We start from the raw sequence: 72,089 nt of genomic DNA, 5'->3' as shown, positions 1-72,089 counted from the left end.
GTTGCGGATCTACTCTAAATGATACGGAAAGTATATTAGAAAAGGTTGCATCAACTTAGCACATACTATTGAGTAATATTATATTGTATTCTCTTGTCAGGTGAATGCATTAGTTACTATTCTGTGTATTTTGTGTTATGTACATGCGCATAACTATACAGGGTGAAGTGTAAGTGAATAGAAACACAATGAATACTACTCACAGCCACGGAATACATAAAGTAAAGTTGAATTCAAGAACCTACTGCATTTCATTTCCATTGGAACTGCCTTGATCTTTGTACTGCTTTGAAACACTGGTACTATTATGTGAAACTGGTTATACTGTTTAGAATAACTTCGTCAACATCAGTAGCACACACATAGAAATGGTTGCAGACTACTCTAAATGATATGGAAACTATATTAAAAAGGGTTGCATCAAGTTAGCACCTAGGACGTTTGAGGGAAATTATATTCTACTCACATTTCGGTTGAATGCATTACTTACTATTCTGTGTATTTTGTGTTATTTACAGGTGCATAACTATACAGGGTGAAGTGTAAGTGAATAGAAATAATATGAGTACTACTCACAGCACGGAATACATAAAGTTGAATTCAAGAACCTACTGCATTGCATTTACATTGGAACTGCCTTGATCTTTGTATTGCTTTGAAACACTGAAGTACTATTATGTGAAACTGGTTATATTGCTTAGAGTGACTTCGTCAACATCAGTAGCACACACATAGAAATGGTTGCAGACTACTCTAAATGATATGAAAAGTTTATTAAAAAGGTTGCATCAAGTTAGCACCTAGGACGTTTGAGAGAAATTATATTCTACTCTCATTTCGGTTGAATGCATTTACTTACTATTCTGTGTATTTTGTGTTATATACATGTGCATAACTATACAGGGTGAAGTGTAAGTGAATAGAAACAGAATGAATACTACTCACAGCCACTGAATACATAAAGTAAAGTTGAATTCAAGAACCTACTACATTGCATTTACATTAGAACTGCCTTTATCCTTCTGTTGCTTTGAAACACGTACTATTATGTGAAACTGGTTATATTGCTTCGAGTAACTTCACCAACATCAGTAGCACACACATAGAAATGGTTGCGGATCTACTCTAAATGATACGGAAAGTATTTTAGAAAAGGTTGCATCAACTTAGCACATACTATTGAGTAAAATTATATTGTACTCTCTTGTCAGGTGAATGCATTAGTTACTATTCTGTGTATTTTGTGTTATGTACATGTGCATAACTATACAAGGTGAAGTGTAAGTGAATAGAAACACAATGAATACTACTCACAGCCACGGAATACATAAAGTAAAGTTGAATTCAAGAACCTACTGCATTTCATTTCCATTGGAACTGCCTTGATCTTTGTACTGCTTTGAAACACTGGTACTATTATGTGAAACTGGTTATACTGTTTAGAATAACTTCGTCAACATCAGTAGCACACACATAGAAATGGTTGCAGACTACTCTAAATGATATGGAAACTATATTAAAAAGGGTTGCATCAAGTTAGCACCTAGGACGTTTGAGGGAAATTATATTCTACTCACATTTCGGTTGAATGCATTACTTACTATTCTGTGTATTTTGTGTTATTTACAGGTGCATAACTATAGAGGGTGAAGTGAAGTGAATTGAAACACAATGAGTACTACTCACAGCCACGGAATACATTAAAGTTGAATTCAAGAACCTACTGCATTGCATTTACATTGGAACTGCCTTGATCTTTGTATTGCTTTCAAACACTGAAGTACTATTATGTGAAACTGGTCATATTGCTTAGAGTAACTTCGTCAACATCAGTAGCACACACATACAAATGGTTGCAGACTACTCTAAAGGATATGGAAAGTATATTAAAAATGGTTGCATCAACTTACCACATACTATTGAGTAAAATTATGTTGTACTCTCTTGTCAGGTGAATGCATTAGTTACTATTCTGTGTATTTTGTGTTATGTACATGTGCATAACTATACAGGGTGAAGTGTAAGTGAATAGAAACACAATGAATACTACTCACAGCCACTGAATACATAAAGTAAAGTTGAATTCAAGAACCTTCTACATTGCATTTACATTAGAACTGCCTTTATCCTTCTGTTGCTTTGAAACAATGTAGTTCTATTATGTGAAACTGGTTATATTGCTTCGAGTAACTTCACCAACATCAGTAGCACACACATAAAAATGGTTGCGGATCTACTCTAAATGATACGGAAAGTATATTAGAAAAGGTTGCATCAACTTAGCACATACTATTGAGTAAAATTATATTGTACTCTCTTGTCAGGTGAATGCATTAGTTACTATTCTGTGTATTTTGTGTTATGTACATGTGCATAACTATACAGGGTGAAGTGTAAGTGAATAGAAACACAATGAATACTACTCACAGCCACGGAATACATAAAGTAAAGTTGAATTCAAGAACCTACTGCATTGCATTTACATTGGAACGGCCTTGATCTTTGTATTGCTTTCAAACACTGAAGTACTATTATGTGAAACCGGTCATATTGCTTAGAGTAACTTCGTCAACATCAGTAGCACACACATACAAATGGTTGCAGACTACTCTAAATGATATGGAAAGTATATTAAAAAGGTTGCATCAAGTTAGCACCTAGGACGTTTGAGAGAAATTATATTCTACTCTCATTTCGGTTGAATGCATTTACTTACTATTCTGTGTATTTTGTGTTATATACATGTGCATAACTATACAGGGTGAAGTGTAAGTGAATAGAAACAGAATGAATACTACTCACAGCCACAGAATACATAATGTTGAATTCAGGAACCTACTGCATTGCATTTACATTGGAACTGCCTTGATCTTTGTATTGCTTTGAAACACTGAAGTACTATTATGTGAAACTGGTTATATTGCTTAGAGTAACTTCGTCAACATCAGTAGCACACACATAGAAATGGATGCAGACTACTCTAAATGATATGGAAAGTATATTAAAAAAGGTTGAATCAACAGCACATACTATTGAGTAAAATTATGTTGTACTCTCTTGTCAGGTGAATGCATTAGTTACTATTCTGTGTATTTTGTGTTATGTACATGTGCATAACTATACAGGGTGAAGTGTAAGTGAATAGAAACACAATGAATACTGCTCACAGCCACGGAATACATAAAGTAAAGTTGAATTCAAGAACCTACTACATTGCATTTACATTAGAACTGCCTTTATCCTTCTGTTGCTTTGAAACAATGTAGTTCTATTATGTGAAACTGGTTATATTGCTTCGAGTAACTTCACCAACATCAGTAGCACACACATAAAAATGGTTGCGGATCTACTCTAAATGATACGGAATGTATATTAGAAAAGGTTGCATCAACTTAGCACATACTATTGAGTAATATTATATTGTATTCTCTTGTCAGGTGAATGCATTAGTTACTATTCTGTGTATTTTGTGTTATGTACATGCGCATAACTATACAGGGTGAAGTGTAAGTGAATAGAAACACAATGAATACTACTCACAGCCACGGAATACATAAAGTAAAGTTGAATTCAAGAACCTACTGCATTTCATTTCCATTGGAACTGCCTTGATCTTTGTACTGCTTTGAAACACTGGTACTATTATGTGAAACTGGTTATACTGTTTAGAATAACTTCGTCAACATCAGTAGCACACACATAGAAATGGTTTCAGACTACTCTAAATGATATGGAAACTACATTAAAAAGGGTTGCATCAAGTTAGCACCTAGGACGTTTGAGGGAAATTATATTCTACTCACATTTCGGTTGAATGCATTACTTACTATTCTGTGTATTTTGTGTTATTTACAGGTGCATAACTATACAGGGTGAAGTGTAAGTGAATAGAAATAATATGAGTACTACTCACAGCACGGAATACATAAAGTTGAATTCAAGAACCTACTGCATTGCATTTACATTGGAACTGCCTTGATCTTTGTATTGCTTTGAAACACTGAAGTACTATTATGTGAAACTGGTTATATTGCTTAGAGTGACTTCGTCAACATCAGTAGCACACACATAGAAATGGTTGCAGACTACTCTAAATGATATGAAAAGTTTATTAAAAAGGTTGCATCAAGTTAGCACCTAGGACGTTTGAGAGAAATTATATTCTACTCTCATTTCGGTTGAATGCATTTACTTACTATTCTGTGTATTTTGTGTTATATACATGTGCATAACTATACAGGGTGAAGTGTAAGTCAATAGAAACAGAATGAATACTACTCACAGCCACAGAATACATAATGTTGAATTCAAGAACCTACTGCATTGCATGTACATTGGAACTGCCTTGATCTTTGTATTGCTTTGAAACACGTACTATTATGTGAAACTGGTTATATTGCTTAGAGTAACTTCGTCAACATCAGTAGCACACACTTAGAAATGGTTGCAGACTACTCTAAAGGATATGGAAAGTATATTAAAAAAGGTTGCATCAACTTAGCACATACTATTGAGTAATATTATATTGTATTCTCTTGTCAGGTGAATGCATTAGTTACTATTCTGTGTATTTTGTGTTATGTACATGCGCATAACTATACAGGGTGAAGTGTAAGTGAATAGAAACACAATGAATACTACTCACAGCCACTGAATACATAAAGTAAAGTTGAAGTCAAGAACCTACTACATTGCATTTACATTAGAACTGCCTTTATCCTTCTGTTGCTTTGAAACAATGTAGTTCTATTATGTGAAACTGGTTATATTGCTTCGAGTAACTTCACCAACATCAGTAGCACACACATAAAAATGGTTGCGGATCTACTCTAAATGATACGGAAAGTATTTTAGAAAAGGTTGCATCAACTTAGCACATACTATTGAGTAAAATTATATTGTACTCTCTTGTCAGGTGAATGCATTAGTTACTATTCTGTGTATTTTGTGTTATGTACATGTGCATAACTATACAAGGTGAAGTGTAAGTGAATAGAAACACAATGAATACTACTCACAGCCACGGAATACATAAAGTAAAGTTGAATTCAAGAACCTACTGCAGTTCATTTCCATTGGAACTGCCTTGATCTTTGTACTGCTTTGAAACACTGTAGTACTATTATGTGAAACTGGTTATACTGTTTAGAATAACTTCGTCAACATCAGTAGCACACACATAGAAATGGTTGCAGACTACTCTAAATGATATGGAAACTATATTAAAAAGGGTTGCATCAAGTTAGCACCTAGGACGTTTGAGGGAAATTATATTCTACTCACATTTCGGTTGAATGCATTACTTACTATTCTGTGTATTTTGTGTTATTTACAGGTGCATAACTATAGAGGGTGAAGTGAAGTGAATTGAAACACAATGAGTACTACTCACAGCCACGGAATACATTAAAGTTGAATTCAAGAACCTACTGCATTGCATTTACATTGGAACTGCCTTGATCTTTGTATTGCTTTCAAACACTGAAGTACTATTATGTGAAACCGGTCATATTGCTTAGAGTAACTTCGTCAACATCAGTAGCACACACATACAAATGGTTGCAGACTACTCTAAATGATATGGAAAGTATATTAAAAAGGTTGCATCAAGTTAGCACCTAGGACGTTTGAGAGAAATTATATTCTACTCTCATTTCGGTTGAATGCATTTACTTACTATTCTGTGTATTTTGTGTTATATACATGTGCATAACTATACAGGGTGAAGTGTAAGTGAATAGATACACAATGAATACTACTCACAGACACGGAATACATAAAGTTGAATTCAAGAACCTACTGCATTTCATTTCCATTGGAACTGCCTTGATCTTTGTACTGCTTTGAAACACTGGTACTATTATGTGAAACTGGTTATACTGTTTAGAATAACTTCGTCAACATCAGTAGCACACACATAGAAATGGTTGCAGACTACTCTAAATGATATGGAAAGTATATTAAAAAAGGTTGAATCAACAGCACATACTATTGAGTAAAATTATGTTGTACTCTCTTGTCAGGTGAATGCATTAGTTACTATTCTGTGTATTTTGTGTTATGTACATGTGCATAACTATACAGGGTGAAGTGTAAGTGAATAGAAACACAATGAATACTACTCACAGCTACTGAATACATAAAGTAAAGTTGAATTCAAGAACCTACTACATTGCATTTACATTAGAACTGCCTTTATCCTTCTGTTGCTTTGAAACAATGTAGTTCTATTATGTGAAACTGGTTATATTGCTTCGAGTAACTTCACCAACATCAGTAGCACACACATAAAAATGGTTGCGGATCTACTCTAAATGATACGGAAAGTATATTAGAAAAGGTTGCATCAACTTAGCACATACTATTGAGTAATATTATATTGTATTCTCTTGTCAGGTGAATGCATTAGTTACTATTCTGTGTATTTTGTGTTATGTACATGCGCATAACTATACAGGGTGAAGTGTAAGTGAATAGAAACACAATGAATACTACTCACAGCCACGGAATACATAAAGTAAAGTTGAATTCAAGAACCTACTGCATTTCCTTTCCATTGGAACTGCCTTGATCTTTGTACTGCTTTGAAACACTGGTACTATTATGTGAAACTGGTTATACTGTTTAGAATAACTTCGTCAACATCAGTAGCACACACATAGAAATGGTTGCAGACTACTCTAAATGATATGGAAACTATATTAAAAAGGGTTGCATCAAGTTAGCACCTAGGACGTTTGAGGGAAATTATATTCTACTCACATTTCGGTTGAATGCATTACTTACTATTCTGTGTATTTTGTGTTATTTACAGGTGCATAACTATACAGGGTGAAGTGTAAGTGAATAGAAATAATATGAGTACTACTCACAGCACGGAATACATAAAGTTGAATTCAAGAACCTACTGCATTGCATTTACATTGGAACTGCCTTGATCTTTGTATTGCTTTGAAACACTGAAGTACTATTATGTGAAACTGGTTATATTGCTTAGAGTGACTTCGTCAACATCAGTAGCACACACATAGAAATGGTTGCAGACTACTCTAAATGATATGAAAAGTTTATTAAAAAGGTTGCATCAAGTTAGCACCTAGGACGTTTGAGAGAAATTATATTCTACTCTCATTTCGGTTGAATGCATTTACTTACTATTCTGTGTATTTTGTGTTATATACATGTGCATAACTATACAGGGTGAAGTGTAAGTCAATAGAAACAGAATGAATACTACTCACAGCCACAGAATACATAATGTTGAATTCAAGAACCTACTGCATTGCATGTACATTGGAACTGCCTTGATCTTTGTATTGCTTTGAAACACGTACTATTATGTGAAACTGGTTATATTGCTTAGAGTAACTTCGTCAACATCAGTAGCACACACTTAGTAATGGTTGCAGACTACTCTAAAGGATATGGAAAGTATATTAAAAAAGGTTGCATCAACTTAGCACATACTATTGAGTAATATTATATTGTATTCTCTTGTCAGGTGAATGCATTAGTTACTATTCTGTGTATTTTGTGTTATGTACATGCGCATAACTATACAGGGTGAAGTGTAAGTGAATAGAAACACAATGAATACTACTCACAGCCACTGAATACATAAAGTAAAGTTGAATTCAAGAACCTACTACATTGCATTTACATTAGAACTGCCTTTATCCTTCTGTTGCTTTGAAACAATGTAGTTCTATTATGTGAAACTGGTTATATTGCTTCGAGTAACTTCACCAACATCAGTAGCACACACATAAAAATGGTTGCGGATCTACTCTAAATGATACGGAAAGTATTTTAGAAAAGGTTGCATCAACTTAGCACATACTATTGAGTAAAATTATATTGTACTCTCTTGTCAGGTGAATGCATTAGTTACTATTCTGTGTATTTTGTGTTATGTACATGTGCATAACTATACAAGGTGAAGTGTAAGTGAATAGAAACACAATGAATACTACTCACAGCCACGGAATACATAAAGTAAAGTTGAATTCAAGAACCTACTGCAGTTCATTTCCATTGGAACTGCCTTGATCTTTGTACTGCTTTGAAACACTGTAGTACTATTATGTGAAACTGGTTATACTGTTTAGAATAACTTCGTCAACATCAGTAGCACACACATAGAAATGGTTGCAGACTACTCTAAATGATATGGAAACTATATTAAAAAGGGTTGCATCAAGTTAGCACCTAGGACGTTTGAGGGAAATTATATTCTACTCACATTTCGGTTGAATGCATTACTTACTATTCTGTGTATTTTGTGTTATTTACAGGTGCATAACTATAGAGGGTGAAGTGAAGTGAATTGAAACACAATGAGTACTACTCACAGCCACGGAATACATTAAAGTTGAATTCAAGAACCTACTGCATTGCATTTACATTGGAACTGCCTTGATCTTTGTATTGCTTTCAAACACTGAAGTACTATTATGTGAAACTGGTCATATTGCTTAGAGTAACTTCGTCAACATCAGTAGCACACACATGCAAATGGTTCCAGACTACTCTAAATGATATGGAAAGTATATTAAAAAGGTTGCATCAAGTTAGCACCTAGGACGTTTGAGAGAAATTATATTCTACTCTCATTTCGGTTGAATGCATTTACTTACTATTCTGTGTATTTTGTGTTATATACATGTGCATAACTATACAGGGTGAAGTGTAAGTGAATAGATACACAATGAATACTACTCACAGACACGGAATACATAAAGTTGAATTCAAGAACCTACTGCATTTCATTTCCATTGGAACTGCCTTGATCTTTGTACTGCTTTGAAACACTGGTACTATTATGTGAAACTGGTTATACTGTTTAGAATAACTTCGTCAACATCAGTAGCACACACATAGAAATGGTTGCAGACTACTCTAAATGATATGGAAAGTATATTAAAAAAGGTTGAATCAACAGCACATACTATTGAGTAAAATTATGTTGTACTCTCTTGTCAGGTGAATGCATTAGTTACTATTCTGTGTATTTTGTGTTATGTACATGTGCATAACTATACAGGGTGAAGTGTAAGTGAATAGAAACACAATGAATACTACTCACAGCTACTGAATACATAAAGTAAAGTTGAATTCAAGAACCTACTACATTGCATTTACATTAGAACTGCCTTTATCCTTCTGTTGCTTTGAAACAATGTAGTTCTATTATGTGAAACTGGTTATATTGCTTCGAGTAACTTCACCAACATCAGTAGCACACACATAAAAATGGTTGCGGATCTACTCTAAATGATACGGAAAGTATATTAGAAAAGGTTGCATCAACTTAGCACATACTATTGAGTAATATTATATTGTATTCTCTTGTCAGGTGAATGCATTAGTTACTATTCTGTGTATTTTGTGTTATGTACATGCGCATAACTATACAGGGTGAAGTGTAAGTGAATAGAAACACAATGAATACTACTCACAGCCACGGAATACATAAAGTAAAGTTGAATTCAAGAACCTACTGCATTTCCTTTCCATTGGAACTGCCTTGATCTTTGTACTGCTTTGAAACACTGGTACTATTATGTGAAACTGGTTATACTGTTTAGAATAACTTCGTCAACATCAGTAGCACACACATAGAAATGGTTGCAGACTACTCTAAATGATATGGAAACTATATTAAAAAGGGTTGCATCAAGTTAGCACCTAGGACGTTTGAGGGAAATTATATTCTACTCACATTTCGGTTGAATGCATTACTTACTATTCTGTGTATTTTGTGTTATTTACAGGTGCATAACTATACAGGGTGAAGTGTAAGTGAATAGAAATAATATGAGTACTACTCACAGCACGGAATACATAAAGTTGAATTCAAGAACCTACTGCATTGCATTTACATTGGAACTGCCTTGATCTTTGTATTGCTTTGAAACACTGAAGTACTATTATGTGAAACTGGTTATATTGCTTAGAGTGACTTCGTCAACATCAGTAGCACACACATAGAAATGGTTGCAGACTACTCTAAATGATATGAAAAGTTTATTAAAAAGGTTGCATCAAGTTAGCACCTAGGACGTTTGAGAGAAATTATATTCTACTCTCATTTCGGTTGAATGCATTTACTTACTATTCTGTGTATTTTGTGTTATATACATGTGCATAACTATACAGGGTGAAGTGTAAGTCAATAGAAACAGAATGAATACTACTCACAGCCACAGAATACATAATGTTGAATTCAAGAACCTACTGCATTGCATGTACATTGGAACTGCCTTGATCTTTGTATTGCTTTGAAACACGTACTATTATGTGAAACTGGTTATATTGCTTAGAGTAACTTCGTCAACATCAGTAGCACACACTTAGTAATGGTTGCAGACTACTCTAAAGGATATGGAAAGTATATTAAAAAAGGTTGCATCAACTTAGCACATACTATTGAGTAATATTATATTGTATTCTCTTGTCAGGTGAATGCATTAGTTACTATTCTGTGTATTTTGTGTTATGTACATGCGCATAACTATACAGGGTGAAGTGTAAGTGAATAGAAACACAATGAATACTACTCACAGCCACTGAATACATAAAGTAAAGTTGAATTCAAGAACCTACTACATTGCATTTACATTAGAACTGCCTTTATCCTTCTGTTGCTTTGAAACAATGTAGTTCTATTATGTGAAACTGGTTATATTGCTTCGAGTAACTTCACCAACATCAGTAGCACACACATAAAAATGGTTGCGGATCTACTCTAAATGATACGGAAAGTATTTTAGAAAAGGTTGCATCAACTTAGCACATACTATTGAGTAAAATTATATTGTACTCTCTTGTCAGGTGAATGCATTAGTTACTATTCTGTGTATTTTGTGTTATGTACATGTGCATAACTATACAAGGTGAAGTGTAAGTGAATAGAAACACAATGAATACTACTCACAGCCACGGAATACATAAAGTAAAGTTGAATTCAAGAACCTACTGCAGTTCATTTCCATTGGAACTGCCTTGATCTTTGTACTGCTTTGAAACACTGTAGTACTATTATGTGAAACTGGTTATACTGTTTAGAATAACTTCGTCAACATCAGTAGCACACACATAGAAATGGTTGCAGACTACTCTAAATGATATGGAAACTATATTAAAAAGGGTTGCATCAAGTTAGCACCTAGGACGTTTGAGGGAAATTATATTCTACTCACATTTCGGTTGAATGCATTACTTACTATTCTGTGTATTTTGTGTTATTTACAGGTGCATAACTATAGAGGGTGAAGTGAAGTGAATTGAAACACAATGAGTACTACTCACAGCCACGGAATACATTAAAGTTGAATTCAAGAACCTACTGCATTGCATTTACATTGGAACTGCCTTGATCTTTGTATTGCTTTCAAACACTGAAGTACTATTATGTGAAACTGGTCATATTGCTTAGAGTAACTTCGTCAACATCAGTAGCACACACATGCAAATGGTTCCAGACTACTCTAAATGATATGGAAAGTATATTAAAAAGGTTGCATCAAGTTAGCACCTAGGACGTTTGAGAGAAATTATATTCTACTCTCATTTCGGTTGAATGCATTTACTTACTATTCTGTGTATTTTGTGTTATATACATGTGCATAACTATACAGGGTGAAGTGTAAGTGAATAGATACACAATGAATACTACTCACAGACACGGAATACATAAAGTTGAATTCAAGAACCTACTGCATTTCATTTCCATTGGAACTGCCTTGATCTTTGTACTGCTTTGAAACACTGGTACTATTATGTGAAACTGGTTATACTGTTTAGAATAACTTCGTCAACATCAGTAGCACACACATAGAAATGGTTGCAGACTACTCTAAATGATATGGAAAGTATATTAAAAAAGGTTGAATCAACAGCACATACTATTGAGTAAAATTATGTTGTACTCTCTTGTCAGGTGAATGCATTAGTTACTATTCTGTGTATTTTGTGTTATGTACATGTGCATAACTATACAGGGTGAAGTGTAAGTGAATAGAAACACAATGAATACTACTCACAGCTACTGAATACATAAAGTAAAGTTGAATTCAAGAACCTACTACATTGCATTTACATTAGAACTGCCTTTATCCTTCTGTTGCTTTGAAACAATGTAGTTCTATTATGTGAAACTGGTTATATTGCTTCGAGTAACTTCACCAACATCAGTAGCACACACATAAAAATGGTTGCGGATCTACTCTAAATGATACGGAAAGTATTTTAGAAAAGGTTGCATCAACTTAGCACATACTATTGAGTAATATTATATTGTATTCTCTTGTCAGGTGAATGCATTAGTTACTATTCTGTGTATTTTGTGTTATGTACATGCGCATAACTATACAGGGTGAAGTGTAAGTGAATAGAAACACAATGAATACTACTCACAGCCACGGAATACATAAAGTAAAGTTGAATTCAAGAACCTACTGCATTTCCTTTCCATTGGAACTGCCTTGATCTTTGTACTGCTTTGAAACACTGGTACTATTATGTGAAACTGGTTATACTGTTTAGAATAACTTCGTCAACATCAGTAGCACACACATAGAAATGGTTGCAGACTACTCTAAATGATATGGAAACTATATTAAAAAGGGTTGCATCAAGTTAGCACCTAGGACGTTTGAGGGAAATTATATTCTACTCACATTTCGGTTGAATGCATTACTTACTATTCTGTGTATTTTGTGTTATTTACAGGTGCATAACTATACAGGGTGAAGTGTAAGTGAATAGAAATAATATGAGTACTACTCACAGCACGGAATACATAAAGTTGAATTCAAGAACCTACTGCATTGCATTTACATTGGAACTGCCTTGATCTTTGTATTGCTTTGAAACACTGAAGTACTATTATGTGAAACTGGTTATATTGCTTAGAGTGACTTCGTCAACATCAGTAGCACACACATAGAAATGGTTGCAGACTACTCTAAATGATATGAAAAGTTTATTAAAAAGGTTGCATCAAGTTAGCACCTAGGACGTTTGAGAGAAATTATATTCTACTCTCATTTCGGTTGAATGCATTTACTTACTATTCTGTGTATTTTGTGTTATATACATGTGCATAACTATACAGGGTGAAGTGTAAGTCAATAGAAACAGAATGAATACTACTCACAGCCACAGAATACATAATGTTGAATTCAAGAACCTACTGCATTGCATGTACATTGGAACTGCCTTGATCTTTGTATTGCTTTGAAACACGTACTATTATGTGAAACTGGTTATATTGCTTAGAGTAACTTCGTCAACATCAGTAGCACACACTTAGTAATGGTTGCAGACTACTCTAAAGGATATGGAAAGTATATTAAAAAAGGTTGCATCAACTTAGCACATACTATTGAGTAATATTATATTGTATTCTCTTGTCAGGTGAATGCATTAGTTACTATTCTGTGTATTTTGTGTTATGTACATGCGCATAACTATACAGGGTGAAGTGTAAGTGAATAGAAACACAATGAATACTACTCACAGCCACTGAATACATAAAGTAAAGTTGAATTCAAGAACCTACTACATTGCATTTACATTAGAACTGCCTTTATCCTTCTGTTGCTTTGAAACAATGTAGTTCTATTATGTGAAACTGGTTATATTGCTTCGAGTAACTTCACCAACATCAGTAGCACACACATAAAAATGGTTGCGGATCTACTCTAAATGATACGGAAAGTATTTTAGAAAAGGTTGCATCAACTTAGCACATACTATTGAGTAAAATTATATTGTACTCTCTTGTCAGGTGAATGCATTAGTTACTATTCTGTGTATTTTGTGTTATGTACATGTGCATAACTATACAAGGTGAAGTGTAAGTGAATAGAAACACAATGAATACTACTCACAGCCACGGAATACATAAAGTAAAGTTGAATTCAAGAACCTACTGCAGTTCATTTCCATTGGAACTGCCTTGATCTTTGTACTGCTTTGAAACACTGTAGTACTATTATGTGAAACTGGTTATACTGTTTAGAATAACTTCGTCAACATCAGTAGCACACACATAGAAATGGTTGCAGACTACTCTAAATGATATGGAAACTATATTAAAAAGGGTTGCATCAAGTTAGCACCTAGGACGTTTGAGGGAAATTATATTCTACTCACATTTCGGTTGAATGCATTACTTACTATTCTGTGTATTTTGTGTTATTTACAGGTGCATAACTATAGAGGGTGAAGTGAAGTGAATTGAAACACAATGAGTACTACTCACAGCCACGGAATACATTAAAGTTGAATTCAAGAACCTACTGCATTGCATTTACATTGGAACTGCCTTGATCTTTGTATTGCTTTCAAACACTGAAGTACTATTATGTGAAACTGGTCATATTGCTTAGAGTAACTTCGTCAACATCAGTAGCACACACATACAAATGGTTGCAGACTACTCTAAATGATATGGAAAGTATATTAAAAAGGTTGCATCAAGTTAGCACCTAGGACGTTTGAGAGAAATTATATTCTACTCTCATTTCGGTTGAATGCATTTACTTACTATTCTGTGTATTTTGTGTTATATACATGTGCATAACTATACAGGGTGAAGTGTAAGTGAATAGATACACAATGAATACTACTCACAGACACGGAATACATAAAGTTGAATTCAAGAACCTACTGCATTTCATTTCCATTGGAACTGCCTTGATCTTTGTACTGCTTTGAAACACTGGTACTATTATGTGAAACTGGTTATACTGTTTAGAATAACTTCGTCAACATCAGTAGCACACACATAGAAATGGTTGCAGACTACTCTAAATGATATGGAAACTATATTAAAAAGGGTTGCATCAAGTTAGCACCTAGGACGTTTGAGGGAAATTATATTCTACTCACATTTCGGTTGAATGCATTACTTACTATTCTGTGTATTTTGTGTTATTTACAGGTGCATAACTATAGAGGGTGAAGTGAAGTGAATTGAAACACAATGAGTACTACTCACAGCCACGGAATACATAAAGTTGAATTCAAGAACCTACTGCATTGCATTTACATTGCAAACTGCCTTGATCTTTGTATTGCTTTCAAACACTGAAGTACTATTATGTGAAACTGGTCATATTGCTTAGAGTAACTTCGTCAACATCAGTAGCACACACATAGAAATGGTTGCAGACTACTCTAAATGATATGGAAATTATATTGAAAAGGTTGCATCAAGTTAGCACCTAGGACGTTTGAGAGAAATTATATTCTACTCTCATTTCGGTTGAATGCATTTACTTACTATTCTGTGTATTTTGTGTTATATACATGTGCATAACTATACAGGGTGAAGAGTAAGTGAATAGATACACAATGAATACTACTCACAGACACGGAATACATAAAGTTGAATTCAAGAACCTACTGCATTGCTTTTACTTTGGAACTGCCTTGATCTTTGTATTGTTTTGAAACACTGAAGTACTATTATGTGAAACTGGTTATATGGCTTAGAGTATCTTCGTCAACATCAGTAGCACACACTTAGAAATGGTTGCAGACTACTCTAAAGGATATGGAAAGTATATTAAAAATGGTTGCATCAACTTACCACATACTATTGAGTAAAATTATGTTGTACTCTCTTGTCAGGTGAATGCATTAGTTACTATTCTGTGTATTTTGTGTTATGTACATGTGCATAACTATACAGGGTGAAGTGTAAGTGAATAGAAACACAATGAATACTACTCACAGCCACTGAATACATAAAGTAAAGTTGAATTCAAGAACCTTCTACATTGCATTTACATTAGAACTGCCTTTATCCTTCTGTTGCTTTGAAACAATGTAGTTCTATTATGTGAAACTGGTTATATTGCTTCGAGTAACTTCACCAACATCAGTAGCACACACATAAAAATGGTTGCGGATCTACTCTAAATGATACGGAAAGTATATTAGAAAAGGTTGCATCAACTTAGCACATACTATTGAGTAAAATTATATTGTACTCTCTTGTCAGGTGAATGCATTAGTTACTATTCTGTGTATTTTGTGTTATGTACATGTGCATAACTATACAGGGTGAAGTGTAAGTGAATAGAAACACAATGAATACTACTCACAGCCACGGAATACATAAAGTAAAGTTGAATTCAAGAACCTACTGCATTGCATTTACATTGGAACTGCCTTGATCTTTGTATTGCTTTCAAACACTGAAGTACTATTATGTGAAACCGGTCATATTGCTTAGAGTAACTTCGTCAACATCAGTAGCACACACATACAAATGGTTGCAGACTACTCTAAATGATATGGAAAGTATATTAAAAAGGTTGCATCAAGTTAGCACCTAGGACGTTTGAGAGAAATTATATTCTACTCTCATTTCGGTTGAATGCATTTACTTACTATTCTGTGTATTTTGTGTTATATACATGTGCATAACTATACAGGGTGAAGTGTAAGTGAATAGAAACAGAATGAATACTACTCACAGCCACAGAATACATAATGTTGAATTCAGGAACCTACTGCATTGCATTTACATTGGAACTGCCTTGATCTTTGTATTGCTTTGAAACACTGAAGTACTATTATGTGAAACTGGTTATATTGCTTAGAGTAACTTCGTCAACATCAGTAGCACACACATAGAAATGGATGCAGACTACTCTAAATGATATGGAAAGTATATTAAAAAAGGTTGAATCAACAGCACATACTATTGAGTAAAATTATGTTGTACTCTCTTGTCAGGTGAATGCATTAGTTACTATTCTGTGTATTTTGTGTTATGTACATGTGCATAACTATACAGGGTGAAGTGTAAGTGAATAGAAACACAATGAATACTACTCACAGCCACTGAATACATAAAGTAAAGTTGAATTCAAGAACCTACTACATTGCATTTACATTAGAACTGCCTTTATCCTTCAGTTGCTTTGAAACAATGTAGTTCTATTATGTGAAACTGGTTATATTGCTTCGAGTAACTTCACCAACATCAGTAGCACACACATAAAAATGGTTGCGGATCTACTCTAAATGATACGGAAAGTATATTAGAAAAGGTTGCATCAACTTAGCACATACTATTGAGTAATATTATATTGTATTCTCTTGTCAGGTGAATGCATTAGTTACTATTCTGTGTATTTTGTGTTATGTACATGCGCATAACTATACAGGGTGAAGTGTAAGTGAATAGAAACACAATGAATACTACTCACAGCCACGGAATACATAAAGTAAAGTTGAATTCAAGAACCTACTGCATTTCCTTTCCATTGGAACTGCCTTGATCTTTGTACTGCTTTGAAACACTGGTACTATTATGTGAAACTGGTTATACTGTTTAGAATAACTTCGTCAACATCAGTAGCACACACATAGAAATGGTTGCAGACTACTCTAAATGATATGGAAACTATATTAAAAAGGGTTGCATCAAGTTAGCACCTAGGACGTTTGAGGGAAATTATATTCTACTCACATTTCGGTTGAATGCATTACTTACTATTCTGTGTATTTTGTGTTATTTACAGGTGCATAACTATACAGGGTGAAGTGTAAGTGAATAGAAATAATATGAGTACTACTCACAGCACGGAATACATAAAGTTGAATTCAAGAACCTACTGCATTGCATTTACATTGGAACTGCCTTGATCTTTGTATTGCTTTGAAACACTGAAGTACTATTATGTGAAACTGGTTATATTGCTTAGAGTGACTTCGTCAACATCAGTAGCACACACATAGAAATGGTTGCAGACTACTCTAAATGATATGAAAAGTTTATTAAAAAGGTTGCATCAAGTTAGCACCTAGGACGTTTGAGAGAAATTATATTCTACTCTCATTTCGGTTGAATGCATTTACTTACTATTCTGTGTATTTTGTGTTATATACATGTGCATAACTATACAGGGTGAAGTGTAAGTCAATAGAAACAGAATGAATACTACTCACAGCCACAGAATACATAATGTTGAATTCAAGAACCTACTGCATTGCATGTACATTGGAACTGCCTTGATCTTTGTATTGCTTTGAAACACGTACTATTATGTGAAACTGGTTATATTGCTTAGAGTAACTTCGTCAACATCAGTAGCACACACTTAGAAATGGTTGCAGACTACTCTAAAGGATATGGAAAGTATATTAAAAAAGGTTGCATCAACTTAGCACATACTATTGAGTAATATTATATTGTATTCTCTTGTCAGGTGAATGCATTAGTTACTATTCTGTGTATTGTGTGTTATGTACATGCGCATAACTATACAGGGTGAAGTGTAAGTGAATAGAAACACAATGAATACTACTCACAGCCACTGAATACATAAAGTAAAGTTGAATTCAAGAACCTACTACATTGCATTTACATTAGAACTGCCTTTATCCTTCTGTTGCTTTGAAACAATGTAGTTCTATTATGTGAAACTGGTTATATTGCTTCGAGTAACTTCACCAACATCAGTAGCACACACATAAAAATGGTTGCGGATCTACTCTAAATGATACGGAAAGTATTTTAGAAAAGGTTGCATCAACTTAGCACATACTATTGAGTAAAATTATATTGTACTCTCTTGTCAGGTGAATGCATTAGTTACTATTCTGTGTATTTTGTGTTATGTACATGTGCATAACTATACAAGGTGAAGTGTAAGTGAATAGAAACACAATGAATACTACTCACAGCCACGGAATACATAAAGTAAAGTTGAATTCAAGAACCTACTGCAGTTCATTTCCATTGGAACTGCCTTGATCTTTGTACTGCTTTGAAACACTGTAGTACTATTATGTGAAACTGGTTATACTGTTTAGAATAACTTCGTCAACATCAGTAGCACACACATAGAAATGGTTGCAGACTACTCTAAATGATATGGAAACTATATTAAAAAGGGTTGCATCAAGTTAGCACCTAGGACGTTTGAGGGAAATTATATTCTACTCACATTTCGGTTGAATGCATTACTTACTATTCTGTGTATTTTGTGTTATTTACAGGTGCATAACTATAGAGGGTGAAGTGAAGTGAATTGAAACACAATGAGTACTAATCACAGCCACGGAATACATTAAAGTTGAATTCAAGAACCTACTGCATTGCATTTACATTGGAACTGCCTTGATCTTTGTATTGCTTTCAAACACTGAAGTACTATTATGTGAAACCGGTCATATTGCTTAGAGTAACTTCGTCAACATCAGTAGCACACACATACAAATGGTTGCAGACTACTCTAAATGATATGGAAAGTATATTAAAAAGGTTGCATCAAGTTAGCACCTAGGACGTTTGAGAGAAATTATATTCTACTCTCATTTCGGTTGAATGCATTTACTTACTATTCTGTGTATTTTGTGTTATATACATGTGCATAACTATACAGGGTGAAGTGTAAGTGAATAGAAACAGAATGAATACTACTCACAGCCACAGAATACATAATGTTGAATTCAGGAACCTACTGCATTGCATTTACATTGGAACTGCCTTGATCTTTGTATTGCTTTGAAACACTGAAGTACTATTATGTGAAACTGGTTATATTGCTTAGAGTAACTTCGTCAACATCAGTAGCACACACATAGAAATGGATGCAGACTACTCTAAATGATATGGAAAGTATATTAAAAAAGGTTGAATCAACAGCACATACTATTGAGTAAAATTATGTTGTACTCTCTTGTCAGGTGAATGCATTAGTTACTATTCTGTGTATTTTGTGTTATGTACATGTGCATAACTATACAGGGTGAAGTGTAAGTGAATAGAAACACAATGAATACTACTCACAGCCACTGAATACATAAAGTAAAGTTGAATTCAAGAACCTACTACATTGCATTTACATTAGAACTGCCTTTATCCTTCTGTTGCTTTGAAACAATGTAGTTCTATTATGTGAAACTGGTTATATTGCTTCGAGTAACTTCACCAACATCAGTAGCACACACATAAAAATGGTTGCGGATCTACTCTAAATGATACGGAAAGTATATTAGAAAAGGTTGCATCAACTTAGCACATACTATTGAGTAATATTATATTGTATTCTCTTGTCAGGTGAATGCATTAGTTACTATTCTGTGTATTTTGTGTTATGTACATGCGCATAACTATACAGGGTGAAGTGTAAGTGAATAGAAACACAATGAATACTACTCACAGCCACGGAATACATAAAGTAAAGTTGAATTCAAGAACCTACTGCATTTCCTTTCCATTGGAACTGCCTTGATCTTTGTACTGCTTTGAAACACTGGTACTATTATGTGAAACTGGTTATACTGTTTAGAATAACTTCGTCAACATCAGTAGCACACACATAGAAATGGTTGCAGACTACTCTAAATGATATGGAAACTATATTAAAAAGGGTTGCATCAAGTTAGCACCTAGGACGTTTGAGGGAAATTATATTCTACTCACATTTCGGTTGAATGCATTACTTACTATTCTGTGTATTTTGTGTTATTTACAGGTGCATAACTATACAGGGTGAAGTGTAAGTGAATAGAAATAATATGAGTACTACTCACAGCACGGAATACATAAAGTTGAATTCAAGAACCTACTGCATTGCATTTACATTGGAACTGCCTTGATCTTTGTATTGCTTTGAAACACTGAAGTACTATTATGTGAAACTGGTTATATTGCTTAGAGTGACTTCGTCAACATCAGTAGCACACACATAGAAATGGTTGCAGACTACTCTAAATGATATGAAAAGTTTATTAAAAAGGTTGCATCAAGTTAGCACCTAGGACGTTTGAGAGAAATTATATTCTACTCTCATTTCGGTTGAATGCATTTACTTACTATTCTGTGTATTTTGTGTTATATACATGTGCATAACTATACAGGGTGAAGTGTAAGTCAATAGAAACAGAATGAATACTACTCACAGCCACAGAATACATAATGTTGAATTCAAGAACCTACTGCATTGCATGTACATTGGAACTGCCTTGATCTTTGTATTGCTTTGAAACACGTACTATTATGTGAAACTGGTTATATTGCTTAGAGTAACTTCGTCAACATCAGTAGCACACACTTAGAAATGGTTGCAGACTACTCTAAAGGATATGGAAAGTATATTAAAAAAGGTTGCATCAACTTAGCACATACTATTGAGTAATATTATATTGTATTCTCTTGTCAGGTGAATGCATTAGTTACTATTCTGTGTATTTTGTGTTATGTACATGCGCATAACTATACAGGGTGAAGTGTAAGTGAATAGAAACACAATGAATACTACTCACAGCCACTGAATACATAAAGTAAAGTTGAATTCAAGAACCTACTACATTGCATTTACATTAGAACTGCCTTTATCCTTCTGTTGCTTTGAAACAATGTAGTTCTATTATGTGAAACTGGTTATATTGCTTCGAGTAACTTCACCAACATCAGTAGCACACACATAAAAATGGTTGCGGATCTACTCTAAATGATACGGAAAGTATTTTAGAAAAGGTTGCATCAACTTAGCACATACTATTGAGTAAAATTATATTGTACTCTCTTGTCAGGTGAATGCATTAGTTACTATTCTGTGTATTTTGTGTTATGTACATGTGCATAACTATACAAGGTGAAGTGTAAGTGAATAGAAACACAATGAATACTACTCACAGCCACGGAATACATAAAGTAAAGTTGAATTCAAGAACCTACTGCAGTTCATTTCCATTGGAACTGCCTTGATCTTTGTACTGCTTTGAAACACTGTAGTACTATTATGTGAAACTGGTTATACTGTTTAGAATAACTTCGTCAACATCAGTAGCACACACATAGAAATGGTTGCAGACTACTCTAAATGATATGGAAACTATATTAAAAAGGGTTGCATCAAGTTAGCACCTAGGACGTTTGAGGGAAATTATATTCTACTCACATTTCGGTTGAATGCATTACTTACTATTCTGTGTATTTTGTGTTATTTACAGGTGCATAACTATAGAGGGTGAAGTGAAGTGAATTGAAACACAATGAGTACTACTCACAGCCACGGAATACATTAAAGTTGAATTCAAGAACCTACTGCATTGCATTTACATTGGAACTGCCTTGATCTTTGTATTGCTTTCAAACACTGAAGTACTATTATGTGAAACCGGTCATATTGCTTAGAGTAACTTCGTCAACATCAGTAGCACACACATACAAATGGTTGCAGACTACTCTAAATGATATGGAAAGTATATTAAAAAGGTTGCATCAAGTTAGCACCTAGGACGTTTGAGAGAAATTATATTCTACTCTCATTTCGGTTGAATGCATTTACTTACTATTCTGTGTATTTTGTGTTATATACATGTGCATAACTATACAGGGTGAAGTGTAAGTGAATAGAAACAGAATGAATACTACTCACAGCCACAGAATACATAATGTTGAATTCAGGAACCTACTGCATTGCATTTACATTGGAACTGCCTTGATCTTTGTATTGCTTTGAAACACTGAAGTACTATTATGTGAAACTGGTTATATTGCTTAGAGTAACTTCGTCAACATCAGTAGCACACACATAGAAATGGATGCAGACTACTCTAAATGATATGGAAAGTATATTAAAAAAGGTTGAATCAACAGCACATACTATTGAGTAAAATTATGTTGTACTCTCTTGTCAGGTGAATGCATTAGTTACTATTCTGTGTATTTTGTGTTATGTACATGTGCATAACTATACAGGGTGAAGTGTAAGTGAATAGAAACACAATGAATACTACTCACAGCCACTGAATACATAAAGTAAAGTTGAATTCAAGAACCTACTACATTGCATTTACATTAGAACTGCCTTTATCCTTCTGTTGCTTTGAAACAATGTAGTTCTATTATGTGAAACTGGTTATATTGCTTCGAGTAACTTCACCAACATCAGTAGCACACACATAAAAATGGTTGCGGATCTACTCTAAATGATACGGAAAGTATATTAGAAAAGGTTGCATCAACTTAGCACATACTATTGAGTAATATTATATTGTATTCTCTTGTCAGGTGAATGCATTAGTTACTATTCTGTGTATTTTGTGTTATGTACATGCGCATAACTATACAGGGTGAAGTGTAAGTGAATAGAAACACAATGAATACTACTCACAGCCACGGAATACATAAAGTAAAGTTGAATTCAAGAACCTACTGCATTTCCTTTCCATTGGAACTGCCTTGATCTTTGTACTGCTTTGAAACACTGGTACTATTATGTGAAACTGGTTATACTGTTTAGAATAACTTCGTCAACATCAGTAGCACACACATAGAAATGGTTGCAGACTACTCTAAATGATATGGAAACTATATTAAAAAGGGTTGCATCAAGTTAGCACCTAGGACGTTTGAGGGAAATTATATTCTACTCACATTTCGGTTGAATGCATTACTTACTATTCTGTGTATTTTGTGTTATTTACAGGTGCATAACTATACAGGGTGAAGTGTAAGTGAATAGAAATAATATGAGTACTACTCACAGCACGGAATACATAAAGTTGAATTCAAGAACCTACTGCATTGCATTTACATTGGAACTGCCTTGATCTTTGTATTGCTTTGAAACACTGAAGTACTATTATGTGAAACTGGTTATATTGCTTAGAGTGACTTCGTCAACATCAGTAGCACACACATAGAAATGGTTGCAGACTACTCTAAATGATATGAAAAGTTTATTAAAAAGGTTGCATCAAGTTAGCACCTAGGACGTTTGAGAGAAATTATATTCTACTCTCATTTCGGTTGAATGCATTTACTTACTATTCTGTGTATTTTGTGTTATATACATGTGCATAACTATACAGGGTGAAGTGTAAGTCAATAGAAACAGAATGAATACTACTCACAGCCACAGAATACATAATGTTGAATTCAAGAACCTACTGCATTGCATGTACATTGGAACTGCCTTGATCTTTGTATTGCTTTGAAACACGTACTATTATGTGAAACTGGTTATATTGCTTAGAGTAACTTCGTCAACATCAGTAGCACACACTTAGAAATGGTTGCAGACTACTCTAAAGGATATGGAAAGTATATTAAAAAAGGTTGCATCAACTTAGCACATACTATTGAGTAATATTATATTGTATTCTCTTGTCAGGTGAATGCATTAGTTACTATTCTGTGTATTGTGTGTTATGTACATGCGCATAACTATACAGGGTGAAGTGTAAGTGAATAGAAACACAATGAATACTACTCACAGCCACTGAATACATAAAGTAAAGTTGAATTCAAGAACCTACTACATTGCATTTACATTAGAACTGCCTTTATCCTTCTGTTGCTTTGAAACAATGTAGTTCTATTATGTGAAACTGGTTATATTGCTTCGAGTAACTTCACCAACATCAGTAGCACACACATAAAAATGGTTGCGGATCTACTCTAAATGATACGGAAAGTATTTTAGAAAAGGTTGCATCAACTTAGCACATACTATTGAGTAAAATTATATTGTACTCTCTTGTCAGGTGAATGCATTAGTTACTATTCTGTGTATTTTGTGTTATATACATGTGCATAACTATACAGGGTGAAGTGTAAGTGAATAGATACACAATGAATACTACTCACAGACACGGAATACATAAAGTTGAATTCAAGAACCTACTGCATTTCATTTCCATTGGAACTGCCTTGATCTTTGTACTGCTTTGAAACACTGGTACTATTATGTGAAACTGGTTATACTGTTTAGAATAACTTCGTCAACATCAGTAGCACACACATAGAAATGGTTGCAGACTACTCTAAATGATATGGAAACTATATTAAAAAGGGTTGCATCAAGTTAGCACCTAGGACGTTTGAGGGAAATTATATTCTACTCACATTTCGGTTGAATGCATTACTTACTATTCTGTGTATTTTGTGTTATTTACAGGTGCATAACTATAGAGGGTGAAGTGAAGTGAATTGAAACACAATGAGTACTACTCACAGCCACGGAATGCATAAAGTTGAATTCAAGAACCTACTGCATTGCATTTACATTGCAAACTGCCTTGATCTTTGTATTGCTTTCAAACACTGAAGTACTATTATGTGAAACTGGTCATATTGCTTAGAGTAACTTCGTCAACATCAGTAGCACACACATAGAAATGGTTGCAGACTACTCTAAATGATATGGAAATTATATTGAAAAGGTTGCATCAAGTTAGCACCTAGGACGTTTGAGAGAAATTATATTCTACTCTCATTTCGGTTGAATGCATTTACTTACTATTCTGTGTATTTTGTGTTATATACATGTGCATAACTATACAGGGTGAAGAGTAAGTGAATAGATACACAATGAATACTACTCACAGACACGGAATACATAAAGTTGAATTCAAGAACCTACTGCATTGCTTTTACTTTGGAACTGCCTTGATCTTTGTATTGTTTTGAAACACTGAAGTACTATTATGTGAAACTGGTTATATGGCTTAGAGTATCTTCGTCAACATCAGTAGCACACACTTAGAAATGGTTGCAGACTACTCTAAAGGATATGGAAAGTATATTAAAAATGGTTGCATCAACTTACAACATACTATTGAGTAAAATTATGTTGTACTCTCTTGTCAGGTGAATGCATTAGTTACTATTCTGTGTATTTTGTGTTATGTACATGTGCATAACTATACAGGGTGAAGTGTAAGTGAATAGAAACACAATGAATACTACTCACAGCCACTGAATACATAAAGTAAAGTTGAATTCAAGAACCTACTACATTGCATTTACATTAGAACTGCCTTTATCCTTCTGTTGCTTTGAAACAATGTAGTTCTATTATGTGAAACTGGTTATATTGCTTCGAGTAACTTCACCAACATCAGTAGCACACACATAAAAATGGTTGCGGATCTACTCTAAATGATACGGAAAGTATTTTAGAAAAGGTTGCATCAACTTAGCACATACTATTGAGTAAAATTATATTGTACTCTCTTGTCAGGTGAATGCATTAGTTACTATTCTGTGTATTTTGTGTTATGTACATGTGCATAACTATACAAGGTGAAGTGTAAGTGAATAGAAACACAATGAATACTACTCACAGCCACGGAATACATAAAGTAAAGTTGAATTCAAGAACCTACTGCAGTTCATTTCCATTGGAACTGCCTTGATCTTTGTACTGCTTTGAAACACTGTAGTACTATTATGTGAAACTGGTTATACTGTTTAGAATAACTTCGTCAACATCAGTAGCACACACATAGAAATGGTTGCAGACTACTCTAAATGATATGGAAACTATATTAAAAAGGGTTGCATCAAGTTAGCACCTAGGACGTTTGAGGGAAATTATATTCTACTCACATTTCGGTTGAATGCATTACTTACTATTCTGTGTATTTTGTGTTATTTACAGGTGCATAACTATAGAGGGTGAAGTGAAGTGAATTGAAACACAATGAGTACTACTCACAGCCACGGAATACATTAAAGTTGAATTCAAGAACCTACTGCATTGCATTTACATTGGAACTGCCTTGATCTTTGTATTGCTTTCAAACACTGAAGTACTATTATGTGAAACTGGTCATATTGCTTAGAGTAACTTCGTCAACATCAGTAGCACACACATACAAATGGTTGCAGACTACTCTAAATGATATGGAAAGTATATTAAAAAGGTTGCATCAAGTTAGCACCTAGGACGTTTGAGAGAAATTATATTCTACTCTCATTTCGGTTGAATGCATTTACTTACTATTCTGTGTATTTTGTGTTATATACATGTGCATAACTATACAGGGTGAAGTGTAAGTGAATAGATACACAATGAATACTACTCACAGACACGGAATACATAAAGTTGAATTCAAGAACCTACTGCATTTCATTTCCATTGGAACTGCCTTGATCTTTGTACTGCTTTGAAACACTGGTACTATTATGTGAAACTGGTTATACTGTTTAGAATAACTTCGTCAACATCAGTAGCACACACATAGAAATGGTTGCAGACTACTCTAAATGATATGGAAACTATATTAAAAAGGGTTGCATCAAGTTAGCACCTAGGACGTTTGAGGGAAATTATATTCTACTCACATTTCGGTTGAATGCATTACTTACTATTCTGTGTATTTTGTGTTATTTACAGGTGCATAACTATAGAGGGTGAAGTGAAGTGAATTGAAACACAATGAGTACTACTCACAGCCACGGAATACATAAAGTTGAATTCAAGAACCTACTGCATTGCATTTACATTGCAAACTGCCTTGATCTTTGTATTGCTTTCAAACACTGAAGTACTATTATGTGAAACTGGTCATATTGCTTAGAGTAACTTCGTCAACATCAGTAGCACACACATAGAAATGGTTGCAGACTACTCTAAATGATATGGAAATTATATTGAAAAGGTTGCATCAAGTTAGCACCTAGGACGTTTGAGAGAAATTATATTCTACTCTCATTTCGGTTGAATGCATTTACTTACTATTCTGTGTATTTTGTGTTATATACATGTGCATAACTATACAGGGTGAAGAGTAAGTGAATAGATACACAATGAATACTACTCACAGACACGGAATACATAAAGTTGAATTCAAGAACCTACTGCATTGCTTTTACTTTGGAACTGCCTTGATCTTTGTATTGTTTTGAAACACTGAAGTACTATTATGTGAAACTGGTTATATGGCTTAGAGTATCTTCGTCAACATCAGTAGCACACACTTAGAAATGGTTGCAGACTACTCTAAAGGATATGGAAAGTATATTAAAAATGGTTGCATCAACTTACCACATACTATTGAGTAAAATTATGTTGTACTCTCTTGTCAGGTGAATGCATTAGTTACTATTCTGTGTATTTTGTGTTATGTACATGTGCATAACTATACAGGGTGAAGTGTAAGTGAATAGAAACACAATGAATACTACTCACAGCCACTGAATACATAAAGTAAAGTTGAATTCAAGAACCTTCTACATTGCATTTACATTAGAACTGCCTTTATCCTTCTGTTGCTTTGAAACAATGTAGTTCTATTATGTGAAACTGGTTATATTGCTTCGAGTAACTTCACCAACATCAGTAGCACACACATAAAAATGGTTGCGGATCTACTCTAAATGATACGGAAAGTATATTAGAAAAGGTTGCATCAACTTAGCACATACTATTGAGTAAAATTATATTGTACTCTCTTGTCAGGTGAATGCATTAGTTACTATTCTGTGTATTTTGTGTTATGTACATGTGCATAACTATACAGGGTGAAGTGTAAGTGAATAGAAACACAATGAATACTACTCACAGCCACGGAATACATAAAGTAAAGTTGAATTCAAGAACCTACTGCATTGCATTTACATTGGAACTGCCTTGATCTTTGTATTGCTTTCAAACACTGAAGTACTATTATGTGAAACCGGTCATATTGCTTAGAGTAACTTCGTCAACATCAGTAGCACACACATACAAATGGTTGCAGACTACTCTAAATGATATGGAAAGTATATTAAAAAGGTTGCATCAAGTTAGCACCTAGGACGTTTGAGAGAAATTATATTCTACTCTCATTTCGGTTGAATGCATTTACTTACTATTCTGTGTATTTTGTGTTATATACATGTGCATAACTATACAGGGTGAAGTGTAAGTGAATAGAAACAGAATGAATACTACTCACAGCCACAGAATACATAATGTTGAATTCAGGAACCTACTGCATTGCATTTACATTGGAACTGCCTTGATCTTTGTATTGCTTTGAAACACTGAAGTACTATTATGTGAAACTGGTTATATTGCTTAGAGTAACTTCGTCAACATCAGTAGCACACACATAGAAATGGATGCAGACTACTCTAAATGATATGGAAAGTATATTAAAAAAGGTTGAATCAACAGCACATACTATTGAGTAAAATTATGTTGTACTCTCTTGTCAGGTGAATGCATTAGTTACTATTCTGTGTATTTTGTGTTATGTACATGTGCATAACTATACAGGGTGAAGTGTAAGTGAATAGAAACACAATGAATACTACTCACAGCCACTGAATACATAAAGTAAAGTTGAATTCAAGAACCTACTACATTGCATTTACATTAGAACTGCCTTTATCCTTCTGTTGCTTTGAAACAATGTAGTTCTATTATGTGAAACTGGTTATATTGCTTCGAGTAACTTCACCAACATCAGTAGCACACACATAAAAATGGTTGCGGATCTACTCTAAATGATACGGAAAGTATATTAGAAAAGGTTGCATCAACTTAGCACATACTATTGAGTAATATTATATTGTATTCTCTTGTCAGGTGAATGCATTAGTTACTATTCTGTGTATTTTGTGTTATGTACATGCGCATAACTATACAGGGTGAAGTGTAAGTGAATAGAAACACAATGAATACTACTCACAGCCACGGAATACATAAAGTAAAGTTGAATTCAAGAACCTACTGCATTTCCTTTCCATTGGAACTGCCTTGATCTTTGTACTGCTTTGAAACACTGGTACTATTATGTGAAACTGGTTATACTGTTTAGAATAACTTCGTCAACATCAGTAGCACACACATAGAAATGGTTGCAGACTACTCTAAATGATATGGAAACTATATTAAAAAGGGTTGCATCAAGTTAGCACCTAGGACGTTTGAGGGAAATTATATTCTACTCACATTTCGGTTGAATGCATTACTTACTATTCTGTGTATTTTGTGTTATTTACAGGTGCATAACTATACAGGGTGAAGTGTAAGTGAATAGAAATAATATGAGTACTACTCACAGCACGGAATACATAAAGTTGAATTCAAGAACCTACTGCATTGCATTTACATTGGAACTGCCTTGATCTTTGTATTGCTTTGAAACACTGAAGTACTATTATGTGAAACTGGTTATATTGCTTAGAGTGACTTCGTCAACATCAGTAGCACACACATAGAAATGGTTGCAGACTACTCTAAATGATATGAAAAGTTTATTAAAAAGGTTGCATCAAGTTAGCACCTAGGACGTTTGAGAGAAATTATATTCTACTCTCATTTCGGTTGAATGCATTTACTTACTATTCTGTGTATTTTGTGTTATATACATGTGCATAACTATACAGGGTGAAGTGTAAGTCAATAGAAACAGAATGAATACTACTCACAGCCACAGAATACATAATGTTGAATTCAAGAACCTACTGCATTGCATGTACATTGGAACTGCCTTGATCTTTGTATTGCTTTGAAACACGTACTATTATGTGAAACTGGTTATATTGCTTAGAGTAACTTCGTCAACATCAGTAGCACACACTTAGAAATGGTTGCAGACTACTCTAAAGGATATGGAAAGTATATTAAAAAAGGTTGCATCAACTTAGCACATACTATTGAGTAATATTATATTGTATTCTCTTGTCAGGTGAATGCATTAGTTACTATTCTGTGTATTTTGTGTTATGTACATGCGCATAACTATACAGGGTGAAGTGTAAGTGAATAGAAACACAATGAATACTACTCACAGCCACTGAATACATAAAGTAAAGTTGAATTCAAGAACCTAGTACATTGCATTTACATTAGAACTGCCTTTATCCTTCTGTTGCTTTGAAACAATGTAGTTCTATTATGTGAAACTGTTTATATTGCTTCGAGTAACTTCACCAACATCAGTAGCACACACATAAAAATGGTTGCGGATCTACTCTAAATGATACGGAAAGTATTTTAGAAAAGGTTGCATCAACTTAGCACATACTATTGAGTAAAATTATATTGTACTCTCTTGTCAGGTGAATGCATTAGTTACTATTCTGTGTATTTTGTGTTATGTACATGTGCATAACTATACAAGGTGAAGTGTAAGTGAATAGAAACACAATGAATACTACTCACAGCCACGGAATACATAAAGTAAAGTTGAATTCAAGAACCTACTGCATTGCATTTACATTGGAACTGCCTTGATCTTTGTATTGCTTTCAAACACTGAAGTACTATTATGTGAAACCGGTCATATTGCTTAGAGTAACTTCGTCAACATCAGTAGCACACACATACAAATGGTTGCAGACTACTCTAAATGATATGGAAAGTATATTAAAAAGGTTGCATCAAGTTAGCACCTAGGACGTTTGAGAGAAATTATATTCTACTCTCATTTCGGTTGAATGCATTTACTTACTATTCTGTGTATTTTGTGTTATATACATGTGCATAACTATACAGGGTGAAGTGTAAGTGAATAGAAACAGAATGAATACTACTCACAGCCACAGAATACATAATGTTGAATTCAGGAACCTACTGCATTGCATTTACATTGGAACTGCCTTGATCTTTGTATTGCTTTGAAACACTGAAGTACTATTATGTGAAACTGGTTATATTGCTTAGAGTAACTTCGTCAACATCAGTAGCACACACATAGAAATGGATGCAGACTACTCTAAATGATATGGAAAGTATATTAAAAAAGGTTGAATCAACAGCACATACTATTGAGTAAAATTATGTTGTACTCTCTTGTCAGGTGAATGCATTAGTTACTATTCTGTGTATTTTGTGTTATGTACATGTGCATAACTATACAGGGTGAAGTGTAAGTGAATAGAAACACAATGAATACTACTCACAGCCACTGAATACATAAAGTAAAGTTGAATTCAAGAACCTACTACATTGCATTTACATTAGAACTGCCTTTATCCTTCTGTTGCTTTGAAACAATGTAGTTCTATTATGTGAAACTGGTTATATTGCTTCGAGTAACTTCACCAACATCAGTAGCACACACATAAAAATGGTTGCGGATCTACTCTAAATGATACGGAAAGTATATTAGAAAAGGTTGCATCAACTTAGCACATACTATTGAGTAATATTATATTGTATTCTCTTGTCAGGTGAATGCATTAGTTACTATTCTGTGTATTTTGTGTTATGTACATGCGCATAACTATACAGGGTGAAGTGTAAGTGAATAGAAACACAATGAATACTACTCACAGCCACGGAATACATAAAGTAAAGTTGAATTCAAGAACCTACTGCATTTCCTTTCCATTGGAACTGCCTTGATCTTTGTACTGCTTTGAAACACTGGTACTATTATGTGAAACTGGTTATACTGTTTAGAATAACTTCGTCAACATCAGTAGCACACACATAGAAATGGTTGCAGACTACTCTAAATGATATGGAAACTATATTAAAAAGGGTTGCATCAAGTTAGCACCTAGGACGTTTGAGGGAAATTATATTCTACTCACATTTCGGTTGAATGCATTACTTACTATTCTGTGTATTTTGTGTTATTTACAGGTGCATAACTATAGAGGGTGAAGTGAAGTGAATTGAAACACAATGAGTACTACTCACAGCCACGGAATACATTAAAGTTGAATTCAAGAACCTACTGCATTGCATTTACATTGGAACTGCCTTGATCTTTGTATTGCTTTCAAACACTGAAGTACTATTATGTGAAACTGGTCATATTGCTTAGAGTAACTTCGTCAACATCAGTAGCACACACATACAAATGGTTGCAGACTACTCTAAATGATATGGAAAGTATATTAAAAAGGTTGCATCAAGTTAGCACCTAGGACGTTTGAGAGAAATTATATTCTACTCTCATTTCGGTTGAATGCATTTACTTACTATTCTGTGTATTTTGTGTTATATACATGTGCATAACTATACAGGGTGAAGTGTAAGTGAATAGATACACAATGAATACTACTCACAGACACGGAATACATAAAGTTGAATTCAAGAACCTACTGCATTTCATTTCCATTGGAACTGCCTTGATCTTTGTACTGCTTTGAAACACTGGTACTATTATGTGAAACTGGTTATACTGTTTAGAATAACTTCGTCAACATCAGTAGCACACACATAGAAATGGTTGCAGACTACTCTAAATGATATGGAAACTATATTAAAAAGGGTTGCATCAAGTTAGCACCTAGGACGTTTGAGGGAAATTATATTCTACTCACATTTCGGTTGAATGCATTACTTACTATTCTGTGTATTTTGTGTTATTTACAGGTGCATAACTATAGAGGGTGAAGTGAAGTGAATTGAAACACAATGAGTACTACTCACAGCCACGGAATACATAAAGTTGAATTCAAGAACCTACTGCATTGCATTTACATTGCAAACTGCCTTGATCTTTGTATTGCTTTCAAACACTGAAGTACTATTATGTGAAACTGGTCATATTGCTTAGAGTAACTTCGTCAACATCAGTAGCACACACTTAGAAATGGTTGCAGACTACTCTAAAGGATATGGAAAGTATATTAAAAAAGGTTGCATCAACTTAGCACATACTATTGAGTAATATTATATTGTATTCTCTTGTCAGGTGAATGCATTAGTTACTATTCTGTGTATTTTGTGTTATGTACATGCGCATAACTATACAGGGTGAAGTGTAAGTGAATAGAAACACAATGAATACTACTCACAGCCACTGAATACATAAAGTAAAGTTGAATTCAAGAACCTACTACATTGCATTTACATTAGAACTGCCTTTATCCTTCTGTTGCTTTGAAACAATGTAGTTCTATTATGTGAAACTGGTTATATTGCTTCGAGTAACTTCACCAACATCAGTAGCACACACATAAAAATGGTTGCGGATCTACTCTAAATGATACGGAAAGTATTTTAGAAAAGGTTGCATCAACTTAGCACATACTATTGAGTAAAATTATATTGTACTCTCTTGTCAGGTGAATGCATTAGTTACTATTCTGTGTATTTTGTGTTATGTACATGTGCATAACTATACAAGGTGAAGTGTAAGTGAATAGAAACACAATGAATACTACTCACAGCCACGGAATACATAAAGTAAAGTTGAATTCAAGAACCTACTGCAGTTCATTTCCATTGGAACTGCCTTGATCTTTGTACTGCTTTGAAACACTGTAGTACTATTATGTGAAACTGGTTATACTGTTTAGAATAACTTCGTCAACATCAGTAGCACACACATAGAAATGGTTGCAGACTACTCTAAATGATATGGAAACTATATTAAAAAGGGTTGCATCAAGTTAGCACCTAGGACGTTTGAGGGAAATTATATTCTACTCACATTTCGGTTGAATGCATTACTTACTATTCTGTGTATTTTGTGTTATTTACAGGTGCATAACTATAGAGGGTGAAGTGAAGTGAATTGAAACACAATGAGTACTACTCACAGCCACGGAATACATTAAAGTTGAATTCAAGAACCTACTGCATTGCATTTACATTGGAACTGCCTTGATCTTTGTATTGCTTTCAAACACTGAAGTACTATTATGTGAAACTGGTCATATTGCTTAGAGTAACTTCGTCAACATCAGTAGCACACACATACAAATGGTTGCAGACTACTCTAAATGATATGGAAAGTATATTAAAAAGGTTGCATCAAGTTAGCACCTAGGACGTTTGAGAGAAATTATATTCTACTCTCATTTCGGTTGAATGCATTTACTTACTATTCTGTGTATTTTGTGTTATATACATGTGCATAACTATACAGGGTGAAGTGTAAGTGAATAGATACACAATGAATACTACTCACAGACACGGAATACATAAAGTTGAATTCAAGAACCTACTGCATTTCATTTCCATTGGAACTGCCTTGATCTTTGTACTGCTTTGAAACACTGGTACTATTATGTGAAACTGGTTATACTGTTTAGAATAACTTCGTCAACATCAGTAGCACACACATAGAAATGGTTGCAGACTACTCTAAATGATATGGAAACTATATTAAAAAGGGTTGCATCAAGTTAGCACCTAGGACGTTTGAGGGAAATTATATTCTACTCACATTTCGGTTGAATGCATTACTTACTATTCTGTGTATTTTGTGTTATTTACAGGTGCATAACTATAGAGGGTGAAGTGAAGTGAATTGAAACACAATGAGTACTACTCACAGCCACGGAATACATAAAGTTGAATTCAAGAACCTACTGCATTGCATTTACATTGCAAACTGCCTTGATCTTTGTATTGCTTTCAAACACTGAAGTACTATTATGTGAAACTGGTCATATTGCTTAGAGTAACTTCGTCAACATCAGTAGCACACACATAGAAATGGTTGCAGACTACTCTAAATGATATGGAAATTATATTGAAAAGGTTGCATCAAGTTAGCACCTAGGACGTTTGAGAGAAATTATATTCTACTCTCATTTCGGTTGAATGCATTTACTTACTATTCTGTGTATTTTGTGTTATATACATGTGCATAACTATACAGGGTGAAGAGTAAGTGAATAGATACACAATGAATACTACTCACAGACACGGAATACATAAAGTTGAATTCAAGAACCTACTGCATTGCTTTTACTTTGGAACTGCCTTGATCTTTGTATTGTTTTGAAACACTGAAGTACTATTATGTGAAACTGGTTATATGGCTTAGAGTATCTTCGTCAACATCAGTAGCACACACTTAGAAATGGTTGCAGACTACTCTAAAGGATATGGAAAGTATATTAAAAATGGTTGCATCAACTTACCACATACTATTGAGTAAAATTATGTTGTACTCTCTTGTCAGGTGAATGCATTAGTTACTATTCTGTGTATTTTGTGTTATGTACATGTGCATAACTATACAGGGTGAAGTGTAAGTGAATAGAAACACAATGAATACTACTCACAGCCACTGAATACATAAAGTAAAGTTGAATTCAAGAACCTTCTACATTGCATTTACATTAGAACTGCCTTTATCCTTCTGTTGCTTTGAAACAATGTAGTTCTATTATGTGAAACTGGTTATATTGCTTCGAGTAACTTCACCAACATCAGTAGCACACACATAAAAATGGTTGCGGATCTACTCTAAATGATACGGAAAGTATATTAGAAAAGGTTGCATCAACTTAGCACATACTATTGAGTAAAATTATATTGTACTCTCTTGTCAGGTGAATGCATTAGTTACTATTCTGTGTATTTTGTGTTATGTACATGTGCATAACTATACAGGGTGAAGTGTAAGTGAATAGAAACACAATGAATACTACTCACAGCCACGGAATACATAAAGTAAAGTTGAATTCAAGAACCTACTGCATTGCATTTACATTGGAACTGCCTTGATCTTTGTATTGCTTTCAAACACTGAAGTACTATTATGTGAAACCGGTCATATTGCTTAGAGTAACTTCGTCAACATCAGTAGCACACACATACAAATGGTTGCAGACTACTCTAAATGATATGGAAAGTATATTAAAAAGGTTGCATCAAGTTAGCACCTAGGACGTTTGAGAGAAATTATATTCTACTCTCATTTCGGTTGAATGCATTTACTTACTATTCTGTGTATTTTGTGTTATATACATGTGCATAACTATACAGGGTGAAGTGTAAGTGAATAGAAACAGAATGAATACTACTCACAGCCACAGAATACATAATGTTGAATTCAGGAACCTACTGCATTGCATTTACATTGGAACTGCCTTGATCTTTGTATTGCTTTGAAACACTGAAGTACTATTATGTGAAACTGGTTATATTGCTTAGAGTAACTTCGTCAACATCAGTAGCACACACATAGAAATGGATGCAGACTACTGTAAATGATATGGAAAGTATATTAAAAAAGGTTGAATCAACAGCACATACTATTGAGTAAAATTATGTTGTACTCTCTTGTCAGGTGAATGCATTAGTTACTATTCTGTGTATTTTGTGTTATGTACATGTGCATAACTATACAGGGTGAAGTGTAAGTGAATAGAAACACAATGAATACTACTCACAGCCACTGAATACATAAAGTAAAGTTGAATTCAAGAACCTACTACATTGCATTTACATTAGAACTGCCTTTATCCTTCTGTTGCTTTGAAACAATGTAGTTCTATTATGTGAAACTGGTTATATTGCTTCGAGTAACTTCACCAACATCAGTAGCACACACATAAAAATGGTTGCGGATCTACTCTAAATGATACGGAAAGTATATTAGAAAAGGTTGCATCAACTTAGCACATACTATTGAGTAATATTATATTGTATTCTCTTGTCAGGTGAATGCATTAGTTACTATTCTGTGTATTTTGTGTTATGTACATGCGCATAACTATACAGGGTGAAGTGTAAGTGAATAGAAACACAATGAATACTACTCACAGCCACGGAATACATAAAGTTAAGTTGAATTCAAGAACCTACTGCATTTCCTTTCCATTGGAACTGCCTTGATCTTTGTACTGCTTTGAAACACTGGTACTATTATGTGAAACTGGTTATACTGTTTAGAATAACTTCGTCAACATCAGTAGCACACACATAGAAATGGTTGCAGACTACTCTAAATGATATGGAAACTATATTAAAAAGGGTTGCATCAAGTTAGCACCTAGGACGTTTGAGGGAAATTATATTCTACTCACATTTCGGTTGAATGCATTACTTACTATTCTGTGTATTTTGTGTTATTTACAGGTGCATAACTATACAGGGTGAAGTGTAAGTGAATAGAAATAATATGAGTACTACTCACAGCACGGAATACATAAAGTTGAATTCAAGAACCTACTGCATTGCATTTACATTGGAACTGCCTTGATCTTTGTATTGCTTTGAAACACTGAAGTACTATTATGTGAAACTGGTTATATTGCTTAGAGTGACTTCGTCAACATCAGTAGCACACACATAGAAATGGTTGCAGACTACTCTAAATGATATGAAAAGTTTATTAAAAAGGTTGCATCAAGTTAGCACCTAGGACGTTTGAGAGAAATTATATTCTACTCTCATTTCGGTTGAATGCATTTACTTACTATTCTGTGTATTTTGTGTTATATACATGTGCATAACTATACAGGGTGAAGTGTAAGTCAATAGAAACAGAATGAATACTACTCACAGCCACAGAATACATAATGTTGAATTCAAGAACCTACTGCATTGCATGTACATTGGAACTGCCTTGATCTTTGTATTGCTTTGAAACACGTACTATTATGTGAAACTGGTTATATTGCTTAGAGTAACTTCGTCAACATCAGTAGCACACACTTAGTAATGGTTGCAGACTACTCTAAAGGATATGGAAAGTATATTAAAAAAGGTTGCATCAACTTAGCACATACTATTGAGTAATATTATATTGTATTCTCTTGTCAGGTGAATGCATTAGTTACTATTCTGTGTATTTTGTGTTATGTACATGCGCATAACTATACAGGGTGAAGTGTAAGTGAATAGAAACACAATGAATACTACTCACAGCCACTGAATACATAAAGTAAAGTTGAATTCAAGAACCTACTACATTGCATTTACATTAGAACTGCCTTTATCCTTCTGTTGCTTTGAAACAATGTAGTTCTATTATGTGAAACTGGTTATATTGCTTCGAGTAACTTCACCAACATCAGTAGCACACACATAAAAATGGTTGCGGATCTACTCTAAATGATACGGAAAGTATTTTAGAAAAGGTTGCATCAACTTAGCACATACTATTGAGTAAAATTATATTGTACTCTCTTGTCAGGTGAATGCATTAGTTACTATTCTGTGTATTTTGTGTTATGTACATGTGCATAACTATACAAGGTGAAGTGTAAGTGAATAGAAACACAATGAATACTACTCACAGCCACGGAATACATAAAGTAAAGTTGAATTCAAGAACCTACTGCATTTCCTTTCCATTGGAACTGCCTTGATCTTTGTACTGCTTTGAAACACTGGTACTATTATGTGAAACTGGTTATACTGTTTAGAATAACTTCGTCAACATCAGTAGCACACACATAGAAATGGTTGCAGACTACTCTAAATGATATGGAAACTATATTAAAAAGGGTTGCATCAAGTTAGCACCTAGGACGTTTGAGGGAAATTATATTCTACTCACATTTCGGTTGAATGCATTACTTACTATTCCGTGTATTTTGTGTTATTTACAGGTGCATAACTATACAGGGTGAAGTGTAAGTGAATAGAAATAATATGAGTACTACTCACAGCACGGAATACATAAAGTTGAATTCAAGAACCTACTGCATTGCATTTACATTGGAACTGCCTTGATCTTTGTATTGCTTTGAAACACTGAAGTACTATTATGTGAAACTGGTTATATTGCTTAGAGTGACTTCGTCAACATCAGTAGCACACACATAGAAATGGTTGCAGACTACTCTAAATGATATGAAAAGTTTATTAAAAAGGTTGCATCAAGTTAGCACCTAGGACGTTTGAGAGAAATTATATTCTACTCTCATTTCGGTTGAATGCATTTACTTACTATTCTGTGTATTTTGTGTTATATACATGTGCATAACTATACAGGGTGAAGTGTAAGTCAATAGAAACAGAATGAATACTACTCACAGCCACAGAATACATAATGTTGAATTCAAGAACCTACTGCATTGCATGTACATTGGAACTGCCTTGATCTTTGTATTGCTTTGAAACACGTACTATTATGTGAAACTGGTTATATTGCTTAGAGTAACTTCGTCAACATCAGTAGCACACACTTAGTAATGGTTGCAGACTACTCTAAAGGATATGGAAAGTATATTAAAAAAGGTTGCATCAACTTAGCACATACTATTGAGTAATATTATATTGTATTCTCTTGTCAGGTGAATGCATTAGTTACTATTCTGTGTATTTTGTGTTATGTACATGCGCATAACTATACAGGGTGAAGTGTAAGTGAATAGAAACACAATGAATACTACTCACAGCCACTGAATACATAAAGTAAAGTTGAATTCAAGAACCTACTACATTGCATTTACATTAGAACTGCCTTTATCCTTCTGTTGCTTTGAAACAATGTAGTTCTATTATGTGAAACTGGTTATATTGCTTCGAGTAACTTCACCAACATCAGTAGCACACACATAAAAATGGTTGCGGATCTACTCTAAATGATACGGAAAGTATTTTAGAAAAGGTTGCATCAACTTAGCACATACTATTGAGTAAAATTATATTGTACTCTCTTGTCAGGTGAATGCATTAGTTACTATTCTGTGTATTTTGTGTTATGTACATGTGCATAACTATACAAGGTGAAGTGTAAGTGAATAGAAACACAATGAATACTACTCACAGCCACGGAATACATAAAGTAAAGTTGAATTCAAGAACCTACTGCAGTTCATTTCCATTGGAACTGCCTTGATCTTTGTACTGCTTTGAAACACTGTAGTACTATTATGTGAAACTGGTTATACTGTTTAGAATAACTTCGTCAACATCAGTAGCACACACATAGAAATGGTTGCAGACTACTCTAAATGATATGGAAACTATATTAAAAAGGGTTGCATCAAGTTAGCACCTAGGACGTTTGAGGGAAATTATATTCTACTCACATTTCGGTTGAATGCATTACTTACTATTCTGTGTATTTTGTGTTATTTACAGGTGCATAACTATAGAGGGTGAAGTGAAGTGAATTGAAACACAATGAGTACTACTCACAGCCACGGAATACATTAAAGTTGAATTCAAGAACCTACTGCATTGCATTTACATTGGAACTGCCTTGATCTTTGTATTGCTTTCAAACACTGAAGTACTATTATGTGAAACTGGTCATATTGCTTAGAGTAACTTCGTCAACATCAGTAGCACACACATACAAATGGTTGCAGACTACTCTAAATGATATGGAAAGTATATTAAAAAGGTTGCATCAAGTTAGCAGCTAGGACGTTTGAGAGAAATTATATTCTACTCTCATTTCGGTTGAATGCATTTACTTACTATTCTGTGTATTTTGTGTTATATACATGTGCATAACTGTACAGGGTGAAGTGTAAGTGAATAGATACACAATGAATACTACTCACAGACACGGAATACATAAAGTTGAATTCAAGAACCTACTGCATTTCATTTCCATTGGAACTGCCTTGATCTTTGTACTGCTTTGAAACACTGGTACTATTATGTGAAACTGGTTATACTGTTTAGAATAACTTCGTCAACATCAGTAGCACACACATAGAAATGGTTGCAGACTACTCTAAATGATATGGAAACTATATTAAAAAGGGTTGCATCAAGTTAGCACCTAGGACGTTTGAGGGAAATTATATTCTACTCACATTTCGGTTGAATGCATTACTTACTATTCTGTGTATTTTTGGTTATTTACAGGTGCATAACTATAGAGGGTGAAGTGAAGTGAATTGAAACACAATGAGTACTACTCACAGCCACGGAATACATAAAGTTGAATTCAAGAACCTACTGCATTGCATTTACATTGCAAACTGCCTTGATCTTTGTATTGCTTTCAAACACTGAAGTACTATTATGTGAAACTGGTCATATTGCTTAGAGTAACTTCCTCAACATCAGTAGCACACACATAGAAATGGTTGCAGACTACTCTAAATGATATGGAAATTATATTGAAAAGGTTGCATCAAGTTAGCACCTAGGACGTTTGAGAGAAATTATATTCTACTCTCATTTCGGTTGAATGCATTTACTTACTATTCTGTGTATTTTGTGTTATATACATGTGCATAACTATACAGGGTGAAGAGTAAGTGAATAGATACACAATGAATACTACTCACAGACACGGAATACATAAAGTTGAATTCAAGAACCTACTGCATTGCTTTTACTTTGGAACTGCCTTGATCTTTGTATTGTTTTGAAACACTGAAGTACTATTATGTGAAACTGGTTATATGGCTTAGAGTATCTTCGTCAACATCAGTAGCACACACTTAGAAATGGTTGCAGACTACTCTAAAGGATATGGAAAGTATATTAAAAATGGTTGCATCAACTTACCACATACTATTGAGTAAAATTATGTTGTACTCTCTTGTCAGGTGAATGCATTAGTTACTATTCTGTGTATTTTGTGTTATGTACATGTGCATAACTATACAGGGTGAAGTGTAAGTGAATAGAAACACAATGAATACTACTCACAGCCACTGAATACATAAAGTAAAGTTGAATTCAAGAACCTTCTACATTGCATTTACATTAGAACTGCCTTTATCCTTCTGTTGCTTTGAAACAATGTAGTTCTATTATGTGAAACTGGTTATATTGCTTCGAGTAACTTCACCAACATCAATAGCACACACATAAAAATGGTTGCGGATCTACTCTAAATGATACGGAAAGTATATTAGAAAAGGTTGCATCAACTTAGCACATACTATTGAGTAAAATTATATTGTACTCTCTTGTCAGGTGAATGCATTAGTTACTATTCTGTGTGTTTTGTGTTATGTACATGTGCATAACTATACAGGGTGAAGTGTAAGTGAATAGAAACTCAATGAATACTACTCACAGCCACGGAATACATAAAGTAAAGTTGAATTCAACAACCTACTGCATTGCATTTACATTGGAACTGCCTTGATCTTTGTATTGCTTTCAAACACTGAAGTACTATTATGTGAAACCGGTCATATTGCTTAGAGTAACTTCGTCAACATCAGTAGCACACACATACAAATGGTTGCAGACTACTCTAAATGATATGGAAAGTATATTAAAAAGGTTGCATCAAGTTAGCACCTAGGACGTCTGAGAGAAATTATATTCTACTCTCATTTCGGTTGAATGCATTTACTTACTATTCTGTGTATTTTGTGTTATATACATGTGCATAACTATACAGGGTGAAGTGTAAGTGAATAGAAACAGAATGAATACTACTCACAGCCACAGAATACATAATGTTGAATTCAGGAACCTACTGCATTGCATTTACATTGGAACTGCCTTGATCTTTGTATTGCTTTGAAACACTGAAGTACTATTATGTGAAACTGGTTATATTGCTTAGAGTAACTTCGTCAACATCAGTAGCACACACATAGAAATGGATGCAGACTACTCTAAATGATATGGAAAGTATATTAAAAAAGGTTGAATCAACAGCACATACTATTGAGTAAAATTATGTTGTACTCTCTTGTCAGGTGAATGCATTAGTTACTATTCTGTGTATTTTGTGTTATGTACATGTGCATAACTATACAGGGTGAAGTGTAAGTGAATAGATACACAATGAATACTACTCACAGACACGGAATACATAAAGTTGAATTCAAGAACCTACTGCATTTCATTTCCATTGGAACTGCCTTGATCTTTGTACTCCTTTGAAACACTGGTACTATTATGTGAAACTGGTTATACTGTTTAGAATAACTTCGTCAACATCAGTAGCACACACATAGAAATGGTTGCAGACTACTCTAAATGATATGGAAAGTATATTAAAAAAGGTTGAATCAACAGCACATACTATTGAGTAAAATTATGTTGTACTCTCTTGTCAGGTGAATGCATTAGTTACTATTCTGTGTATTTTGTGTTATGTACATGTGCATAACTATACAGGGTGAAGTGTAAGTGAATAGAAACACAATGAATACTACTCACAGCCACTGAATACATAAAGTAAAGTTGAATTCAAGAACCTACTACATTGCATTTACATTAGAACTGCCTTTATCCTTCTGTTGCTTTGAAACAATGTAGTTCTATTATGTGAAACTGGTTATATTGCTTCGAGTAACTTCACCAACATCAGTAGCACACACATAAAAATGGTTGCGGATCTACTCTAAATGATACGGAAAGTATATTAGAAAAGGTTGCATCAACTTAGCACATACTATTGAGTAATATTATATTGTATTCTCTTGTCAGGTGAATGCATTAGTTACTATTCTGTGTATTTTGTGTTATGTACATGCGCATAACTATACAGGGTGAAGTGTAAGTGAATAGAAACACAATGAATACTACTCACAGCCACGGAATACATAAAGTAAAGTTGAATTCAAGAACCTACTGCATTTCCTTTCCATTGGAACTGCCTTGATCTTTGTACTGCTTTGAAACACTGGTACTATTATGTGAAACTGGTTATACTGTTTAGAATAACTTCGTCAACATCAGTAGCACACACATAGAAATGGTTGCAGACTACTCTAAATGATATGGAAACTATATTAAAAAGGGTTGCATCAAGTTAGCACCTAGGACGTTTGAGGGAAATTATATTCTACTCACATTTCGGTTGAATGCATTACTTACTATTCTGTGTATTTTGTGTTATTTACAGGTGCATAACTATACAGGGTGAAGTGTAAGTGAATAGAAATAATATGAGTACTACTCACAGCACGGAATACATAAAGTTGAATTCAAGAACCTACTGCATTGCATTTACATTGGAACTGCCTTGATCTTTGTATTGCTTTGAAACACTGAAGTACTATTATGTGAAACTGGTTATATTGCTTAGAGTGACTTCGTCAACATCAGTAGCACACACATAGAAATGGTTGCAGACTACTCTAAATGATATGAAAAGTTTATTAAAAAGGTTGCATCAAGTTAGCACCTAGGACGTTTGAGAGAAATTATATTCTACTCTCATTTCGGTTGAATGCATTTACTTACTATTCTGTGTATTTTGTGTTATATACATGTGCATAACTATACAGGGTGAAGTGTAAGTCAATAGAAACAGAATGAATACTACTCACAGCCACAGAATACATAATGTTGAATTCAAGAACCTACTGCATTGCATGTACATTGGAACTGCCTTGATCTTTGTATTGCTTTGAAACACGTACTATTATGTGAAACTGGTTATATTGCTTAGAGTAACTTCGTCAACATCAGTAGCACACACTTAGTAATGGTTGCAGACTACTCTAAAGGATATGGAAAGTATATTAAAAAAGGTTGCATCAACTTAGCACATACTATTGAGTAATATTATATTGTATTCTCTTGTCAGGTGAATGCATTAGTTACTATTCTGTGTATTTTGTGTTATGTACATGCGCATAACTATACAGGGTGAAGTGTAAGTGAATAGAAACACAATGAATACTACTCACAGCCACTGAATACATAAAGTAAAGTTGAATTCAAGAACCTACTACATTGCATTTACATTAGAACTGCCTTTATCCTTCTGTTGCTTTGAAACAATGTAGTTCTATTATGTGAAACTGGTTATATTGCTTCGAGTAACTTCACCAACATCAGTAGCACACACATAAAAATGGTTGCGGATCTACTCTAAATGATACGGAAAGTATTTTAGAAAAGGTTGCATCAACTTAGCACATACTATTGAGTAAAATTATATTGTACTCTCTTGTCAGGTGAATGCATTAGTTACTATTCTGTGTATTTTGTGTTATGTACATGTGCATAACTATACAAGGTGAAGTGTAAGTGAATAGAAACACAATGAATACTACTCACAGCCACGGAATACATAAAGTAAAGTTGAATTCAAGAACCTACTGCAGTTCATTTCCATTGGAACTGCCTTGATCTTTGTACTGCTTTGAAACACTGTAGTACTATTATGTGAAACTGGTTATACTGTTTAGAATAACTTCGTCAACATCAGTAGCACACACATAGAAATGGTTGCAGACTACTCTAAATGATATGGAAACTATATTAAAAAGGGTTGCATCAAGTTAGCACCTAGGACGTTTGAGGGAAATTATATTCTACTCACATTTCGGTTGAATGCATTACTTACTATTCTGTGTATTTTGTGTTATTTACAGGTGCATAACTATAGAGGGTGAAGTGAAGTGAATTGAAACACAATGAGTACTACTCACAGCCACGGAATACATTAAAGTTGAATTCAAGAACCTACTGCATTGCATTTACATTGGAACTGCCTTGATCTTTGTATTGCTTTCAAACACTGAAGTACTATTATGTGAAACTGGTCATATTGCTTAGAGTAACTTCGTCAACATCAGTAGCACACACATACAAATGGTTGCAGACTACTCTAAATGATATGGAAAGTATATTAAAAAGGTTGCATCAAGTTAGCAGCTAGGACGTTTGAGAGAAATTATATTCTACTCTCATTTCGGTTGAATGCATTTACTTACTATTCTGTGTATTTTGTGTTATATACATGTGCATAACTGTACAGGGTGAAGTGTAAGTGAATAGATACACAATCAATACTACTCACAGACACGGAATACATAAAGTAAAGTTGAATTCAAGAACCTACTGCATTTCATTTCCATTGGAACTGCCTTGATCTTTGTACTGCTTTGAAACACTGGTACTATTATGTGAAACTGGTTATACTGTTTAGAATAACTTCGTCAACATCAGTAGCACACACATAGAAATGGTTGCAGACTACTCTAAATGATATGGAAACTATATTAAAAAGGGTTGCATCAAGTTAGCACCTAGGACGTTTGAGGGAAATTATATTCTACTCACATTTCGGTTGAATGCATTACTTACTATTCTGTGTATTTTGTGTTATTTACAGGTGCATAACTATAGAGGGTGAAGTGAAGTGAATTGAAACACAATGAGTACTACTCACAGCCACGGAATACATAAAGTTGAATTCAAGAACCTACTGCATTGCATTTACATTGCAAACTGCCTTGATCTTTGTATTGCTTTCAAACACTGAAGTACTATTATGTGAAACTGGTAATATTGCTTAGAGTAACTTCGTCAACATCAGTAGCACACACATAGAAATGCTTGCAGACTACTCTAAATGATATGGAAATTATATTGAAAAGGTTGCATCAAGTTAGCACCTAGGACGTTTGAGAGAAATTATATTCTACTCTCATTTCGGTTGAATGCATTTACTTACTATTCTGTGTATTTTGTGTTATATACATGTGCATAACTATACAGGGTGAAGAGTAAGTGAATAGATACACAATGAATACTACTCACAGACACGGAATACATAAAGTTGAATTCAAGAACCTACTGCATTGCTTTTACTTTGGAACTGCCTTGATCTTTGTATTGTTTTGAAACACTGAAGTACTATTATGTGAAACTGGTTATATGGCTTAGAGTATCTTCGTCAACATCAGTAGCACACACTTAGAAATGGTTGCAGACTACTCTAAAGGATATGGAAAGTATATTAAAAATGGTTGCATCAACTTACCACATACTATTGAGTAAAATTATGTTGTACTCTCTTGTCAGGTGAATGCATTAGTTACTATTCTGTGTATTTTGTGTTATGTACATGTGCATAACTATACAGGGTGAAGTGTAAGTGAATAGAAACACAATGAATACTACTCACAGCCACTGAATACATAAAGTAAAGTTGAATTCAAGAACCTTCTAAATTGCATTTACATTAGAACTGCCTTTATCCTTCTGTTGCTTTGAAACAATGTAGTTCTATTATGTGAAACTGGTTATATTGCTTCGAGTAACTTCACCAACATCAGTAGCACACACATAAAAATGGTTGCGGATCTACTCTAAATGATACGGAAAGTATATTAGAAAAGGTTGCATCAACTTAGCACATACTATTGAGTAAAATTATATTGTACTCTCTTGTCAGGTGAATGCATTAGTTACTATTCTGTGTATTTTGTGTTATGTACATGTGCATAACTATACAGGGTGAAGTGTAAGTGAATAGAAACACAATGAATACTACTCACAGCCACGGAATACATAAAGTAAAGTTGAATTCAAGAACCTACTGCATTGCATTTACATTGGAACTGCCTTGATCTTTGTATTGCTTTCAAACACTGAAGTACTATTATGTGAAACCGGTCATATTGCTTAGAGTAACTTCGTCAACATCAGTAGCACACACATACAAATGGTTGCAGACTACTCTAAATGATATGGAAAGTATATTAAAAAGGTTGCATCAAGTTAGCACCTAGGACGTTTGAGAGAAATTATATTCTACTCTCATTTCGGTTGAATGCATTTACTTACTATTCTGTGTATTTTGTGTTATATACATGTGCATAACTATACAGGGTGAAGTGTAAGTGAATAGAAACAGAATGAATACTACTCACAGCCACAGAATACATAATGTTGAATTCAGGAACCTACTGCATTGCATTTACATTGGAACTGCCTTGATCTTTGTATTGCTTTGAAACACTGAAGTACTATTATGTGAAACTGGTTATATTGCTTAGAGTAACTTCGTCAACATCAGTAGCACACACATAGAAATGGATGCAGACTACTCTAAATGATATGGAAAGTATATTAAAAAAGGTTGAATCAACAGCACATACTATTGAGTAAAATTATGTTGTACTCTCTTGTCAGGTGAATGCATTAGTTACTATTCTGTGTATTTTGTGTTATGTACATGTGCATAACTATACAGGGTGAAGTGTAAGTGAATAGAAACACAATGAATACTACTCACAGCCACTGAATACATAAAGTAAAGTTGAATTCAAGAACCTACTACATTGCATTTACATTAGAACTGCCTTTATCCTTCTGTTGCTTTGAAACAATGTAGTTCTATTATGTGAAACTGGTTATATTGCTTCGAGTAACTTCACCAACATCAGTAGCACACACATAAAAATGGTTGCGGATCTACTCTAAATGATACGGAAAGTATATTAGAAAAGGTTGCATCAACTTAGCACATACTATTGAGTAATATTATATTGTATTCTCTTGTCAGGTGAATGCATTAGTTACTATTCTGTGTATTTTGTGTTATGTACATGCGCATAACTATACAGGGTGAAGTGTAAGTGAATAGAAACACAATGAATACTACTCACAGCCACGGAATACATAAAGTAAAGTTGAATTCAAGAACCTACTGCATTTCATTTCCATTGGAACTGCCTTGATCTTTGTACTGCTTTGAAACACTGGTACTATTATGTGAAACTGGTTATACTGTTTAGAATAACTTCGTCAACATCAGTAGCACACACATAGAAATGGTTGCAGACTACTCTAAATGATATGGAAACTATATTAAAAAGGGTTGCATCAAGTTAGCACCTAGGACGTTTGAGGGAAATTATATTCTACTCACATTTCGGTTGAATGCATTACTTACTATTCTGTGTATTTTGTGTTATTTACAGGTGCATAACTATACAGGGTGAAGTGTAAGTGAATAGAAATAATATGAGTACTACTCACAGCACGGAATACATAAAGTTGAATTCAAGAACCTACTGCATTGCATTTACATTGGAACTGCCTTGATCTTTGTATTGCTTTGAAACACTGAAGTACTATTATGTGAAACTGGTTATATTGCTTAGAGTGACTTCGTCAACATCAGTAGCACACACATAGAAATGGTTGCAGACTACTCTAAATGATATGAAAAGTTTATTAAAAAGGTTGCATCAAGTTAGCACCTAGGACGTTTGAGAGAAATTATATTCTACTCTCATTTCGGTTGAATGCATTTACTTACTATTCTGTGTATTTTGTGTTATATACATGTGCATAACTATACAGGGTGAAGTGTAAGTCAATAGAAACAGAATGAATACTACTCACAGCCACAGAATACATAATGTTGAATTCAAGAACCTACTGCATTGCATGTACATTGGAACTGCCTTGATCTTTGTATTGCTTTGAAACACGTACTATTATGTGAAACTGGTTATATTGCTTAGAGTAACTTCGTCAACATCAGTAGCACACACTTAGAAATGGTTGCAGACTACTCTAAAGGATATGGAAAGTATATTAAAAAAGGTTGCATCAACTTAGCACATACTATTGAGTAATATTATATTGTATTCTCTTGTCAGGTGAATGCATTAGTTACTATTCTGTGTATTTTGTGTTATGTACATGCGCATAACTATACAGGGTGAAGTGTAAGTGAATAGAAACACAATGAATACTACTCACAGCCACTGAATACATAAAGTAAAGTTGAATTCAAGAACCTACTACATTGCATTTACATTAGAACTGCCTTTATCCTTCTGTTGCTTTGAAACAATGTAGTTCTATTATGTGAAACTGGTTATATTGCTTCGAGTAACTTCACCAACATCAGTAGCACACACATAAAAATGGTTGCGGATCTACTCTAAATGATACGGAAAGTATTTTAGAAAAGGTTGCATCAACTTAGCACATACTATTGAGTAAAATTATATTGTACTCTCTTGTCAGGTGAATGCATTAGTTACTATTCTGTGTATTTTGTGTTATGTACATGTGCATAACTATACAAGGTGAAGTGTAAGTGAATAGAAACACAATGAATACTACTCACAGCCACGGAATACATAAAGTAAAGTTGAATTCAAGAACCTACTGCAGTTCATTTCCATTGGAACTGCCTTGATCTTTGTACTGCTTTGAAACACTGTAGTACTATTATGTGAAACTGGTTATACTGTTTAGAATAACTTCGTCAACATCAGTAGCACACACATAGAAATGGTTGCAGACTACTCTAAATGATATGGAAACTATATTAAAAAGGGTTGCATCAAGTTAGCACCTAGGACGTTTGAGGGAAATTATATTCTACTCACATTTCGGTTGAATGCATTACTTACTATTCTGTGTATTTTGTGTTATTTACAGGTGCATAACTATAGAGGGTGAAGTGAAGTGAATTGAAACACAATGAGTACTACTCACAGCCACGGAATACATTAAAGTTGAATTCAAGAACCTACTGCATTGCATTTACATTGGAACTGCCTTGATCTTTGTATTGCTTTCAAACACTGAAGTACTATTATGTGAAACTGGTCATATTGCTTAGAGTAACTTCGTCAACATCAGTAGCACACACATACAAATGGTTGCAGACTACTCTAAATGATATGGAAAGTATATTAAAAAGGTTGCATCAAGTTAGCACCTAGGACGTTTGAGAGAAATTATATTCTACTCTCATTTCGGTTGAATGCATTTACTTACTATTCTGTGTATTTTGTGTTATATACATGTGCATAACTATACAGGGTGAAGTGTAAGTGAATAGATACACAATGAATACTACTCACAGACACGGAATACATAAAGTTGAATTCAAGAACCTACTGCATTTCATTTCCATTGGAACTGCCTTGATCTTTGTACTGCTTTGAAACACTGGTACTATTATGTGAAACTGGTTATACTGTTTAGAATAACTTCGTCAACATCAGTAGCACACACATAGAAATGGTTGCAGACTACTCTAAATGATATGGAAAGTATATTAAAAAAGCTTGAATCAACAGCACATACTATTGAGTAAAATTATGTTGTACTCTCTTGTCAGGTGAATGCATTAGTTACTATTCTGTGTATTTTGTGTTATGTACATGTGCATAACTATACAGGGTGAAGTGTAAGTGAATAGAAACACAATGAATACTACTCACAGCCACTGAATACATAAAGTAAAGTTGAATTCAAGAACCTACTACATTGCATTTACATTAGAACTGCCTTTATCCTTCTGTTGCTTTGAAACAATGTAGTTCTATTATGTGAAACTGGTTATATTGCTTCGAGTAACTTCACCAACATCAGTAGCACACACATAAAAATGGTTGCGGATCTACTCTAAATGATACGGAAAGTATATTAGAAAAGGTTGCATCAACTTAGCACATACTATTGAGTAATATTATATTGTATTCTCTTGTCAGGTGAATGCATTAGTTACTATTCTGTGTATTTTGTGTTATGTACATGCGCATAACTATACAGGGTGAAGTGTAAGTGAATAGAAACACAATGAATACTACTCACAGCCACGGAATACATAAAGTAAAGTTGAATTCAAGAACCTACTGCATTTCCTTTCCATTGGAACTGCCTTGATCTTTGTACTGCTTTGAAACACTGGTACTATTATGTGAAACTGGTTATACTGTTTAGAATAACTTCGTCAACATCAGTAGCACACACATAGAAATGGTTGCAGACTACTCTAAATGATATGGAAACTATATTAAAAAGGGTTGCATCAAGTTAGCACCTAGGACGTTTGAGGGAAATTATATTCTACTCACATTTCGGTTGAATGCATTACTTACTATTCTGTGTATTTTGTGTTATTTACAGGTGCATAACTATACAGGGTGAAGTGTAAGTGAATAGAAATAATATGAGTACTACTCACAGCACGGAATACATAAAGTTGAATTCAAGAACCTACTGCATTGCATTTACATTGGAACTGCCTTGATCTTTGTATTGCTTTGAAACACTGAAGTACTATTATGTGAAACTGGTTATATTGCTTAGAGTGACTTCGTCAACATCAGTAGCACACACATAGAAATGGTTGCAGACTACTCTAAATGATATGAAAAGTTTATTAAAAAGGTTGCATCAAGTTAGCACCTAGGACGTTTGAGAGAAATTATATTCTACTCTCATTTCGGTTGAATGCATTTACTTACTATTCTGTGTATTTTGTGTTATATACATGTGCATAACTATACAGGGTGAAGTGTAAGTCAATAGAAACAGAATGAATACTACTCACAGCCACAGAATACATAATGTTGAATTCAAGAACCTACTGCATTGCATGTACATTGGAACTGCCTTGATCTTTGTATTGCTTTGAAACACGTACTATTATGTGAAACTGGTTATATTGCTTAGAGTAACTTCGTCAACATCAGTAGCACACACTTAGAAATGGTTGCAGACTACTCTAAAGGATATGGAAAGTATATTAAAAAAGGTTGCATCAACTTAGCACATACTATTGAGTAATATTATATTGTATTCTCTTGTCAGGTGAATGCATTAGTTACTATTCTGTGTATTTTGTGTTATGTACATGCGCATAACTATACAGGGTGAAGTGTAAGTGAATAGAAACACAATGAATACTACTCACAGCCACTGAATACATAAAGTAAAGTTGAATTCAAGAACCTACTACATTGCATTTACATTAGAACTGCCTTTATCCTTCTGTTGCTTTGAAACAATGTAGTTCTATTATGTGAAACTGGTTATATTGCTTCGAGTAACTTCACCAACATCAGTAGCACACACATAAAAATGGTTGCGGATCTACTCTAAATGATACGGAAAGTATTTTAGAAAAGGTTGCATCAACTTAGCACATACTATTGAGTAAAATTATATTGTACTCTCTTGTCAGGTGAATGCATTAGTTACTATTCTGTGTATTTTGTGTTATGTACATGTGCATAACTATACAAGGTGAAGTGTAAGTGAATAGAAACACAATGAATACTACTCACAGCCACGGAATACATAAAGTAAAGTTGAATTCAAGAACCTACTGCAGTTCATTTCCATTGGAACTGCCTTGATCTTTGTACTGCTTTGAAACACTGGTACTATTATGTGAAACTGGTTATACTGTTTAGAATAACTTCGTCAACATCAGTAGCACACACATAGAAATGGTTGCAGACTACTCTAAATGATATGGAAACTATATTAAAAAGGGTTGCATCAAGTTAGCACCTAGGACGTTTGAGGGAAATTATATTCTACTCACATTTCGGTTGAATGCATTACTTACTATTCTGTGTATTTTGTGTTATTTACAGGTGCATAACTATAGAGGGTGAAGTGAAGTGAATTGAAACACAATGAGTACTACTCACAGCCACGGAATACATAAAGTTGAATTCAAGAACCTACTGCATTGCATTTACATTGGAACTGCCTTGATCTTTGTATTGCTTTCAAACACTGAAGTACTATTATGTGAAACCGGTCATATTGCTTAGAGTAACTTCGTCAACATCAGTAGCACACACATACAAATGGTTGCAGACTACTCTAAATGATATGGAAAGTATATTAAAAAGGTTGCATCAAGTTAGCACCTAGGACGTTTGAGAGAAATTATATTCTACTCTCATTTCGGTTGAATGCATTTACTTACTATTCTGTGTATTTTGTGTTATATACATGTGCATAACTATACAGGGTGAAGTGTAAGTGAATAGAAACAGAATGAATACTACTCACAGCCACAGAATACATAATGTTGAATTCAGGAACCTACTGCATTGCATTTACATTGGAACTGCCTTGATCTTTGTATTGCTTTGAAACACTGAAGTACTATTATGTGAAACTGGTTATATTGCTTAGAGTAACTTCGTCAACATCAGTAGCACACACATAGAAATGGATGCAGACTACTCTAAATGATATGGAAAGTATATTAAAAAAGGTTGAATCAACAGCACATACTATTGAGTAAAATTATGTTGTACTCTCTTGTCAGGTGAATGCATTAGTTACTATTCTGTGTATTTTGTGTTATGTACATGTGCATAACTATACAGGGTGAAGTGTAAGTGAATAGAAACACAATGAATACTACTCACAGCCACTGAATACATAAAGTAAAGTTGAATTCAAGAACCTACTACATTGCATTTACATTAGAACTGCCTTTATCCTTCTGTTGCTTTGAAACAATGTAGTTCTATTATGTGAAACTGGTTATATTGCTTCGAGTAACTTCACCAACATCAGTAGCACACACATAAAAATGGTTGCGGATCTACTCTAAATGATACGGAAAGTATATTAGAAAAGGTTGCATCAACTTAGCACATACTATTGAGTAATATTATATTGTATTCTCTTGTCAGGTGAATGCATTAGTTACTATTCTGTGTATTTTGTGTTATGTACATGCGCATAACTATACAGGGTGAAGTGTAAGTGAATAGAAACACAATGAATACTACTCACAGCCACGGAATACATAAAGTAAAGTTGAATTCAAGAACCTACTGCATTTCATTTCCATTGGAACTGCCTTGATCTTTGTACTGCTTTGAAACACTGGTACTATTATGTGAAACTGGTTATACTGTTTAGAATAACTTCGTCAACATCAGTAGCACACACATAGAAATGGTTGCAGACTACTCTAAATGATATGGAAACTATATTAAAAAGGGTTGCATCAAGTTAGCACCTAGGACGTTTGAGGGAAATTATATTCTACTCACATTTCGGTTGAATGCATTACTTACTATTCTGTGTATTTTGTGTTATTTACAGGTGCATAACTATACAGGGTGAAGTGTAAGTGAATAGAAATAATATGAGTACTACTCACAGCACGGAATACATAAAGTTGAATTCAAGAACCTACTGCATTGCATTTACATTGGAACTGCCTTGATCTTTGTATTGCTTTGAAACACTGAAGTACTATTATGTGAAACTGGTTATATTGCTTAGAGTGGCTTCGTCAACATCAGTAGCACACACATAGAAATGGTTGCAGACTACTCTAAATGATATGAAAAGTTTATTAAAAAGGTTGCATCAAGTTAGCACCTAGGACGTTTGAGAGAAATTATATTCTACTCTCATTTCGGTTGAATGCATTTACTTACTATTCTGTGTATTTTGTGTTATATACATGTGCATAACTATACAGGGTGAAGTGTAAGTCAATAGAAACAGAATGAATACTACTCACAGCCACAGAATACATAATGTTGAATTCAAGAACCTACTGCATTGCATGTACATTGGAACTGCCTTGATCTTTGTATTGCTTTGAAACACGTACTATTATGTGAAACTGGTTATATTGCTTAGAGTAACTTCGTCAACATCAGTAGCACACACATAGAAATGGTTGCAGACTACTCTAAAGGATATGGAAAGTATATTAAAAAAGGTTGCATCAACTTAGCACATACTATTGAGTAATATTATATTGTATTCTCTTGTCAGGTGAATGCATTAGTTACTATTCTGTGTATTTTGTGTTATGTACATGCGCATAACTATACAGGGTGAAGTGTAAGTGAATAGAAACACAATGAATACTACTCACAGCCACTGAATACATAAAGTAAAGTTGAATTCAAGAACCTACTACATTGCATTTACATTAGAACTGCCTTTATCCTTCTGTTGCTTTGAAACAATGTAGTTCTATTATGTGAAACTGGTTATATTGCTTCGAGTAACTTCACCAACATCAGTAGCACACACATAAAAATGGTTGCGGATCTACTCTAAATGATACGGAAAGTATTTTAGAAAAGGTTGCATCAACTTAGCACATACTATTGAGTAAAATTATATTGTACTCTCTTGTCAGGTGAATGCATTAGTTACTATTCTGTGTATTTTGTGTTATGTACATGTGCATAACTATACAAGGTGAAGTGTAAGTGAATAGAAACACAATGAATACTACTCACAGCCACGGAATACATAAAGTAAAGTTGAATTCAAGAACCTACTGCAGTTCATTTCCATTGGAACTGCCTTGATCTTTGTACTGCTTTGAAACACTGGTACTATTATGTGAAACTGGTTATACTGTTTAGAATAACTTCGTCAACATCAGTAGCACACACATAGAAATGGTTGCAGACTACTCTAAATGATATGGAAACTATATTAAAAAGGGTTGCATCAAGTTAGCACCTAGGACGTTTGAGGGAAATTATATTCTACTCACATTTCGGTTGAATGCATTACTTACTATTCTGTGTATTTTGTGTTATTTACAGGTGCATAACTATAGAGGGTGAAGTGAAGTGAATTGAAACACAATGAGTACTACTCACAGCCACGGAATACATAAAGTTGAATTCAAGAACCTACTGCATTGCATTTTCATTGCAAACTGCCTTGATCTTTGTATTGCTTTCAAACACTGAAGTACTATTATGTGAAACTGGTCATATTGCTTAGAGTAACTTCGTCAACATCAGTAGCACACACATAGAAATGGTTGCAGACTACTCTAAATGATATGGAAATTATATTGAAAAGGTTGCATCAAGTTAGCACCTAGGACGTTTGAGAGAAATTATATTCTACTCTCATTTCGGTTGAATGCATTTACTTACTATTCTGTGTATTTTGTGTTATATACATGTGCATAACTATACAGGGTGAAGAGTAAGTGAATAGATACACAATGAATACTACTCACAGACACGGAATACATAAAGTTGAATTCAAGAACCTACTGCATTGCTTTTACTTTGGAACTGCCTTGATCTTTGTATTGTTTTGAAACACTGAAGTACTATTATGTGAAACTGGTTATATGGCTTAGAGTATCTTCGTCAACATCAGTAGCACAAACTTAGAAATGGTTGCAGACTACTCTAAAGGATATGGAAAGTATATTAAAAATGGTTGCATCAACTTACCACATACTATTGAGTAAAATTATGTTGTACTCTCTTGTCAGGTGAATGCATTAGTTACTATTCTGTGTATTTTGTGTTATGTACATGTGCATAACTATACAGGGTGAAGTGTAAGTGAATAGAAACACAATGAATACTACTCACAGCCACTGAATACATAAAGTAAAGTTGAATTCAAGAACCTTCTACATTGCATTTACATTAGAACTGCCTTTATCCTTCTGTTGCTTTGAAACAATGTAGTTCTATTTTGTGAAACTGGTTATATTGCTTCGAGTAACTTCACCAACATCAGTAGCACACACATAAAAATGGTTGCGGATCTACTCTAAATGATACGGAAAGTATATTAGAAAAGGTTGCATCAACTTAGCACATACTATTGAGTAAAATTATATTGTACTCTCTTGTCAGGTGAATGCATTAGTTACTATTCTGTGTATTTTGTGTTATGTACATGTGCATAACTATACAGGGTGAAGTGTAAGTGAATAGAAACACAATGAATACTACTCACAGCCACGGAATACATAAAGTAAAGTTGAATTCAAGAACCTACTGCATTGCATTTACATTGGAACTGCCTTGATCTTTGTATTGCTTTCAAACACTGAAGTACTATTATGTGAAACCGGTCATATTGCTTAGAGTAACTTCGTCAACATCAGTAGCACACACATACAAATGGTTGCAGACTACTCTAAATGATATGGAAAGTATATTAAAAAGGTTGCATCAAGTTAGCACCTAGGACGTTTGAGAGAAATTATATTCTACTCTCATTTCGGTTGAATGCATTTACTTACTATTCTGTGTATTTTGTGTTATATACATGTGCATAACTATACAGGGTGAAGTGTAAGTGAATAGAAACAGAATGAATACTACTCACAGCCACAGAATACATAATGTTGAATTCAGGAACCTACTGCATTGCATTTACATTGGAACTGCCTTGATCTTTGTATTGCTTTGAAACACTGAAGTACTATTATGTGAAACTGGTTATATTGCTTAGAGTAACTTCGTCAACATCAGTAGCACACACATAGAAATGGATGCAGACTATAAATGATATGGAAAGTATATTAAAAAAGGTTGAATCAACAGCACATACTATTGAGTAAAATTATGTTGTACTCTCTTGTCAGGTGAATGCATTAGTTACTATTCTGTGTATTTTGTGTTATGTACATGTGCATAACTATACAGGGTGAAGTGTAAGTGAATAGAAACACAATGAATACTACTCACAGCCACTGAATACATAAAGTAAAGTTGAATTCAAGAACCTACTACATTGCATTTACATTAGAACTGCCTTTATCCTTCTGTTGCTTTGAAACAATGTAGTTCTATTATGTGAAACTGGTTATATTGCTTCGAGTAACTTCACCAACATCAGTAGCACACACATAAAAATGGTTGCGGATCTACTCTAAATGATACGGAAAGTATATTAGAAAAGGTTGCATCAACTTAGCACATACTATTGAGTAATATTATATTGTATTCTCTTGTCAGGTGAATGCATTAGTTACTATTCTGTGTATTTTGTGTTATGTACATGCGCATAACTATACAGGGTGAAGTGTAAGTGAATAGAAACACAATGAATACTACTCACAGCCACGGAATACATAAAGTAAAGTTGAATTCAAGAACCTACTGCATTTCATTTCCATTGGAACTGCCTTGATCTTTGTACTGCTTTGAAACACTGGTACTATTATGTGAAACTGGTTATACTGTTTAGAATAACTTCGTCAACATCAGTAGCACACACATAGAAATGGTTGCAGACTACTCTAAATGATATGGAAACTATATTAAAAAGGGTTGCATCAAGTTAGCACCTAGGACGTTTAAGGGAAATTATATTCTACTCACATTTCGGTTGAATGCATTACTTACTATTCTGTGTATTTTGTGTTATTTACAGGTGCATAACTATACAGGGTGAAGTGTAAGTGAATAGAAATAATATGAGTACTACTCACAGCACGGAATACATAAAGTTGAATTCAAGAACCTACTGCATTGCATTTACATTGGAACTGCCTTGATCTTTGTATTGCTTTGAAACACTGAAGTACTATTATGTGAAACTGGTTATATTGCTTAGAGTGACTTCGTCAACATCAGTAGCACACACATAGAAATGGTTGCAGACTACTCTAAATGATATGAAAAGTTTATTAAAAAGGTTGCATCAAGTTAGCACCTAGGACGTTTGAGAGAAATTATATTCTACTCTCATTTCGGTTGAATGCATTTACTTACTATTCTGTGTATTTTGTGTTATATACATGTGCATAACTATACAGGGTGAAGTGTAAGTCAATAGAAACAGAATGAATACTACTCACAGCCACAGAATACATAATGTTGAATTCAAGAACCTACTGCATTGCATGTACATTGGAACTGCCTTGATCTTTGTATTGCTTTGAAACACGTACTATTATGTGAAACTGGTTATATTGCTTAGAGTAACTTCGTCAACATCAGTAGCACACACTTAGAAATGGTTGCAGACTACTCTAAAGGATATGGAAAGTATATTAAAAAAGGTTGCATCAACTTAGCACATACTATTGAGTAATATTATATTGTATTCTCTTGTCAGGTGAATGCATTAGTTACTATTCTGTGTATTTTGTGTTATGTACATGCGCATAACTATACAGGGTGAAGTGTAAGTGAATAGAAACACAATGAATACTACTCACAGCCACTGAATACATAAAGTAAAGTTGAATTCAAGAACCTACTACATTGCATTTACATTAGAACTGCCTTTATCCTTCTGTTGCTTTGAAACAATGTAGTTCTATTATGTGAAACTGGTTATATTGCTTCGAGTAACTTCACCAACATCAGTAGCACACACATAAAAATGGTTGCGGATCTACTCTAAATGATACGGAAAGTATTTTAGAAAAGGTTGCATCAACTTAGCACATACTATTGAGTAAAATTATATTGTACTCTCTTGTCAGGTGAATGCATTAGTTACTATTCTGTGTATTTTGTGTTATGTACATGTGCATAACTATACAAGGTGAAGTGTAAGTGAATAGAAACACAATGAATACTACTCACAGCCACGGAATACATAAAGTAAAGTTGAATTCAAGAACCTACTGCAGTTCATTTCCATTGGAACTGCCTTGATCTTTGTACTGCTTTGAAACACTGTAGTACTATTATGTGAAACTGGTTATACTGTTTAGAATAACTTCGTCAACATCAGTAGCACACACATAGAAATGGTTGCAGACTACTCTAAATGATATGGAAACTATATTAAAAAGGGTTGCATCAAGTTAGCACCTAGGACGTTTGAGGGAAATTATATTCTACTCACATTTCGGTTGAATGCATTACTTACTATTCTGTGTATTTTGTGTTATTTACAGGTGCATAACTATAGAGGGTGAAGTGAAGTGAATTGAAACACAATGAGTACTACTCACAGCCACGGAATACATTAAAGTTGAATTCAAGAACCTACTGCATTGCATTTACATTGGAACTGCCTTGATCTTTGTATTGCTTTCAAACACTGAAGTACTATTATGTGAAACTGGTCATATTGCTTAGAGTAACTTCGTCAACATCAGTAGCACACACATACAAATGGTTGCAGACTACTCTAAATGATATGGAAAGTATATTAAAAAGGTTGCATCAAGTTAGCACCTAGGACGTTTGAGAGAAATTATATTCTACTCTCATTTCGGTTGAATGCATTTACTTACTATTCTGTGTATTTTGTGTTATATACATGTGCATAACTATACAGGGTGAAGTGTAAGTCAATAGAAACAGAATGAATACTACTCACAGCCACAGAATACATAATGTTGAATTCAAGAACCTACTGCTTTGCATGTACATTGGAACTGCCTTGATCTTTGTATTGCTTTGAAACACGTACTATTATGTGAAACTGGTTATATTGCTTAGAGTAACTTCGTCAACATCAGTAGCACACACTTAGAAATGGTTGCAGACTACTCTAAAGGATATGGAAAGTATATTAAAAAAGGTTGCATCAACTTAGCACATACTATTGAGTAATATTATATTGTATTCTCTTGTCAGGTGAATGCATTAGTTACTATTCTGTGTATTTTGTGTTATGTACATGCGCATAACTATACAGGGTGAAGTGTAAGTGAATAGAAACACAATGAATACTACTCACAGCCACTGAATACATAAAGTAAAGTTGAATTCAAGAACCTACTACATTGCATTTACATTAGAACTGCCTTTATCCTTCTGTTGCTTTGAAACAATGTAGTTCTATTATGTGAAACTGGTTATATTGCTTCGAGTAACTTCACCAACATCAGTAGCACACACATAAAAATGGTTGCGGATCTACTCTAAATGATACGGAAAGTATTTTAGAAAAGGTTGCATCAACTTAGCACATACTATTGAGTAAAATTATATTGTACTCTCTTGTCAGGTGAATGCATTAGTTACTATTCTGTGTATTTTGTGTTATGTACATGTGCATAACTATACAGGGTGAAGTGTAAGTGAATAGAAACACAATGAATACTACTCACAGCCACGGAATACATAAAGTAAAGTTGAATTCAAGAACCTACTGCATTGCATTTACATTGGAACTGCCTTGATCTTTGTATTGCTTTCAAACACTGAAGTACTATTATGTGAAACCGGTCATATTGCTTAGAGTAACTTCGTCAACATCAGTAGCACACACATACAAATGGTTGCAGACTACTCTAAATGATATGGAAAGTATATTAAAAAGGTTGCATCAAGTTAGCACCTAGGACGTTTGAGAGAAATTATATTCTACTCTCATTTCGGTTGAATGCATTTACTTACTATTCTGTGTATTTTGTGTTATATACATATGCATAACTATACAGGGTGAAGTGTAAGTGAATAGAAACAGAATGAATACTACTCACAGCCACAGAATACATAATGTTGAATTCAGGAACCTACTGCATTGCATTTACATTGGAACTGCCTTCATCTTTGTATTGCTTTGAAACACTGAAGTACTATTATGTGAAACTGGTTATATTGCTTAGAGTAACTTCGTCAACATCAGTAGCACACACATAGAAATGGATGCAGACTATAAATGATATGGAAAGTATATTAAAAAAGGTTGAATCAACAGCACATACTATTGAGTAAAATTATGTTGTACTCTCTTGTCAGGTGAATGCATTAGTTACTATTCTGTGTATTTTGTGTTATGTACATGTGCATAACTATACAGGGTGAAGTGTAAGTGAATAGAAACACAATGAATACTACTCACAGCCACTGAATACATAAAGTAAAGTTGAATTCAAGAACCTACTACATTGCATTTACATTAGAACTGCCTTTATCCTTCTGTTGCTTTGAAACAATGTAGTTCTATTATGTGAAACTGGTTATATTGCTTCGAGTAACTTCACCAACATCAGTAGCACACACATAAAAATGGTTGCGGATCTACTCTAAATGATACGGAAAGTATATTAGAAAAGGTTGCATCAACTTAGCACATACTATTGAGTAATATTATATTGTATTCTCTTGTCAGGTGAATGCATTAGTTACTATTCTGTGTATTTTGTGTTATGTACATGCGCATAACTATACAGGGTGAAGTGTAAGTGAATAGAAACACAATGAATACTACTCACAGCCACGGAATACATAAAGTAAAGTTGAATTCAAGAACCTACTGCATTTCATTTCCATTGGAACTGCCTTGATCTTTGTACTGCTTTGAAACACTGGTACTATTATGTGAAACTGGTTATACTGTTTAGAATAACTTCGTCAACATCAGTAGCACACACATAGAAATGGTTGCAGACTACTCTAAATGATATGGAAACTATATTAAAAAGGGTTGCATCAAGTTAGCACCTAGGACGTTTAAGGGAAATTATATTCTACTCACATTTCGGTTGAATGCATTACTTACTATTCTGTGTATTTTGTGTTATTTACAGGTGCATAACTATACAGGGTGAAGTGTAAGTGAATAGAAATAATATGAGTACTACTCACAGCACGGAATACATAAAGTTGAATTCAAGAACCTACTGCATTGCATTTACATTGGAACTGCCTTGATCTTTGTATTGCTTTGAAACACTGAAGTACTATTATGTGAAACTGGTTATATTGCTTAGAGTGACTTCGTCAACATCAGTAGCACACACATAGAAATGGTTGCAGACTACTCTAAATGATATGAAAAGTTTATTAAAAAGGTTGCATCAAGTTAGCACCTAGGACGTTTGAGAGAAATTATATTCTACTCTCATTTCGGTTGAATGCATTTACTTACTATTCTGTGTATTTTGTGTTATATACATGTGCATAACTATACAGGGTGAAGTGTAAGTCAATAGAAACAGAATGAATACTACTCACAGCCACAGAATACATAATGTTGAATTCAAGAACCTACTGCATTGCATGTACATTGGAACTGCCTTGATCTTTGTATTGCTTTGAAACACGTACTATTATGTGAAACTGGTTATATTGCTTAGAGTAACTTCGTCAACATCAGTAGCACACACTTAGAAATGGTTGCAGACTACTCTAAAGGATATGGAAAGTATATTAAAAAAGGTTGCATCAACTTAGCACATACTATTGAGTAATATTATATTGTATTCTCTTGTCAGGTGAATGCATTAGTTACTATTCTGTGTATTTTGTGTTATGTACATGCGCATAACTATACAGGGTGAAGTGTAAGTGAATAGAAACACAATGAATACTACTCACAGCCACTGAATACATAAAGTAAAGTTGAATTCAAGAACCTACTACATTGCATTTACATTAGAACTGCCTTTATCCTTCTGTTGCTTTGAAACAATGTAGTTCTATTATGTGAAACTGGTTATATTGCTTCGAGTAACTTCACCAACATCAGTAGCACACACATAAAAATGGTTGCGGATCTACTCTAAATGATACGGAAAGTATTTTAGAAAAGGTTGCATCAACTTAGCACATACTATTGAGTAAAATTATATTGTACTCTCTTGTCAGGTGAATGCATTAGTTACTATTCTGTGTATTTTGTGTTATGTACATGTGCATAACTATACAAGGTGAAGTGTAAGTGAATAGAAACACAATGAATACTACTCACAGCCACGGAATACATAAAGTAAAGTTGAATTCAAGAACCTACTGCAGTTCATTTCCATTGGAACTGCCTTGATCTTTGTACTGCTTTGAAACACTGTAGTACTATTATGTGAAACTGGTTATACTGTTTAGAATAACTTCGTCAACATCAGTAGCACACACATAGAAATGGTTGCAGACTACTCTAAATGATATGGAAACTATATTAAAAAGGGTTGCATCAAGTTAGCACCTAGGACGTTTGAGGGAAATTATATTCTACTCACATTTCGGTTGAATGCATTACTTACTATTCTGTGTATTTTGTGTTATTTACAGGTGCATAACTATAGAGGGTGAAGTGAAGTGAATTGAAACACAATGAGTACTACTCACAGCCACGGAATACATTAAAGTTGAATTCAAGAACCTACTGCATTGCATTTACATTGGAACTGCCTTGATCTTTGTATTGCTTTCAAACACTGAAGTACTATTATGTGAAACTGGTCATATTGCTTAGAGTAACTTCGTCAACATCAGTAGCACACACATACAAATGGTTGCAGACTACTCTAAATGATATGGAAAGTATATTAAAAAGGTTGCATCAAGTTAGCACCTAGGACGTTTGAGAGAAATTATATTCTACTCTCATTTCGGTTGAATGCATTTACTTACTATTCTGTGTATTTTGTGTTATATACATGTGCATAACTATACAGGGTGAAGTGTAAGTCAATAGAAACAGAATGAATACTACTCACAGCCACAGAATACATAATGTTGAATTCAAGAACCTACTGCTTTGCATGTACATTGGAACTGCCTTGATCTTTGTATTGCTTTGAAACACGTACTATTATGTGAAACTGGTTATATTGCTTAGAGTAACTTCGTCAACATCAGTAGCACACACTTAGAAATGGTTGCAGACTACTCTAAAGGATATGGAAAGTATATTAAAAAAGGTTGCATCAACTTAGCACATACTATTGAGTAATATTATATTGTATTCTCTTGTCAGGTGAATGCATTAGTTACTATTCTGTGTATTTTGTGTTATGTACATGCGCATAACTATACAGGGTGAAGTGTAAGTGAATAGAAACACAATGAATACTACTCACAGCCACTGAATACATAAAGTAAAGTTGAATTCAAGAACCTACTACATTGCATTTACATTAGAACTGCCTTTATCCTTCTGTTGCTTTGAAACAATGTAGTTCTATTATGTGAAACTGGTTATATTGCTTCGAGTAACTTCACCAACATCAGTAGCACACACATAAAAATGGTTGCGGATCTACTCTAAATGATACGGAAAGTATTTTAGAAAAGGTTGCATCAACTTAGCACATACTATTGAGTAAAATTATATTGTACTCTCTTGTCAGGTGAATGCATTAGTTACTATTCTGTGTATTTTGTGTTATGTACATGTGCATAACTATACAGGGTGAAGTGTAAGTGAATAGAAACACAATGAATACTACTCACAGCCACGGAATACATAAAGTAAAGTTGAATTCAAGAACCTACTGCATTGCATTTACATTGGAACTGCCTTGATCTTTGTATTGCTTTCAAACACTGAAGTACTATTATGTGAAACCGGTCATATTGCTTAGAGTAACTTCGTCAACATCAGTAGCACACACATACAAATGGTTGCAGACTACTCTAAATGATATGGAAAGTATATTAAAAAGGTTGCATCAAGTTAGCACCTAGGACGTTTGAGAGAAATTATATTCTACTCTCATTTCGGTTGAATGCATTTACTTACTATTCTGTGTATTTTGTGTTATATACATATGCATAACTATACAGGGTGAAGTGTAAGTGAATAGAAACAGAATGAATACTACTCACAGCCACAGAATACATAATGTTGAATTCAGGAACCTACTGCATTGCATTTACATTGGAACTGCCTTCATCTTTGTATTGCTTTGAAACACTGAAGTACTATTATGTGAAACTGGTTATATTGCTTAGAGTAACTTCGTCAACATCAGTAGCACACACATAGAAATGGATGCAGACTATAAATGATATGGAAAGTATATTAAAAAAGGTTGAATCAACAGCACATACTATTGAGTAAAATTATGTTGTACTCTCTTGTCAGGTGAATGCATTAGTTACTATTCTGTGTATTTTGTGTTATGTACATGTGCATAACTATACAGGGTGAAGTGTAAGTGAATAGAAACACAATGAATACTACTCACAGCCACTGAATACATAAAGTAAAGTTGAATTCAAGAACCTACTACATTGCATTTACATTAGAACTGCCTTTATCCTTCTGTTGCTTTGAAACAATGTAGTTCTATTATGTGAAACTGGTTATATTGCTTCGAGTAACTTCACCAACATCAGTAGCACACACATAAAAATGGTTGCGGATCTACTCTAAATGATACGGAAAGTATATTAGAAAAGGTTGCATCAACTTAGCACATACTATTGAGTAATATTATATTGTATTCTCTTGTCAGGTGAATGCATTAGTTACTATTCTGTGTATTTTGTGTTATGTACATGCGCATAACTATACAGGGTGAAGTGTAAGTGAATAGAAACACAATGAATACTACTCACAGCCACGGAATACATAAAGTAAAGTTGAATTCAAGAACCTACTGCATTTCATTTCCATTGGAACTGCCTTGATCTTTGTACTGCTTTGAAACACTGGTACTATTATGTGAAACTGGTTATACTGTTTAGAATAACTTCGTCAACATCAGTAGCACACACATAGAAATGGTTGCAGACTACTCTAAATGATATGGAAACTATATTAAAAAGGGTTGCATCAAGTTAGCACCTAGGACGTTTAAGGGAAATTATATTCTACTCACATTTCGGTTGAATGCATTACTTACTATTCTGTGTATTTTGTGTTATTTACAGGTGCATAACTATACAGGGTGAAGTGTAAGTGAATAGAAATAATATGAGTACTACTCACAGCACGGAATACATAAAGTTGAATTCAAGAACCTACTGCATTGCATTTACATTGGAACTGCCTTGATCTTTGTATTGCTTTGAAACACTGAAGTACTATTATGTGAAACTGGTTATATTGCTTAGAGTGACTTCGTCAACATCAGTAGCACACACATAGAAATGGTTGCAGACTACTCTAAATGATATGAAAAGTTTATTAAAAAGGTTGCATCAAGTTAGCACCTAGGACGTTTGAGAGAAATTATATTCTACTCTCATTTCGGTTGAATGCATTTACTTACTATTCTGTGTATTTTGTGTTATATACATGTGCATAACTATACAGGGTGAAGTGTAAGTCAATAGAAACAGAATGAATACTACTCACAGCCACAGAATACATAATGTTGAATTCAAGAACCTACTGCATTGCATGTACATTGGAACTGCCTTGATCTTTGTATTGCTTTGAAACACGTACTATTATGTGAAACTGGTTATATTGCTTAGAGTAACTTCGTCAACATCAGTAGCACACACTTAGAAATGGTTGCAGACTACTCTAAAGGATATGGAAAGTATATTAAAAAAGGTTGCATCAACTTAGCACATACTATTGAGTAATATTATATTGTATTCTCTTGTCAGGTGAATGCATTAGTTACTATTCTGTGTATTTTGTGTTATGTACATGCGCATAACTATACAGGGTGAAGTGTAAGTGAATAGAAACACAATGAATACTACTCACAGCCACTGAATACATAAAGTAAAGTTGAATTCAAGAACCTACTACATTGCATTTACATTAGAACTGCCTTTATCCTTCTGTTGCTTTGAAACAATGTAGTTCTATTATGTGAAACTGGTTATATTGCTTCGAGTAACTTCACCAACATCAGTAGCACACACATAAAAATGGTTGCGGATCTACTCTAAATGATACGGAAAGTATTTTAGAAAAGGTTGCATCAACTTAGCACATACTATTGAGTAAAATTATATTGTACTCTCTTGTCAGGTGAATGCATTAGTTACTATTCTGTGTATTTTGTGTTATGTACATGTGCATAACTATACAAGGTGAAGTGTAAGTGAATAGAAACACAATGAATACTACTCACAGCCACGGAATACATAAAGTAAAGTTGAATTCAAGAACCTACTGCAGTTCATTTCCATTGGAACTGCCTTGATCTTTGTACTGCTTTGAAACACTGTAGTACTATTATGTGAAACTGGTTATACTGTTTAGAATAACTTCGTCAACATCAGTAGCACACACATAGAAATGGTTGCAGACTACTCTAAATGATATGGAAACTATATTAAAAAGGGTTGCATCAAGTTAGCACCTAGGACGTTTGAGGGAAATTATATTCTACTCACATTTCGGTTGAATGCATTACTTACTATTCTGTGTATTTTGTGTTATTTACAGGTGCATAACTATAGAGGGTGAAGTGAAGTGAATTGAAACACAATGAGTACTACTCACAGCCACGGAATACATTAAAGTTGAATTCAAGAACCTACTGCATTGCATTTACATTGGAACTGCCTTGATCTTTGTATTGCTTTCAAACACTGAAGTACTATTATGTGAAACTGGTCATATTGCTTAGAGTAACTTCGTCAACATCAGTAGCACACACATACAAATGGTTGCAGACTACTCTAAATGATATGGAAAGTATATTAAAAAGGTTGCATCAAGTTAGCACCTAGGACGTTTGAGAGAAATTATATTCTACTCTCATTTCGGTTGAATGCATTTACTTACTATTCTGTGTATTTTGTGTTATATACATGTGCATAACTATACAGGGTGAAGTGTAAGTCAATAGAAACAGAATGAATACTACTCACAGCCACAGAATACATAATGTTGAATTCAGGAACCTACTGCATTGCATTTACATTGGAACTGCCTTCATCTTTGTATTGCTTTGAAACACTGAAGTACTATTATGTGAAACTGGTTATATTGCTTAGAGTAACTTCGTCAACATCAGTAGCACACACATAGAAATGGATGCAGACTATAAATGATATGGAAAGTATATTAAAAAAGGTTGAATCAACAGCACATACTATTGAGTAAAATTATGTTGTACTCTCTTGTCAGGTGAATGCATTAGTTACTATTCTGTGTATTTTGTGTTATGTACATGTGCATAACTATACAGGGTGAAGTGTAAGTGAATAGAAACACAATGAATACTACTCACAGCCACTGAATACATAAAGTAAAGTTGAATTCAAGAACCTACTACATTGCATTTACATTAGAACTGCCTTTATCCTTCTGTTGCTTTGAAACAATGTAGTTCTATTATGTGAAACTGGTTATATTGCTTCGAGTAACTTCACCAACATCAGTAGCACACACATAAAAATGGTTGCGGATCTACTCTAAATGATACGGAAAGTATATTAGAAAAGGTTGCATCAACTTAGCACATACTATTGAGTAATATTATATTGTATTCTCTTGTCAGGTGAATGCATTAGTTACTATTCTGTGTATTTTGTGTTATGTACATGCGCATAACTATACAGGGTGAAGTGTAAGTGAATAGAAACACAATGAATACTACTCACAGCCACGGAATACATAAAGTAAAGTTGAATTCAAGAACCTACTGCATTTCATTTCCATTGGAACTGCCTTGATCTTTGTACTGCTTTGAAACACTGGTACTATTATGTGAAACTGGTTATACTGTTTAGAATAACTTCGTCAACATCAGTAGCACACACATAGAAATGGTTGCAGACTACTCTAAATGATATGGAAACTATATTAAAAAGGGTTGCATCAAGTTAGCACCTAGGACGTTTAAGGGAAATTATATTCTACTCACATTTCGGTTGAATGCATTACTTACTATTCTGTGTATTTTGTGTTATTTACAGGTGCATAACTATACAGGGTGAAGTGTAAGTGAATAGAAATAATATGAGTACTACTCACAGCACGGAATACATAAAGTTGAATTCAAGAACCTACTGCATTGCATTTACATTGGAACTGCCTTGATCTTTGTATTGCTTTGAAACACTGAAGTACTATTATGTGAAACTGGTTATATTGCTTAGAGTGACTTCGTCAACATCAGTAGCACACACATAGAAATGGTTGCAGACTACTCTAAATGATATGAAAAGTTTATTAAAAAGGTTGCATCAAGTTAGCACCTAGGACGTTTGAGAGAAATTATATTCTACTCTCATTTCGGTTGAATGCATTTACTTACTATTCTGTGTATTTTGTGTTATATACATGTGCATAACTATACAGGGTGAAGTGTAAGTCAATAGAAACAGAATGAATACTACTCACAGCCACAGAATACATAATGTTGAATTCAAGAACCTACTGCATTGCATGTACATTGGAACTGCCTTGATCTTTGTATTGCTTTGAAACACGTACTATTATGTGAAACTGGTTATATTGCTTAGAGTAACTTCGTCAACATCAGTAGCACACACTTAGAAATGGTTGCAGACTACTCTAAAGGATATGGAAAGTATATTAAAAAAGGTTGCATCAACTTAGCACATACTATTGAGTAATATTATATTGTATTCTCTTGTCAGGTGAATGCATTAGTTACTATTCTGTGTATTTTGTGTTATGTACATGCGCATAACTATACAGGGTGAAGTGTAAGTGAATAGAAACACAATGAATACTACTCACAGCCACTGAATACATAAAGTAAAGTTGAATTCAAGAACCTACTACATTGCATTTACATTAGAACTGCCTTTATCCTTCTGTTGCTTTGAAACAATGTAGTTCTATTATGTGAAACTGGTTATATTGCTTCGAGTAACTTCACCAACATCAGTAGCACACACATAAAAATGGTTGCGGATCTACTCTAAATGATACGGAAAGTATTTTAGAAAAGGTTGCATCAACTTAGCACATACTATTGAGTAAAATTATATTGTACTCTCTTGTCAGGTGAATGCATTAGTTACTATTCTGTGTATTTTGTGTTATGTACATGTGCATAACTATACAAGGTGAAGTGTAAGTGAATAGAAACACAATGAATACTACTCACAGCCACGGAATACATAAAGTAAAGTTGAATTCAAGAACCTACTGCAGTTCATTTCCATTGGAACTGCCTTGATCTTTGTACTGCTTTGAAACACTGTAGTACTATTATGTGAAACTGGTTATACTGTTTAGAATAACTTCGTCAACATCAGTAGCACACACATAGAAATGGTTGCAGACTACTCTAAATGATATGGAAACTATATTAAAAAGGGTTGCATCAAGTTAGCACCTAGGACGTTTGAGGGAAATTATATTCTACTCACATTTCGGTTGAATGCATTACTTACTATTCTGTGTATTTTGTGTTATTTACAGGTGCATAACTATAGAGGGTGAAGTGAAGTGAATTGAAACACAATGAGTACTACTCACAGCCACGGAATACATTAAAGTTGAATTCAAGAACCTACTGCATTGCATTTACATTGGAACTGCCTTGATCTTTGTATTGCTTTCAAACACTGAAGTACTATTATGTGAAACTGGTCATATTGCTTAGAGTAACTTCGTCAACATCAGTAGCACACACATACAAATGGTTGCAGACTACTCTAAATGATATGGAAAGTATATTAAAAAGGTTGCATCAAGTTAGCACCTAGGACGTTTGAGAGAAATTATATTCTACTCTCATTTCGGTTGAATGCATTTACTTACTATTCTGTGTATTTTGTGTTATATACATGTGCATAACTATACAGGGTGAAGTGTAAGTCAATAGAAACAGAATGAATACTACTCACAGCCACAGAATACATAATGTTGAATTCAAGAACCTACTGCATTGCATGTATATTGGAACTGCCTTGATCTTTGTATTGCTTTGAA

Source organism: Hemitrygon akajei, chromosome 22, assembly GCF_048418815.1.
Source record: "Hemitrygon akajei chromosome 22, sHemAka1.3, whole genome shotgun sequence".
NCBI lineage: Eukaryota > Metazoa > Chordata > Chondrichthyes > Myliobatiformes > Dasyatidae > Hemitrygon > Hemitrygon akajei.
Note: the sequence above shows the minus strand (reverse complement) of the source record.